We start from the raw sequence: 72,089 nt of genomic DNA, 5'->3' as shown, positions 1-72,089 counted from the left end.
TTACGCTTTGCTATGCAAAATAAGGACGGAGAAAAATGGTTTCTAAAGCTTTATTCATGATTCTAAATTTCAAAGGTGAATTGGCGGAGCGTCATCCCTGGTTTTGTTGGGCCTGGGCTGGGTCTGGGTGCCGTGTCTCTGCCCTCACAGGTTTCAGCTCCGTCCTGCAGATGTGCATGCGGTGACACTGGGGCGCAGACAGGACCCCCAGCCCCGTACAGCTCCTGCCTGCCTCTGGGCACCCACGGTTAATAATGGAATAGCTGAAAACTGCAAAAAACCAAGATCAATGGACTTGAGTTGAATGCAGAAGCCAAGGGCTTGGTGCTCGATTCATCCAGCTTTCTGCTGCATCAAGCTTCAGCAGCCGGGGGACGCGGCACATGCGTGCTCTGCGCTGGGTGATATTCCGTTCACTGCTGCCATAGGAAAATTCAAACACTGAGCAATTAAAAAAAAAAAATAAGAAAAAAAGAATTCTGTCTGAAGCCCACTGGGGTCACTCACCAAACGAGACCACAATCTGTGAAATTCTCTTTTTGGTACCAGTTTAGAAGTCAGGATATTTATGACAGGAAAAAGCTATATTCCAGAAAGATCATACAATGAAGAACAGCAAACAAAATGGTTTTTTTTAGGCATCACAGTAACTCCTATGAGTCTTTATGAAGAAGCAGCACCTCCAGTTTTATATTCTAAAATTGCATCAAGTCCTACGCATCTGCTGGAGGTGCGTTGCTGGCAGTTCAGGCTGAGAAATTCGATGATCTCAGGGATTTACATTAAAATATCTCAGGCTTTGACCACCTGCAGTGAGGCCACTGGAATAATGCCGAGTGGGAGCAGCTCTCAGTCCCAGCATCCTCAGGCTCCCAATGTGTACCTTGATTCCCCTTTGCTCCGGCTGGAAACCTGGAGGACACTGCATCGCACCAGGCGCTCATCGCCAAAGTCTGGCTGTTTTCTAGGCAACCTCTTAGCCTTGATCGCAATTATTTATACCTTTCAAATAGAAGAATGCAATCTTTTATTTTCTGCATTGGAATAACAACTGAAACATCCCATTCGAGAGAAATTTGGGCTGGACGGAACAATCCTTCCAGACTTAACCAATGGGTCATTAATACCTTTCTACCTGCGTCTTGCACGCACGCCCAGCACGTTGTTGCTCTGCTGTCCCTGTCCAATGGCACGGTTACGGGGGCTACGGGTTCATCTCACAGTTGTAATTAACCTCCTCCTGCACAACCCCCGGCCGTCTCACCCACCAGGGTCCCCCCGGGGCCATGTCCCACGCACAAGGTCAGGCCTGAAGAGGACATCCCGGCAGGAGCGGGATGCGGGGCTCCTTTCCTCGCCGTGATCCACACATTGCGCGCTCCCTTCCCTCCGCAGGCTGAATAATGTAGAAAAAAAATCCCAAAACTCAAGGGGGTTGGGAGTCACCCAAGAGGTCCCAGTGGCACTGGGCAACGTAGACACATTCAGCGAGCACGTGGCTTTGGGTCAAGAAAGAGCCATCTAAAGAAATGGATTCTTCCTTAAACCACCTCACTACACCCTCCTGACATGTTTTTATTTATTGGAAACAAACTCCCCTGCAAAATAATATTAATGGGAGTAATAATAAGCCTACGTAAAGGGATTTGTTCACGATTTGCATCTTCTCCTCTTAGAATTGAGGAAGCAGGATTAAAACAATGTCTTTGTGACTCTGAGTATTATAATACTAAATAACTGAATACCAAATAACACGAATAGTTAATTGCTCCTTTTTTCTTTTGCAAGCAGTACCCCAAGTGCCGTGTCCTTCCCCACCACCCTCAGCTTTCCGCACCTCTGGAGTGACACAGGGACACTATTTTGGGGCCCAATGTAATGTAGCTCCCAAGCTACAGCAAACACAAGGTACTTGTCCTGCCGTGGCTTTAAATAACTTACTAGACAAATGAAAATGAAATCTCTCTGATCGTTGACTTTTAAGGGAAAATCTTTGCCTTTCTGAAAGGTCATACAACAGTTGCTCAGCAGAAAAAAAAAAAGAAGAATCAGATGAGTTATGAAGGTCTATGTGCCACCATCACCCATATGCCACCGCCGAAATGAAAACACCTTTCTTTAATTAGCTGGGAGAGCAACGTGTCACGGTAGGAGAGGGACAGGTCTGGTTTCTCAGCAGTTCCCTGGCAATGCTCTGTCCCTCCCGTCCCAGCAATTAACTCCGTCACGGGGAGAGACATGAACCGCAGGAGGTGATGGGCAGAGGGAGAGGGAAGAGGCAGAACCAAAAACTCCCACTGCCTGGCATTCATTTGGGTTACAAATAGCAGAAAACCTTCACACCCCTTTTAGGAAGGAGAGGCGCCGTACCTGCCCATGCGGGCGTTTGCCCACTGGCGATTTTTGCCTTCCTCCCCTCCAGCTATAAGAGCCCCGAAGGTGCTCCTGGCGCGGCGGCACTCCGCATTCCCAGCCGCTTCTGCAGAGCTGGCCAGGACATGCTCGCTTCTGGCTTCTTCCCCTGGCTGCTGCCTGCCTGCCTTAATTTTTCAGTTAATTACCAGTATTTATTAGAAAAAAAAAAAGAATATTCTGAAAATTAAAGTCAAAGTCGAACAGAATACAAAGCAAACAGGAAGTATGGTGGCACTCCTGAATGTATTTCACCCCTAAAAATTCTCATTTGCGTTTGTGAAATATGACCAACTTGTCCCATTCGGCATACAGAATAAACTAAAAGAACAGAATATCCGGACAAATACAGAGGGAGATTTTAAAAAGAAGAAAAGAAAAAAAAAAAAAAAAAAGGAAAAGCGTTTAACTTCCCTCCCCAGGCTCCTCCTGCGGTGGTGGGAGATGGGGAGGGCAGAGCGCGACAGAGCCAGGGCACAGAATCTGCTTTTCTGTCTCTGGAGGAGTGAACCAAGGCAGCCTCGTCTCTCAGCGCGGCGTTTAGCCTGCGCAAACGCCCATTAACATAATTATTTATCTAATATTCCATTATGTTCAAAGCCACCGGACACCCCCCCGCGGGCCAGCACGGGCGGGCTGGTGGCGGTGCTGGGCTGCCGGCTGCAATTAGCTACTGGCTGACTTCAATTAGCATGCTGGTCCCAGAAGAAGATTAAAAAAACCCCACAGTATATCCGAAGGGAATCATTAGGTAAAATTCCCAAGTAATACGCAACAAAGCTACGTTATCTTTATATATCCATATAAAAATGTACATATATACACATTATTATCTCACCACCCTCACAGCAAAGAATTTCTTGATATCTCATCTGGATCCCACAGGCAGTGAATTACCCTCCTTCCTCAGCCCGCCTCAGTGGCGGCGATCCAGCAGAGCCCGCCTCGCGCCCGTACTGGAGACCATCCCCGTCAATCTGCGGGGCAGGAGTTCACACCACCTCGGGCCGATGCTGCGCAAGACGCTTGGAAATTGGGCGACGGTAAGAGCAGACGGAGCGCCACGGTTCCAGCGTCCAGCCTGATGTTCTGGATTTAAAGAAACCGAAGCTCTTGCAAAAGCATTCCAGTACGAAAAGTAGTTTTTAAATGTAATTGTAACTTTTCACTAACCCTAAATATGTTCACGTGTTCCCATCCTCTTTGGTTTTCCTCAGCATCCAGGTAGCTTTGGTTTTATTTATTGTCTGCGGATACTCGTATCAAATTCCCCTGTGAATTTCTAAAACCGCTTAATTACATGCATTTTCCAACAGTAATTCACATGTACGAGCCAAATTCTTTAAGAATCGTTTTTGGCATTTAAATAGTGATTTCACGCATGAGACTGAAGTGGCCTTTTGTTGTTTATTGTTGTTGTTTCATCTTTTTTTTCACAGGGACGCGAGCTGCGCCAAAAAGAGGAACAATCTGGTACAAGATGTTCGCTAACAATTTACCGAGCAAGCAAAGACCCCAGGTGTGAAAGCAAATCGGTGCAGGAGGGGGAAAAATGATCTGCGGAGCTCGAGACCCCGAGCATCCCTACCCTGCGACGCCATGCGGGTGCCCGAGGCCTATAAATCACGGCTATCACTGAGATAACAACGTTCGGTCTCTGCTCCAGGAGGTGGGTTTGAGATGTGCCTCTAAACGAATATGTTGGCACAATAAGATTTTATGCTACCAGAAGTAGAGAAGGAAAAAAAATCACCCCACCAAGAGGTGCCTTTGTGCTACGCGGTAGAGCCCCGGCACGGTCCCAAATATCTCCCCGAAGAGCAACACGTCAGATGCCTGGGGAGGGGAAAAAAAAAAACAACAGAGAAAGAGAGAGAACTTTAAATATCTGACTCTGCGTCATTAATTTCCTCTCTGACTGTGAAACTAATTAGCAAGGTCCTGAATACCAACAGCTACTTGGGAAAGGAGCAATGCTGGTAAACAGCATCCGCATTTTTGTGTGTGTGTGTGTGTATATATATATATAAAAAATTAACATTATAGCTATATAATATATAAAAAATATATTCTGTTTACTAGCATAATGATGTCAAGCATATTTTTTTTATATATATAAAAACATATATATGTTTTTGTGTGTGTGTGCGTGCCCAGCAGAGAGGGGAAGGGGCCGTGCTGACCCCAGCGATGCAGCATGCCGAGGGGAGCGCGCAGGGATCACCCCTCATGCCGGGGGCCGCAGCCTCCCCGCAAAGCACCCTCAGCCCTTGCATTCCTGCAGTATGGGTTCCTGTGTTTATTAGAGCAGAAACAATGAAAACCTAAAACCTGATTAAGTTTAATAAGTTTTTTTTTTTTTTTCTTCTTTCGTGAGAGCTTGCGGACACATTAACTGCCAAATTATAGATTAATTCTGCTCATTGAGCTGCAAATGTTTTGGCAGAAATAAAATCTGTCCTTCACAAAGAATGGAGAATTCTTCTTCCAACAGGTAACTTAGTAATGATAATACGAAATTAATTTAGCTTAATGGTCTGGAACTGCCGCCTTTTAGGGGCCGCGCTGGACCTGCAGCCCCAGTGCTCCTGGCGCAGGATGGGTGCGTCCGGCCAGGCTGGGGGCTCCCAGGAGGCAAAAAAATGTGATTTTTACTCTTGCAGCTCTTTCCCTCACCCACTCAGGCTCCCAGCGGGTCCGGGGCAGCGGCAGGAGCGAGGAGGGGTTGAGCTCTCCCGTGGGACAAATCTGATCAACACGATTCCCCAACCGCTGAGGAAATCACTGGAATTTCTCATCCCTCGGGACACAGCAGCAGTTTGCTGCTGGCTGCATCCTGCAGCCGGTTGGAGCTTTAGAGGCGGTTCAAGCATTTCTCGGAAACACCTTCGTCTGCAGAAAGAGAGGAGATGGCACAGCCACCCCAGCACCGTCCTCCTGCCTGGTTCTGCCTCGAGAACACCCTTGTGCAGGAGGAAAGCAGGAAAAAAACAGGCTGAGAGAGCTGGGGGGGTTCAGCCTGGAGAAGAGAAGGCTCCGGGGAGACCTTCCAGCCCCTTCCAGGCCCTCAAGGGGCTCCAGGAAAGCTGGGGAGGGACTCTGGAGCAGGGAGGGGAGCCATGGGACGAGGGGGAAGGGTTTTACACTGACAGAGGGGAGATTGAGGTGAGATGTGAGGCAGAAATTGTTTGCTGTGAGGGCGGTGAGCCCCTGGCCCAGGCTGCCCAGAGAAGCTGTGGCTGCCCCATCCCTGGAGGGGTTCAAGGCCAGGTTGGACGGGGCTTGGAGCAACCTGGGCTGGTGGGAGGTGTCCCTGCCCAGGGCAGGGGGTGCCACTGGGGGGGCTTTAGGGTCCCTTCCCACCCAAACCATTCCATGATTCTCTGATAAAACATCTGTTCCATGGCTGCTGATGTGTCCCACACAAAAAGCCACCCAGCCCCGGGGGGCAGGCGCAGAGCTGGGGTGCTGCCTGGCGCTGGAGCTGGGAAAGTCCAGGGATGCGCAGCTCCATCCCCAGCGGGTACCAGCACCCACCAGACACAGGCACGTGCTCCTCACACAGCCCTCTGGGTTAATTTGGGAATTTGCTTTGCTTACCTAAAGAACCCCTAAGTTATTAATGCATTTACAGCAAGTGAACTGTAAATATTGAAAAAAAAAAAATAAATTCTAGCATTTAAGAACACCTTTCTATCGTTTATTCAGCTATTTGATCATTCCGTTTTATGCAGGTTTCCTTCATCCCCTGTACACACCTAGGCTGTTCCGACATCCCCTGCGTCCATTTAGGTTGGTGGGTTCCTCCGGGGCACCTCGGGTCCGTACCACAGCCATTTTTTACCCTTTTCTTACCTGTTCTGTCCCCCTTCAGCTCGGTGAGCCGGCCCCGTGCCGCCCGGGCGCTGTGCTGGGGGTGGCGGGGGGACGAATCTGCCTCCTCAAGCACCGACAATGTCTCTTGCCTTGTTAAAAACCAATATGGCAATTGGGAAAAAATGATGCACCAGGGCCCACCGCCACTATATTTAGCTTCTCCTGCTGCTGTTTCCGTTGTGCCAGACTCAATTTATTCCTACTAAATAACCATTAAATTGATCTGTTTGGACAGGAGCGGCATTGCGGTATTTTAAATAAACCTTTATTGCATTTGTTCAACATGTAAACGCTGCGTTGAAGGCAGCCGTACCATCCAGCATCTGCAAGAACCTAGTCCCGTAAAACCGCAGGAACACGGACAATATTTCCTTTAAAAATCCTATTCCCACAGCATCGGGGAGCCCTCCCCTGCGCTGCCTGGAGCGGATCAGCTCTGGGGTCGGGTTTTCTTTCTTTTCTTCCCTTTTTCCTCCCTAGCAGTATTGTTGCCCTGACCCTCAGCATCCTGAACTGCATTTGCAGATAAAAAATATATATAATCCGTTTCCTCGGAGGCTTATGTGGCACTGGAGTTAAAAGGCGTCTCTGACGGTTCCTCGCCGTGGCTGGCAGCTGCCGTAAGCCGCTACGCACAGCACGGGCGATGCCACCCCGTGAGAAGAAAAGTTACTAATATTTTTAAAAATACGCATCGCTTTGTTAGCTTGCCGCAACGCAGTCTTCACGCGGCGCAGATGGCTCAGTCCTGGCCAAAGAATGTCCTTATTTAGAAAAATGAGCCAAGGTTTTGTAGATGGAAAGTGGAGTCCTCACTTGGACAAAAATTCACGTGAGCTTAAAGAAATTTGTGGGAGTGAAGGCCAGGGACCGAGTCCTACATCTGCGGGTAAGAATTCTGGCCATATACATTCCAAAATGTATTATTTACTGAAACAAATAGGGGCATGGCATCTACTGAAATTCATTAAATTGTAGCGGTGTATCTCTCCCGGATCAAAGCGTTTAAGATGAAAGCAGAGCCTGGCCCCCGTGTGATCTCCCGTTAAATCCCGGGAAGGTGGACTCGTTATTGCAGCGCTCGGGGTAACGAGCTGCAGGAGCCGGGCGGCAAAATAAAGGGGGAAAGGATGCAGCTGGTGAGCTGAAGGGGATGGTTGTGTGATGGCATCAGGGCTGGGCCGTGCCAAACACCTCTTCCACTTCAAGAATAAAATTAGGACGATGAATAAACGGGGTGCTGGCTGCACCCCAAACACCACTTGGGACCCAGCGCCCGAGCGGGACACCAGGTCCCAGCTGCTTACTCCGAAACACCATCCCAAAAAATGACTTCGGGACTTTTGAGGGATGAGGAAACCCCACTATAACCTAATTTTCGATGTACCTTCCGATTTCCGTTCAACGCGTGCCCTCCAGCCTCCCCAGAGCACACCGCAGCCCCTGTATCCCATCTCTCACTGTAAGTTAGTGGCAGCAGCTTTCTCTCCCAGACTTTATTTTCCTTTTTTGCTCTGGAAGGCTGCAGCGGGAGCGGTGGGAGAGCGGGGGACGGCCTGGGCGGCCCGGGGGGGTGTCCTCTCAGCAGAGCTGCTCACAAAGCAGGACCGCGAGAGCCACAGCACCCAGGGTGGCGAGGAGACAACAAACTGGAGGCCGCGTAAAATTGCAGTCCATTTACCGCAGTGGCCAGATTTGGTTCTTTTCAGCCGTCTGAAGCACGTTTTACAGAACGCTGTTCTATCAGCGTTATTGCATAGGGGTTAATAAAAAAAGAGAGACTAAAACCATTTTAACGTTGCACTGGCCTAATTTACACTTATTTCCAACAACATCTCAGGCACAGGTACGGGATGGGGTCACTGACCGCCCTTCCCAGGAGGGCTGGAGCCGGGGCTGCAGGGACCCGCAGCCCCGCAAATGCCCACCCCCGGCCGCCCCGGGGCAGTAAGACCGTCCCAACGATGATCCAAACAAGATATTCCATCAATCCCGAAGCCCTGCCATGCCCGTCGTGCCGAGTTGTCCCCCGGGTCCTCAGGTGCAGAGCCCAACTGCCGCCCCAGACACTCCCCCTGTCCCCAGGCTCGACCCCACCCCGCATCATTGGGGGGCGCAGAAGCCCCCGCCAGCCCCACAGCCGGGCTTTGCTCGGTCTGCACCAGCTCCAGGATGAATTTCTCCGTGTAAAGCGTTATTCTTCATGCCGACAGTTAAGGAGTACATGAACGCTCCCCCTTTTTTTTTTTTTTTTTCTTTTTTTTTTTCTTTTTTAAATGAATTAATTCCTGGGAAATTTGCCACCGGGAAACACGAGCGCGTCGCACACAGGAGCTCTCACAGCGGTGGGGCAGCCCCGACCTCAGCCAGTTCCCAACCAGTGGGGCCAAGGCTGCTGCCGTGATGCGTCCGTTTCCCCTGTCGCCGGGGGCACTGAAGGCGGCCAACACCCCGACTATTTTAAGGAAAGAGAAAAATTACTCTGTTCTGCACAGAAAACCTTTCATTTGTTATTGTCACGACACTTCTTTTTTTTTTTTTTTTTAAACTTTACAATAAGGATCAAACATGATCCCCAAGCCCCCCCAAAACAGCCAAGTTACTGTTACTCATTTATAATAATTCTTACAATATTAAAGGAAATTTTGATGACTGCTTTCCCTCTGCGTACTTAAGCTCTGTTTCACCGAGGACCCGAATTCTGGAGGCACGCAAGCAAAATGCTGAAGTTGGAAATTTTCTGTCCCGTTCCCCAAAACGCCTTCCCCTCCTCCCTCTGACCTCCCAAAATTCATAACGAAGTCTGTTACCTCCTAAAAAGTCCTTAGAAATTTTGCCACGACTTTGACAGGACCTGAATGGGGCTGAGGAGCCGGGTGGGACCGTCTGTGCCAGCTCAGGCACCAGGAGACAGGGAAAAAAAAAAAAGAAAGCTCTTTAAAAATTCATGCCGGTCAATTAGGGATGAAAGCGGTGGAAAAAGCGGAGATCCAATGTAAAGTGGGCATTTGCAAGTAATGAAAGGATTCCACAATTTGCGTCACAAAAACTTTCACTGTGCTTAGAGTATGAGTTACTCCAAAGAGTGTGAGTTACTTCAGTGAAAATAACGTGCCCTTTAAGAACTGTAACTGAAGAAAAGCCATAGCGTGTTAAGCAGCGGTGGTGTATTTAAAGACAAAATTCCACTCCACCCCATCAAACCACAACCACGCAACGCTGATGGGTCTGAAATACGACCAACGCTGCACCTAGTCCTTGACAGACCTCCAACGCCAGCCCCCTGCAAACCCACCCAAACTGTTTGCAGTTAATAAAAGTACGACAAAACCACGCCTGAAATAAGCCTAAAGTGCTCTTTTACCCTGTTGTCACCTCCAGCTTGTCACACCAGCACCGGGCTTTGGAGAAGAACGATCCCTCCAGCTGGCAGAACAGCACCCACCCACTAGAGCGCTCAGCGTTCAACAAGGCTGCAAACACAGCACTGGAATTTCTCAGGGAAAGCAAATATTTCGGTATTACCAGCAACCGCCAGAGCAAGCTCAGAGCAGCCGATGGTTTGGGCGATGGGACAGTCCCAGAGCTCCCTCAATAACTCCTGGGTTAATCCCGATGGCGGACGTGGAGGAAGGCTCCTCGGTGGTGCCCCTGGTTTCTGCTCTACCTCCGGAGCCCCTTCCCTCCCTCCCCCCTTCATCAGCCAGACCTCGGAGCATCCAACAGAACTGACCCACGGGGGATGGAGATCCCAGAGAGCTTATCCTCTAAAATTTTAGTTTAATGAAGCTTCTCAGGGGTTCGTTTCCCACCCGCCAGAAGCCCTGGCTTGGCCTCCAGGGAGACGTCGCAAACCTGCACCGCTTTCCTGCGCGCATCCCTCGGGCATTCCCGTTACAGATTTCCTTCTCTATTCAACAGCTTTTCACCCCGGGCAGGAACACAGGGTCCGAGCAGAGCAAGGAGTTAATTGTGGTATTTACGTGAGTCGTATTTGGAGTGCGGAGGTGTAACTGGGAATTCATCCTGTTGGCTGGCATAGAACATATTTGTTAAAAATAGATCTACTTTTCCTAGTTAAAAGGTTTTCCTCTACTGTTTCCCCAGGACACCTGAATGACTTCAGCTCCCCGGGCAGAACAGGCGGCGGGCTCCTTGCTGACCCCGGCACGTCTGAGTTTCGCACGGGAACTTGAGCACGGTTCCTCTGTAAGGACAAATTTAGAGGATTTTTATTGCCTGTTACTTAGAAAGTTCAAGACTTAAGATTTTGTCACGGGTACTTTATGAGCCGGAGTTTCCCCCCGGAGCCTGTTGCAGCCTCCTTTGGGAACGCCGGGAGCTTGGTGGGATCTGCCGCGGCCCTGCCTCACACCTCCCATGGATATTTAAACCGCCGTCTACACTTTGGACTTCCCACTACCAGCTGCGAAGATCTCTGTTGTGAACTTAATTTCCCCTCATTTGCAGGGCACGTTAATATATATTACCCCCTATTTTTATTTATGGGATACAACAGAATCCAAATTTTCAGGGAGGGTCCATACATTTTGGTAGAAATAATAATTACTAACCCAGCCTATTAGCAGACTTAACTTTATTTTTTTCCTTTACCTGTTTCCTTTTCTCTCAGGAGCCATGAGGAGTAAAGCTGACATGAACCACTCATCTTTTTCCTTCTACAAGTAATGGATTGTTGAAGAATTCAGCGCCATGAGATACATCATTTTGAAAAATGATCTTAAATCTTCTTGTTTATTGGTCATTTGCATCTACTCTGCCTGCTCCAGTTGCACAGATTATGTCTAATTGAAAGGATTTTATGAAGCTATTATATGGTAATGTCTGGAATATTAAAAGGCGCTAATGTATATGAGGCCAAAGCCTATTTCCTTGTCATTTCAAGCTCTATTAGAAGCATTCAAACAAAATTTGTTCCCTTCAGGGAAGGCAACCTCACTTTGCAAATTCTAACGGAGCCTGGGAGTGCAAAACAAAAATCGAGCGCTTCCTTTTGAAACGCCTATTTGAAAATTGAATTTAGAAGGGAAAGCTCTGACTTCCATCAGAGACGTAGAGAGAATTTCATTCATGTCTCACGTTGCCTTTAAATTCTAGATGTGAGAGACAGGTGAAACTACTTGGAGAGAAGAGAATCTCTCCACCGTTGAGATGGATGCAAAAGAAATCCCGTGAACATCCCTGTTTTCTGTATGGACTGCACACTTCGAAAAAGCTTTACTTTTCAAAAGAAGAATTCTCGCTTTTACTGCAACGAGTTGGCCGCGTTTTTATGGCTAGGCTACCCTGCTGGGAGAGGAGAGACCAGCGCAGCTCTGCCTACGGCAGTCTCGGGAGTTCCTGTGGAAGTTCTGCTTGGAATAGAGGAGACGGAAAAATCTGCAGGATGCCGAGCCAACAGAAACAACAGCCATCATAAGGATTATGGGGAAAACCAGCAGAGAGGACCGCAATCAGAGCACAAAACTAATGGCCTGCAACGCCGCCAGTATCTCCCTTGGTCACCTCTGCAGCCAGAGAGCACCCTCTGGCAGCGGGCGAACCGGAATCACACCCTCCCGACTACCGTCCCAGCCTGGAGTTAAGGCTATTCAGGAACCCGACCTAAGGGCGAGCGTATGCCATTCTGCGTAGGATAACCTGCATTTAGGCGCACTTTAAGTACAAGGAAGAGCCCTCCAATCTGTACAGTCTTTATGGGGGTAACTCTAAGTGCTTTTTTAAAAAAATCTGAGCATATGAGGGAGGCGGCAACTGAAGAGCAGCATCTTCCCCAAAATAGACTGGGATGTCAGAAGCAGCAAGTGTCTAATTCCCCAAAGACAGCAATGCGCTGGAGTATTTAAGAGGAAGCGAAATGCCTAAGTCCTGCTGTCTCAGCTTACAAAGCCAGAAGCACCTGCCCGGAGCCGTTTCAGGCTGGAACTCCCTAAATTTGAAGGAGATGCCACATTGCGAAAGTCCAGAGCAGGACTTTAGTCCAAAGACTGGTCTTTTGGAAGTTACTTTGAAAAACTCATTCTCTTCATTTCATAGCAAACTGAAGACGGTTTAACAAACTGCATTCTGTTATCCTTGAATAACCGTCACCCCTGGAGAAATTTTATAGGGCCTGTGAACAAAATCTCAGCACATGTAATAAAGCGCATGAAGCCCATTATGAAAATGTGAGGAACAAGGTGGCCTCCAGAGGAAAAAAAAAAAAAAAATCTAAAGGGTGTTAATGTTTTCTGTGACAGCTAAGAAAACAATTGGTGAATAAGAAATCGGTTTATTATGGAAATATTCTTTCTTTTAAATGAAAAAAAACACAACCCATTCAGTACCATGTAGTAAAATAAATTAAAGTTCCCTAATAACCAAGATGTGTTCTGCGTTCACCTGGGCACAGATTTCCAGCTATCCATTAGCTAATGAGCGTAGGAGCCGGTTCTGGAGATTTCCACAAGTACCAGACAGGGAAGGAGGGGACACCTGGGCAGCTTTCAACGCCCGTTTCGGAGGCAGAGGCTTCCCAGGCCTAGGGTGTCCAAAGGGGATGGAGAGCCTCTGGACACCACGGGTGCTCTCGGGGAGGGGTGTTGTTTGGCGGATGCAGTCCCATCACGTGCAGTGACGAGCTGGCACTCTGATGACACCATTATCTATCAATAAAACCTCCTCCTGTTACACGAATGTTCAGCCATTCGAGAAGGAAGAGGTTTTTACGCCGAGGACGTGCTACTGAGCTGCTGAGCTAGAGCCACCACGGAAATCACAGCAGCTCGGCCGTGGCACTGCAGAAATCCCGCTGTGGTGCTGCTGGTGACTCTAATTACCTGGAGTGTGCCAGCGAATAAGAGAAAAACTGGGAGTACTAACCATTAGCAACTACTTATACGTTACAATATATATATAAAAAAAAAAAGTATATGAAGATAAAAACCTCCAGAATGTTCAAAACCAGACAGAAGCAATTCCGGGCTGTGCCTCAGCAGGTTTGCACCACAAAGCCTAAGCAAGTCTCAAGAAGGTTACAAAGGAAAACAGGATTTTAGCACTCATTAATAGAGAACAAGATCAGATTTTTGGTCTGAAATACTTGGCAGGTTTTTTGGCTTAGAGCAAGAGATGATACATCTAAACGGGTGTCAGAAGGAAGCTACCAGAATGATATCTAAGCTTAGAAAAGTCGGCTTTGTCGTGAAAACCTCCCAGGTTTCACCCAAAGGCAGGCAAAGAGCTCACGGGAGGAGAAAGGCTCTTCAGTTCTGCAGACAAGAACAAGGTGCTGCAATGGCTACCAGCTAGGGCATTTCAGGACCGAAACGCAAATGCAAGTTTGATAGGAAAGGTAATTTTTTTCTTGGTAAATTATTCTGGCAGGGGGGAACTTTTTCCAAGAGAAGAAATTTTGTGTCAAAACTTAAAGCACGTTCTCTCTGGTCTCACTTACGCAGGGAGGAAAGATGGCTTTCAGGAGGGACCAAGCGAGGGGGCTGAAGCCAGCGAGATGCTGGAGGCTGGGCCGGGGTGGCCGGGCAGGCAGAGCCGAGGGGGGGCTCGGCACGAGGGGCGCCCACAGCCTCCCAGAACGGGCTCCGAGGGTCACCTCGTCAGCTCCCAGCCCCCGAATAACAACAGTGATCTGAGAAATAGCTCACATCAAGTGCTCTCAGACGGCTGCGTAGGTGCCGGCTCGGGAAGGCTTCGGTGTTCCTTGGTTTGCTGTTTTCTAAATTGTCTTTAGACTTCTCTGGAAGTCTCTAAAAGAAGCACTCAGAAGGAGTAGGCTGGGTTTGGGGTTCTTTTTTGTTGGGTTTTGGTTTTGGTTTTTTTCTACCCCCCTATTTCTAAATTGAAATATTTATTTTTCCCAGTTTACTCTCTTTTCAATAAATCCAGGGATTTTCACTTCACCTCCCCAGAGGCGTTTTGAGAAAGCGGGACACGGGGACAGGCTGGTGTGGTCACTCGAGGGTGAAAGGCGGCCCCAGCTCCTCACCGAGTGTGGAAGAGCCAGAACTAAAGACAAATGGCTGATTTATTTCTCCCCCCACGAAAGACGAGGTGTTTCTGTTTCCCACGAGGTATTTTGGACGGGACCTGCTTCTTACTGAAGAACCCAACGAGAACAAGACGCTTGCCCCAAATAAAACAGACCACACGGCAGAACTTTAAGGGGAAGTTACTTTCCAGAGTCAACTTTATATGAATGCTTTAAATATTTACCACCTGGTTCATTTCAGACATTATTGTCAATAACGTAAAGTCTTCTGACGAGAAGAGCTTGCTTTCTGCAGATGACAATGCAGCATACAAAGACTTCTTTAAAATTAGTCATTTGCAGCAGCAAAAACGTCGTATTTTTTATTTCACTTCTCATCACACTATTAAAGAGATCGCTCCTGTTTCTGTAAAACAACTGCCCACACAGCACCTGCTAATGTCATAGCTAGAATAGTGCATTAATTTATTTTTCCAGGGTATTTTGAAAGTATAGACTGTACAAGCATTTATTAGAATTTCTATCACTTGCTAAAAGTATGCACAAAAAAAAAAAAAAAAAAAAATTAATCTAAGCCAAAATGTAGTCGACTCACCCTTTTGAATAATTTCCTAGGAACTTAAACCAAAGACATGTATATTCATGTGGCGGCTGCTGGCAGAGGAAGAATAAATGAGGTGTTCGTCAAGTGTTTTCCAAGGAGGTATGCCGGCGAGGTGGGATCCCGGCTGCTGCCGCGCTGGGACCGCAGGGACAGCCCTGCGGAGGACGGAGACCCCCCGGTCCCCAGCCCCCCTGACCGTCCCCTCCAGCCTCCTCCCGCAGGGCTGGGGGATGCTCCAGGGCCCACCCAACAGCCGGGATGCTTTAACTCCGTTTTCCAAGGGAGACAAGCGGATGGTACGGGCTCCCCCCGGGGTGGCAGCGAAGGCTGTATGGAAACGAACTACAGCCCTCGCTGGGAATCGAGCAGGAAATCTGTAACCGATGGGCTGCAAACAACACAAGGTGTAACAAACGGAGTAGGGGATTTAACCAAAGAAACACTGAACTATTGTCCTCAGAGAGGAGGAAACAACGGCAGCAGGGAGATTGATCTGTCAGTGACTGATACCCTTTTAAATTCGTATTTATTTTCCATTAAACTTCGGTTTTGTGAGATGGCCGCTGTTGGTCAAAAAGTCATTTAAATACTTCCATTCTTTCACGTGTATTAAAACATTGATGAAATATATATAACCCACGGTAATTTTTCTTCCTCTTTCCCCCCACCATTAGGGTAAAACATTCCCTTAATTCATAAATTGGAGATCTTCATAACCGATCATTTCCTATTCCTCATTATATCCTCCCCCTACCTTTACATTTCAGAACATTTATTAAATGAAACACTTAAGAAATGACTGCAGAAAACCACAGAATCTGTTTCTATAGAGACAGGTCTGTCTTGATTCAGTGGAAGGTTTAAAAAGAGAAAAAAAGGACATCAGGACAACAGGCAGCATTAAATACACCAATAATTGTAATCAGCTGAGATTTTGGGCTTACGGATGAGCCGAATTAGTGAATCGCTGCTTGTCAAGAGGCTGCACAACCTAATGGCTTTGCCATTGGACTTACTTACCCAAAATATCAAACCACCCAAAAGCCCTTTACGTCTGGCATTAAAGAGAAAAAAAACCAGCCAAAGACAAGCTCCACCGTTGGCACTCGAGCCACGCCGCAGTTTGCACGAGTAATTTAAGTTAAAAAACAGGCGCAGAAGCTGAGGTATATATGAACACACTTTGAACTTTGCCAGCTGCGTGAAAGCTCCCTGCTCCAGCAGGCACTTAAATCCTGCTATTTGGGAAAGATTTATTTGCCCTGTTTTATTCAGGTCGTGGGCTGAGGCTCATTAGATATTTGCAGGTAATTCACATTCCATTTCAAGACCATAAAGTATCCACCGTAGGGAAAACCTCTTATAGTTACATACTATGTATATTCTTCAGGCCCTTTGAGAAAGGGGAGCAGTGATTTATCAAAGCATCGCTCTGCAGCTATAATTTCTTGTTACGGATGGGCTGTATTTTATACGCAGTACTTCAGTAATCCTGATTAAAGTATATTTCAAAAGCTACAGAAAGCAGGGAAGGATTTTTTTTTCCTGTTGCCAAGTTTTTAAGAGGAAGAGTTGTTGTGTAAGTGTTCCATATTGTTATTGTTAAAAAAGTGATGAAGAGGCACAATGCACTTGGAACGGCAGTCGGTGTCATCGTGGCAGCGTTACACCCCCAAAACCTCATTAAATGCCCTTTCTGTAATAGACAATAAAATGATACAGTTTTGCCATTACTGCGCATCATGGATACTGCACTCATTAATTAGTCGAGTCTAATCATCAGGACCTTTTATGCTGTTTAATAAGCATTTCTGCTTTTCCCTTTTGAATGAGGACCACCAGCTCCAAGCCCAGCGCCGTCACCTGCAGCCTACAGACATTTCCAAGCTATTTTGAACCAGTCTTGAAAACAGAAGCAAAACCGTGCGGCAAGCAGAGGGGAACACAGAGGGCTATTTAGGCTTGGCTTTGTTTAAATGAGCTCAGGGCACGCTGAAGGCTGACAGGGGCAGTGGGTTGAGGTCTGCAGCTGGAGGGACTTTCTGGCACTGGAGGAGTTGGGTGGATCACGGCAAGGTGCAATAGAGACCCCCGACACACAACTAAACATCCCATGCTGGGACCGCAGGTTTTTACATCTCACTCCCTTCCAAAAATGGCCCGTCTCTCTCAGGCGCACACGGGCAGAACGTGGGCATCTGTGTAAGATTGCATGTAGGAGAAAAGGTCTGGAGCTCCAAGATCATCCCCATCCTTGCACCGACTGCATCACGCTGCCCATTTAGACGGGGAGAGGGAGAGAACAGAATTCCCACCATCGGTGCGCGGAGCAGAGACGCGCCGGGTCCCAGCAATCCTGTCGAGTTGCCGTAGAAACAACCTTGCATAAAAAGGACAGTGTTTAAGGTTCCATTAACGTGGAGCACCGCAGTGAATTGTGCTCATTTATACAGGGGCGTGTTTTGCACCTGATGCAGCTCCTGTATTTGTGCCCTTCACTAGATTCCAGGTTATTGTTTGGAAAGCTATTTTTCCTAGCACCCATCCCAAAGGCCAGCTGGGGAGCCTGCCCGCAGTCTGGTTTATATGGCAGGGATTTCTGCTCCCTCCGGCCCATCGCTGCAGCAGACTGGGGATTCAAACAAGGAGGGCTGGGACAGCGTTATAAATACCAATGGTCAAGTTTCCATAGAATATTTTAGCAAAAGCAAAGTGCTCCTCAGCCTTCTGCAGCCACGCAGCAGCTCACAGGTCATCACAGTGGGCAGAGAGAGGGGCTGGGGACCACCACCACCCCCCACCACCTTTGGGGCGATAGGCAGGGAGACCCTATGGGCATAAAAACACACAGTGCTGGGGCAGGAGAAAGAAAGAAAAAGGCTAAAAATACTGGGGTTATCAGCAATAATAGCTCTTATTCAAGATGCAGGCCATGTACTGAAGTTACCCAGGCTCGCTAATAAATTAAAATGTAAGAGTTCTGTGTATAATTCTGTGTGGCAGAGATCTTGCACAGACAGCTCACTGTATCTCCTTCAATGTTCGTGGTTTGCATATTCTGCTGGGCTGTGTGTGTATCAACGCAATATTCTGATTATTATTTTTTTTTGTCAACAGTTAAAGTTTGTTTAATGCACAATCATAAGCCCAGGAAATAAAGAAAATTGTTATTAGTCTATTAGCACCAGTGAAAGTAAGAGTTAAAGTCATGGTCAATACTGCTCTCAATTACAGCTTCAACCGACATGCATGCTTTCCCCAAAAATGGGATTAGCTTTTTTCGTTTTAATTAAGACTACCATGTAACAGCAGCAGGGCCTTCCCAAGAGGAAGGTCACAAGCCTGGAAGGAACACCCGGCACGTGGCTAAACCGTGAACTGAGCTCCTTGCCCAGGTCCTGCAAGGACACCTCAATACCTGCCCGTGTCTGCCCTCCTGTGCCATCCCCCGTCATTGCCTTGGGCTTCCCGAGGGCTCCAGCACCGGTTCCAGTGGCACCAACCCCATCGTGTCGTCCCAGGGGGTCGATCCACCCTCTGTTTACAGGTTAGCTATTTGCCTTTGCCAAAAGCTCTTCCAACACGGTGGCACATACTTCTACCCAGGTTTGGCCTTTGAGAAGGCAGGCGAAGAGCTAGAATCGAGTCAACCACCACAGGCTTTGTTCCCATCTGTACATAAAGCCAACTAAAGGTTTACTTTCCGTCGGCCCTTCCCAAATACTCACCCTCTTACTTTTCTACCACTGTCCCAAGAGCTTCACCAGGAGCTTGAGTCCTGAGGCTGAGCAACCTGTTTGTCTGCTTTTATTTATTTATTTATTAATAATTTATAAAATTTGGCTTTCAAGCAAATTTGCTGGGGCAATGAGTTTCACAACCTCATTACAGAGCATGAAAGAGCCTATTCTTCCTCCGCATCTTCCCTTGGGGTTCATATGAATTTTATGTCTCCTATTTCTCGTATGATTGCCTCCTCTCTGACACTGGCTATTTTATATACCCTGCTCACTCATTTCGGGTGCCTTTTCTGTCATTTTCTCAACTGAAGCAGCGCAGTCTACTTACTTTTCCCTGTAGAAATCCCTCCGTGCTCTTAAGAAATGGGAGAAAAATGATAGCCATTATCACTCCTATCAGCCTGGATGAGGGAAAGGGGTGTCAGAATAACACTTAAGATACAGACACACCTTCAATTTACCTATCAGGAAGGGAAAGAACAAAGAAATACTCTATTGCTCTTTTGAATTACTGTCCTGCCCGCCTCCAGCACGGAGCTCCTGGGGGCTGTGCCCGTGCCAAACCAGTACAGCTTCCAAGGGTACTGGGAATATCACCCTCTTTCCTACCGCTCTGGAGCCTGGGAGCAGCCACAGCAAGTGCAGAATACCCCAAGGGCTGGATGCGGCCACCAAACCCCCACATCTCCCTACTGAGATTTTTATTAAAATGCTTCTGCATGTTGTCTGTAGAAAGAAGAAAAAAAAAAATTGCCAATGGGACAGGCAGAACCATGGTTTTTGGTTTTTTTTTTTCCCTTTATAAAAAACTTAATTACCTTAAGAAATTAAAGGGCTGCAGTGCACAGTGACACCCTGTCGCTTCCCTTCTGCCCATTCCCTTCCGCTCGGGGAAGGGAGACCTGCTGCCCTCATCACACAGGTGAGCTTCCAGGTGCTTCTCCCCCTGCCTGCGATGGATGCCCGGGGTGCTGCTTTGCAGGTCCCAGGGAGCCACGGGCACAGGCGAGATGGCCGCTGGCTTTGCCTCGAAAAAAATAAATCAACATAGGCGGAAAGCAAGCTTTGTTTGGCTGACACGGAGTTACCGGTCACCATCAAACTGCACCCGCCGCAGGGCCGCGTTTTGCAGCTGGATTTCTGAGGACCTTGGGACTGGGAGCAATTTCTTAATTCATTTTATTATTTACATAATTATAGTAATTATTACATTTTTTAAAAACAAAATATGTAATCCTTACTCCTTAATTATATTTGTTTTCCTTTAGAAGTACTGCTCCTGAACTACACGCTCAATTACACCAGTTTGAAGAAGTCCGAGAAACACTACTTTATTTTCCTGGGGGCTTTGTTTTGCACGAGGGTATTTCTGCATCAAATTCAGGGTCAGCAGCGGGTGCTCAAAATCCCTCCTGTGAGAATATAAACACTTCATAATCCTGAAGGAGTAAATGCTCAGAAGGTGAAAACCACGAACGCATCAGGACCTAAACGGTAATTTAGAGGACAGTCAGTCCCTGGCAGCGCACAGCCTGTGGGAAAGGGTTTGATGCATTGAGAAATACTTGAGAAAAACCTTCAAACTCTGAAAAACGGCTCCAAGTCTCACCGCGAGCAGCCGTACGACCGCTGCGGCTTTACATATTTTGCTAACAAAATACTACAGCTAAATCTTACCTCCTTTTTCTATGGAGAGATTCCCTATCTGTACCAAGTTCCAGGATTCCCAGTCTCATTCTGCACAATCATTCGGTTAAACTTTTGCAATAGGGAAATACAGTTGCTGATGATATGGTCTCTAAAAAAAAAAAATTTTAATAAAAAGCCCCCAAAGCCCTATTCTTACAGTCAACAGCAAATAACTCACTCAGATCTGTGGGATAATTCTCAAACACTAAGTGCAATCCCAAAGGAGCAGAAATTGCAATGTGGTCTGGATTCAGCTTTCCGCGGATGAAGGAGTACCACTGGCAACGCCTCGACGAGCTCATGGATGTGGTTTTGGGGACTCTTTGGTCCCATGGGACTTTCCGCAGCTGGAGTCGGATGCAAACCCTCACGAGCAGCGACCAAAACGAAGCCGATGCGCCCAAACCAGTTGAGGAACATACCTTTAAATAAGGTCTAAAGTCTCAAAACACGGTTGCCCTTCAGAATTAAGCCAGTTGTTAAGGTGGTGGTGAAGGGGGCTGCTGCTCACCCCCCGCCCGGCCACCGGCATCTGCTGCCAGCTCCGCTGGGCTCTGACACACACAGCGGCGTTTAATTAACAGTCTCTTGTCAGCCAAGTTGCACACCGTGAAGAAGGTGGGATAAAAAGGAAAAAACAGGGAAGAAAAGGGCTGTTCACCCGCAGGGGTCTGGCTGCCAGGATCAGCCCACTCATGACGATATTTCCCAGATGGTGGCAAAAAGCCCTGGCAAATGCCCCCCCCGGAGCAGAGCATCGCGTGTTATACTGGGTTGGGCTCCACTCACACCCGTCTTCGCTATTTGCGGTGTTATTTTAGTATAGAAAATAGCGGTACTACTCAAATAACTCAGTAAACTTTTAAGATTCAGAAAATAAATTTAAAAGGGGGACGCACACAAGCTTAAGCACTCTCTCCAGTCAGCTCAAAGAGCAAGGGAAGACTTTTAGTAGATGATCTTCTTCCCTACAGGAAGGAACCAGGTGTTTGCATTTTCCAGGAAAAAAAAAAAATAAATCCTTACCCTTGATAATTCTTAATAACACATGTCTATAAAAGTTACATCAGTGTTGGCAGCTGAAAACAAAAAACCATCAAAAAGCTATTCTTACAGTGCAGAGATGAGTCACTTCTCCCCCCCCCCCCCAAGAGTGACCTCCCAGCGGTATTCTCAGGCTGGGGAAGATATTTTGGTCATTACAATTGCTTCCCTGGTGCAATTAGAGATTCGAAAGGGGCCAGCTCTCCCAAACAAGTCCCCTAATCACCAGGCTTTGTCAGGCAAAACGTCAAGTTTGGCATTAGGACTATTGTTGGGAGACGGGAATAGCTCTTTCCATCACAGGAGAAACACCCAAGGTGAAACCTCCGCACGGACGGGCAGCTCAGGGGAGGGAGGCTGCAGCCCCCCCGCAGCAACCACCCTTCTGCAGCAGCAGACCTGCTGGGCACCCCCAGGCCCTGAATTACTTCTCATTTTTGAACTCACCTCCCCTAGCAATGGTCATTTCCCAGCACTAAGCAACATCACAGCAGGTTGCACTTTGTTCCAGCTGAAATCTGTGGGGGAGAAGTGGCAAATCACAGAATGGTTTGGGTTGGAAGGGACCTTAAAGCCCACCCGGTGCCACCCCCTGCCCTGGGCAGGGACACCTCCCACCAGCCCAGGTTGCTCCAAGCCCCGTCCAACCTGGCCTTGAACCCCTCCAGGGATGGGGCAGCCACAGCTTCTCTGGGCAACCTGGGCCAGGGGCTCACCGCCCTCACAGCCAACAATTTCTGCCTCACATCTCATCTCAATCTCCCCTCTGTCAGTGTAAAACCCTTCCCCCTCGTCCCATGGCTCCCCTCCCTGCTCCAGAGTCCCTCCCCAGCTTTCCTGGAGCCCCTTGAGGGCCTGGAAGGGGCTGGAAGGTCTCCCCGGAGCCTTCTCTTCTCCAGGCTGAACCCCCCCAGCTCTCTCAGCCTGTCCCCACAGCAGAGGGGCTCCAGCCCTCCCAGCATCCCCCCATCTCTGGGGCTGGGGTGAAGCATAAAAGTCGGTCCAAAAATTCGGGTAAGTACATATCTCCAAACTGAGAGCATAAAAAATAACCCAAACCTGGAAATTGTATCTAGTCTGCGGTGGATGCTTGGCCACTGGGGATTTTTAAATTATAATTAACAAAAAGAAAAAGAAGGGGATGATGCAGTTGGGCTGAAGCAGCTGCGGTCAGCTCAGGGCTGAGGCCAGCAGCAGGGACAGCAGCAGGTGACGGCCACCCCGTGGCACTGTCCGGGCTCCGAGCCCTCACCAGCGCTGTGTGGGATGTTACCTTCATCCAGCAAGGTGTGCCTTGGGTGTTTGGGAAGGCTACGCCGAGGAAGCTCAGAATAATGCAGTTTAAGCATTTGATTTCAAGGGGGTTTTGTAAAATTATCTTGCAGGTACACTGCGCGAGCACTTCCACGGTATAAGCAATAATCAGCGCCTGGGCGCCCATGGAGTGCTCGGTCCCTACTGCGCGTTTTCCATCCCTAATTATAAACCTTATTCCAGCAGCCCAAACAGCTGGGGTTTGAAGGCTGAAGGCAGGAGAAGAGAGGAGACACCCCACCTAGACTGGCTTTGGACAGATGACAGTAACAGATAAGAAAAAATAATTCACATTTATGAAAAAAAAAACCAAACCAACCCTTAGAAACACTGTCAGTATTAGAGATGTGCAGAGATTAAGGGGGGCAGAATTCACGAGCTGCCCATGGGTCAAAGCCTTCCGAGCATCGCTGTAGGTGGAATTTCAGTTTAACCAAGAATTTTGTATTTGAAAGGCAGAAAAGCAAGACACTGAATACGTTTATATTTCCTTCAAACCGTCTGAAGCGTTGAACTCTTGAAAACAGTAGAATTGTCTTTTTCTTTAGGAAATGTTTTTTCCCCCCAACCTACAATGCTAGGCGTAATGCCACATTACACACTGTATTGCTCTAATATGACCAACCCTACTCAACGTCACCTCTTATTCAAAGGGCAGCCTAGCGGCAAGCACTGCTCAAGCTCTGCCGCTTCAAAGTGCGGGAGTTATTCTGCTGAGGGAAAGCTGCTGTGGAATTTGCAAGCTGGTAACCTCCCGTGGCTATTTCTCAGTCAAAAATATCGGTCCAGAATTTTATTTATTTGTTCTTGGTGTTTGTTTTTTTTTTTTATTAATTTTAGAAGAAAGACTTTTTCCTTTAATCCTGTAGGCAGAGAAAAAGAGTTCATCTCTGCCACCCTTTAACGAAGAGCTCCGGAGGTTGTCACTTTATGGACTTGGCTGCCAACACCCCCAGGAAACACTGTAGTTAGTAAAAAGTTATAAAAATCACCCTTAAATCTTAGCTCAGGAATTTGCCAAATGACTACCACAGTGGTACGGAGGGAATAAATGGCGCAATAGATTTTCTGAAAAAACATCCTGAGAGCAGCAGTAATGGCTTTAACAACTCCCGCTTTAAAACTGAAGATTAACTGAGGCTTTTGAAGTAGCTTTTCTTGGGTTTTATTTTGCACTGCGTGCTTTATGAGCGTTAAATTCACTTCAAAATGAGCGATTTTGGACAGCAGAGACTCCATCCATGGCGCATGCGCTGTGACCTGCCTGGGCACCAGAGCAATTAAACAATCAGCTTATGGTTTTATTAATTCGGGGAGAGAGAATAAGCAAATAGTCTTTCTTGTTATACATTTTATAACAGTTTTCCCAGTACGCAGATAACATAAACTAACCGGAGATTATTTGAGGTCAAGGTAAAACCATAGTAAGGTTTTTTGGGAATATGAAGGCTAGACAGCTTTACTCAAAGTATTCCCAATGTTCCTCCAGTGGGAACACAGACTGTGGAAATAGCAGTATAATTAACAAAGATGATAAAGTACTCTACTAGGAGGTTGAACCTGCCTTTAAATAGTTTAGAATAGTCTATTTTAGAGGTTGAGTGTTTCAGGTTTTTCTAGAAAACGCAAGCTTTCATCTTTCCAGTTGGGAGAACGCTTTCCAGCTCTGATCCTGCTGTCCAAGCATCACCTCTTAGGATTCGGAATTCTTGCACAAAATGAAGCTGAGGACGGAGCAGGGGCTGGGTACCTTCCGTTCACACGTACGCCCCTGGCCACCCTCACCCTGTGAGAGCACTCGTCGGCACTTGTGCTAACAAAGGGAGATGTCACCATCGCTGCCGTCAGCACTACTCCCAGTTTCCCGTGCCCTCTGCTCCGGCAGGAGAAGCCGCGGTGTCCAGGCGCCTCATCACCCCTCCAGCCCAACCCTGCTCGGCCCCTGCATCTTGCAGGGAGGTCCTTACACCCCCCAACACGTGGGGACCTGAGCTGATGCTCCTCAAACGAGCCACCGCCATGGCAGGGGCCACGGGAAGTAGCTGCAACTCTTCCAGCCACGGGAAAATAACCGCTGCACTTGTGGGTTTTATTGCAAAAACTATTTATTTTTCTTTTAAATAATGCCTTTTTTTTCCCCCCTTAGTGTTCTTATTCACGTATTTACAGAAGTGTCACCTTAAAGTTATCTCTATTACTAAAGCAGCTATATTTTTAAAACAATTTTTTTTTTTTTTACAGGGAATGAAATAAAAAAGAACAAAATGTGGCAGACCCACGCAATGGTGTGCCTGTTGTGAGAAGGGCTGTTAGAAGACGCCAGGCAATACTCTACTGTGTCTCACTGATAAAGTCCCTCAGTTTGAGGGGCTAGTTTGCCTTCCGCCGTGCTCCCTCCCTTTGATTTGTTCGTAAAAGCAGCAGCTCTGTCCTTCGCTAGGCCGTTTGGGGAGGAAAGGGGGGCTGCCCTAGGAACTCCCAGTTACTGTAATCCTCCGCCTTTATTTTCTCGCCTACCTTTTCCACCACCGTCCCTGAACAACTCATTGGATGCATCTGCAACTCATTAACAGGAAGAGCCCTCGGTAACACCTAATGTGTCACCACTCGTGGCATCGTCTCGGGAGACTCTCTAATTGGTACAAGGAAGTTCCTCCTCCTGAGTGTAATTCCTCAAACTGTATCATCATTAACACAAGGTGTTAAAAAACAAACCAGGAAGCAGAAAAACACTCAGCAGCCACTAAATGAAAATACCTTAATTAAGCAAAGAAAGCGGCTATTATTAGAAACTCATTTATTATTTATAAGCAATATAAAATTTTAATAAGGATAAAGCCAGCAGTTGCCTAACTAAAACTAAACCGATGAGGTCAAACGAGACCAAACACACAGCACAAGGAGAAGCACATCTTCAGCGTCTCCTGAACACCAAAAGCTTTTAAAGTCAGTGTGGAATGAGGAGGTGGCGAAGCTGCAGAGAGCCTCAGAAGCGGTGGCGTGCCCATCTGGGTAAGGGTCGGGGTCTAACCGCTGTGAGCACCAGGCTGGAGCCCTGCTGCTGATTTCAGGTAGTCCAGCTTCGAAACCACTGTTTATTCAGGGGATCGCTCAGTTTTGAGCCATCAAAAAGGTCTCCCTCCCACGTCCCCTTCTCCTCCAGCCAGCTCCTGCCAAGGGAGGGCTCCCCTTGCTTTCCCCGGCTCCGCAGCAGGGAACGGGCATTGGCTGGAGGCTGCTCACAGGTCCTCAACAAGCACCATGTCTGCAGCCAGGGAGAGCTTCTCTCAGCTGGAAAGAGCACCCCAAATCAGCCATTTGCCTTTTTCTCCTGTATATCGAATTAGCACAGGATGTAGAAAGAGAACCTGGCTCCGTGTGGCGCGTGGGGGTCGCGTTCGTGAGGGGCAGCCTGGCTTTGCAGGTCCAGCTCTGGCACTCTAAGGTGCACTGAAGCCAAAATCCTGGAGAAGGGAGTCCCAAGCTCAGACATACGTGACAAAGTGAAAGGCAGCTCTGGGAGTATGTCCCACTGCTGGGACAGCAGGAGTACCTCTTGCCTTGTGAACTAGGGTGAACTCATAGAAGCTCCTGCTCCGTGCCCACCCCCCAGACTGAGCTCCCAAACCAGCAGCCTTCTACTACACGCTCTAAACCAAGGCCAACACTGGTGCCTCCACCCTCCTCCTCTGCCCCATGCGCTGGTGGGAAGCACATACACATCTCATGTAAGGCACATACAGAGCTGTCATAGAATCACAGTAATGGTTTGAGTTGGGAGGGACCATAAAGACCATCTCATTCCAACCCCCTGCCCTGGGCAGGGACACCTCCCACCAGCCTAGGTTGCTCCAAGCCCCGTCCAACCTGGCCTTGAACACTTCAAGGTACGGGGCAGCCACAACTTCCCTGATCATCAACCACCTCCACAATGTGGAGGTTGTAAGAAGCAAAGTACCCCAGGTACTGGGGTACAGCTGAATTTCTGCTGTTTCAGGCTCAACCCTGGATTCATTTTAACAAAAACTATCCCATCACCAGCTCACTAAAGCAGGTGTCTAGCCCATACAAAGTTATTGTGAAGCTACAGCATTTTTCCAGATGTCCATGCCCTGTGTGTCCTGTTGGTGCACCACGTCTGTCTCACCACCGACATCCTCCCACTTGGCACTTGTTTGGTTCTTGGTCTCAAAACTTGCTGCTGGTTTTCGCTTCTTTGCTCCGTCACTTCCCTGCCCCTCACTCAGAAAGAGCTAATGTTTATTCTCTATTGCAGAGGCACATTCCTGTATTTCAAGGCTTTTCCATAACACTTGGAGGCTTTAGGCATCTAAGCATGATTCAGTGGTATCTAAGTGTCAGAGATCTTATGATGAGCAACTTCAGCAGACAGGGTTTGTAAGGAAAGAGCTATTACCACAGTTCATATTAAAAGACATTAATTATTTTACATATATATTTAAGAATTTCTGTCAGGAGAAGATGGCTGCTTAGAGAAGAATAAACGTAGGAAGAAGGAGGGTTGGGACCATCAGGAATAGCGTAACTAGAGGTCAGGACTGAGGTCGATCAGACAAGCTCAGCCACAAGCACCAGCCGCCGTGCAGAAGCCCCATTCATTGAGCCGCTGAGCTTTGGGTCAGGGTTAAGCAAGGACAAACGAGTTGCAATCCAGACTTGAAGTCAATAACTGCACATGCTGATTTACACCACAGAAGATTTTTACTGTTTTATGCAAGAAAGATAATTATCTGCTTGACCACAAAATTACATGCTATTAGGAATAATTTTATTCATTTAATAATTAGAAGATTAACCAAAGCTCTCTATGTAGCGGTAGTAAGAGTTCATCTTGCCCATTATGTGGGATATAGTTCATTAGTTGCAACTAGCTGGTCTTAATCTAAAGGATAATAGCCCCTTACATCCAGCAAGAATTACAATCTGCTTTATAAGGTCTATTAGCTTCAGCCAATAACTACTAGCCTATGACCTTCATTCTCTAGACGGCAGACCGACTATAAAGAGAGCAAATAGCAGCAGATTACATCACGTTTCTCAGCATTTTAACCAAGTCCTTCCGAAGAGGCATACAAAGTGTTTGGAGCTTCGATGCTCGCTGCTTCTCTACCCGACTCTTCATGCTCAGTACAACACAAAAGCGGCACAGAGCTCGGATGCCGCCTTTGCGCACCCATGGAAAATAAAGCATCAAGATGGGGGCAGAAAGGGAGGAAGGAGCCCAGCGCTGCACAGTACCCCCGAGACCCAGGGACGCCCATGCAAGACAACACTGTGCATCCTCCCGTTTCACCGTCCAGGTAAGGGCGGGTGTCAGCAGAAGCAGAGAAATCTACCACAGGGAAGAGACACTGGTGCCAGCTTTCAGCAAACCACTCTCAAAAGTGCAGAACTGTTCAGCTGGAAATGAAACTAAACCCAAATTATAGAAGGTTAACAAAGAAAAACACCTCACAGCACAGGTCATGGAATGGTGTGGGTGGGAAGGGACCTTAAAGCCCACCCAGTGCCACCCCCTGCCCTGGGCAGGGACACCTCCCACCAGCCCAGGTTGCTCCAAGCCCCGTCCAACCTGGCCTTGAACCCCTCCAGGGATGGGGCAGCCACAGCTTCTCTGGGCAGCCTGGGCCAGGGGCTCACCGCCCTCACAGCAAACAATTTCTGCCTCACATCTCATCTCAATCTCCCCTCTGTCAGTGTAAAACCGTTACTCCTCAAAGGGACCTTAAAGATCATCTCGTTCCATCTCCGTCCTTGGGGAGGGGAGAAGGTGCTGAGCAGCCTGGTCTCCAGAGAGAGAGAGGTCGGATCAACCACGCCAGGAGTTCTGCCCCAAACAAGCGATGCTAATGGGTTTTGTTGGGTTGTTTTTATTCAAACGGTTAACAATATGATTTTTACAAGGAAAATGAGCCACTTGCACAGGACTGAAGGGAGCTCCCGAGGTCTGCAGCTCCTGCTCAGACCTGTGCTTGTCAAAGCATCACAAAACAATATTTTTCAGATGAATACATACATAATAAGCAAGAAAATCCATTAGTATAAAAGGCATTTCATCCTTGTTTAAGTGACTAGACATCAATCCATGTACCATCCCGAGTATCGAAAAGGCAGACTTATGGGCACGGCTAATTCCAGGTTTGGGTTAGAGGCAGCTCCCTTGAAATCCATCCCAGAGCTCACTGGGAATGCTCAGTGCCCGCGTGCTCTCGCTAGCGGTGGAGCTCGCCACAGAAGGGTTTCACTGCAATTAACCCCAACACTTCCTTTAATCCCTTCTGGTACTAACAAGCTCTCCTGTTTGCCCCAGCACTGCTCCCATTTGTACCGGAGATGTTCACCGGGAATCGTCACCCTCCGAATCAAAGGGCTGTTCTCACAAACAGCCTCTAATTACGCAGCTGAAGGGATATATGCTAATGAACACGGGCCCTTCCTGCATTTTCCAGGCTAATCTGATTACTAATGTTCTGCAGCAACAGTTGTGTACATGTGCTACCTGCCTTCGTTAGCAGCTTGGGATGTGCCGGAGTTCAGTACAAAATCCAGGAGCCAAGCTGGGGCTCCGAGGGATCGTAGGTGACGTTCATTGTCCAGGGTTAATCACTGGGGAAGACAAGGCTGGTGAGGAGTGGCTGAGGGAGCTGGGGGTGCTCAGCCTGGAGAGGAGGAGGCTGAGGGGAGACCTTCTCGCTCTCTACAGCCCCCTGAAAGGAGGGGGCAGCCAGGGGGGGTCGGGCTCTGCTCCCAAGGAACAGGCCATGGGACAAGAGGAAACGGCCTCCAGTTGCGCCAGGGCAGGTTTAGGATGGATATTGAGAAAAATGTTTACACTGAGAGGGCTGTCAAGCGCTGGAAGAAGCTGCCCAGGGCAGTGGGGGAGTCGCCATCCCTGGAGGTGTTTAAAGGATGAGCAGACGTGGTGCTTAGAGATATGGTTTAGTGATGGGTTTTGTCAGAGTTGGGTTGATGGTTGGACTCAATGATCTGAAAGGTCCCTCCCAACCTGGACAATTCTATAATTCTAAGATGAGGGGAAAATTCTCGTTACAGAAGCTGCTTACAGGGGATTTGAACAGGAATAGCATATCCCTATTCCTCTTGTCTCCTTACACCGCTGACCCCGGAGAACGTGGCAAGGGAGAGGCAAGACGGGTCCTCTCAGCCACCACCCGAGAAGCCCACGCTCCCGGGGCACCGAGCAGCAGCTCAGGAGTGAGAGAGGCTCCAAGGTGGCCCCCCAGCACCAAACTGATACTAGAAGCACAGGAAAATAACTTCACCGTGAAAACATGCTATATCTATCTATCTCTATATATATGTATGTATATTTCTTTCAGTAACTGGTGTGAAGGGCACAGAACCTGCGCAGAGGGAGAATATATATAGGCTCACATTTAAAAACAGACATTTTAAAGTGGTTTGCAGACCATTTTAAGACCCAAGAGATGTCCAGGTAGAATTTACCCAGTTGCTAACAAACCTCAGCTCTGCCTAAATTAACGATCTGCCCATTTTGTTACTCTGAGTAGCCCAGACCACAGAAATAAGCTGCATTGATCAACACGAAAGGATGCGAATCGCTTAATGCTGGGATAGTTAATTGTTTTAACTGCTGGTTAACTATTTTAAATACTTAACTATTTCAATAATTGTGTAATTAACAGTCATGTTAATCAAACCCACAAGCCCAGAAGACTCCTATAATAGCTAGGCCTCCGGTCTACATGCATGGCTGTCTTTTCTTAAAGTCCTGTTAGGACGTATGTCCAAACAGTGGGAAAAGTGGAATAAACTTTGGCCATGAATTATGGGGAATACACTCGTAGCCGTTTATTGTGGAAGTGGAGGTTTATCCAAAACAAAGTCTCTGCTCTTGCAGAAGCACCTTGAGATCAAGGGACCAAAGACTTAAACACTGCTACAGAAATAGAAAAATCACTCCGTAACTCCCATTTTAGTATTCAGAAAAAATCCTTATATGCACATATTGATGTTTCATAAGTAGCCTGCCTTTACAGTAAAGGGTTAAAGCCTTTCTGGGCTAAAGTAAGAACAATCCAAGTAGATTCTGGACTCTTTTAGAAATCATAAGTGACGGGACGGAAAGCTTATGATTTTCCATAGAGATGAAGGAGGAGGGTTCTTCTATTTGTTTTTAAAGCCTGTAAACTGTCCAAAGCACTTTTGTTCAGACTCCCAGGGCATATTCAACTGTATTTGCATCGCCTAGAAATTAAGCCTATAATCAAGCCCCTTCTCCTCCTCCCAATTGAGTTACACCGACTGCATTCATTTTAGATTAAATCAAGGTGACCAAGACAGTGAGCTCCATCAAAGCAGGAAAAACACTTGTATAAAATAATCAGAGGTCCTCAAGAGATCTTGAGTATTGCCTCCAGAGAGATACTTACAGACTAAGATATTCTAGGCAGCTAATGAGTCTGTACAAGGGACTTCAAATCAAAACAATTGCAGAAAGAGAGATGACAACATCCAGGTCTGCATGCAAATACAGCTTTATCTGCAATGCAGATAGCTATTTAGCATCAGATGGAGATTGAAATGTACTTCAACAGATTGAATCTCCTCTAGCCTAAACAGTGTTTTCATCTTTCACATGAAGCTGGTAATTATGTTTTCCACTTATACCTGGAAAATTCAGCAAATATTCTAGACAAGCTATTTTTGACTGGAATGATTCCATATGCTACAAAATAATGAGAGTTTTCAATTTTATTTTTTTTTTCTTTTTTGGAGCTCTATGTGTGAAGATTAAGCAATTCCTCTATGAAGGTTGGGGAAATTATATGAACAGACACATTTATCTAGTACCAAGGGTTGGAACCACTCAAAGTTTTGGAAACATACCCTTCACACGCACATTCCTGGTCCAGAAAAGAGGAGAAAACCCAGCCAAGCTGCCATGGGGTTTCTACAAACACATCTACATGAACGTTTTCACTCCAGCCAGGAGCTGATGAAACTAAACCAGCAGTTACGCAGCTCTTACAGATTTCTTTAATGTCACAAAGACTTTTTAAGAAAGCAGCGCTTCATATAAGCCTGCTCAAATATCTCGGCGGTGATTCAGTTGTTTGCGACAAGACGAGGGACCTGGCACACCACGGGTGGTTCCTCAAGCTGCAGAAGCCGAGCTGCACCCATAGCCACGCTGCCCCGGCTTTTAAGCCTGCTTGGCTTAAAATTAAGAGCTTCTAGGGACACCAGAGTGTTGAAGATGGCTTGGAAGAAAAAGACACTAAGTACATTTAAGCTCTTGCAAAACTGGTGTAACTGGAGGTAGACGGGTATTTCATACCCCCGTGCATATTAAGAAAAAAATCCATTTGAATCTTTCCTTTTATTTTTGAATAAAAAAAGAGACAAACACCCCAAAACCTACACGCTCACAAAGCTGAGATGTTCGATTTTATGTTTCCTGACACAAGCAAATCAACTACATTGGCAGCACCTCCCACTCAGTGGGGGTTTCCACCTACCACCGCTTCGCTCGGACGCACAGCGAACACTGACCTAAAGGCAGCGGGATTGCTCCGGTGTGTGACACAGGCAGGACACCCATTTCCCGGGGACTAGAGCTAAGGGGTGTCACCATAACTCAAGAATTTATTTGCTCTCATCTTGCACCCTCAGGAAACAGCCATCCACATTGCCCAGACCTCGTCTCCCACCCAACCAGCCAGCCCCTTCGCAACGGCAGAGCATCCGTAGCTCAGCTAACTCGCTCTGCAGCAGAGCTCCAACTATGCCCAAGACAATACAAATCACTACAAAAAAAAAAATACACATTTGATGAGGTTGTGAAGTGGGCCTGCAAACTCAGCCCTACAGCTAAGTTACACCAGTAAGTCTGTCTTAGCTCTAAACAACTTCACACGTGGGGTTCAGTTTCCTGACCACTTCCAAGAACCAGGGAGGCACACAGCACTTTTTTCTAGGAACAGAGAAGCGTTAAAAAGGTTTCGTCTCAAACATTAGACAAGCTAGAAAAGCCACAAAAGCAGAGCTTCACATCCAGAAGGGAACTGCACATGCAAGGCACCCTGCTGCCATGGGGATGACCTCCTTGCATGGATCCAAGCCTTGCAGCACATCGTTATCATTCAGGCAAAGACCTTTGAGACCACAAACCCTGACCCAGGCACGCTTCTGTTCAGCCTTGTGGAGTGCCATCCCACCACTGAAGAGACAGCCCCTGCCCAGGGCAGGCATGTCCCCCAGGACTGGGCTACGTGTATGGCAACCACCATCAGCCACCACGCCAGCTCCAAGGCCACACCAAGCCCCTTCCCAAAACCCCTTTGCCACCTCCCCACATCCCACAGGCACCACACACCTACCTTTTCCCCAATCCAGCAGCGAGGACTATGCCCAAATGAAACCTAGCTGTCCCAGACTGCTCCTTCCAGGGCAGCTCCCACCCTGAGCCTGATTTTGAGCAGGGGCATGTGCTCCTAATTAGCATTTCAGCTAATTAGCCAATGAGCAGTAACCCTTTTGTGGCCTTGCAGGAAGCTGGGTGCCTGCTCTTGCTGCAGGCTTTGTCCAGTGCCTGCAATGCTGGGGGTTGATGCTGCAGCTCTGACGTGACCTCCCCGGGCAGTTTTCACGCTATCCAGCCGTGCTTTTTCCTTGCACTCTTTCCCTTCTGTACCCAAACTACCTGGGACGTGCTATTTTAACCCAGAGGGTAGGTGTGCGGGGAGCCTGGCATGCGGAAGTTCCATTCAAACAGATGGAAAATGGATTGAGATGATCACAGAATCATAGATTGGTTTGGGTGGGAAGGGACCTTGAAGACCATCTCGTTCCACCCCCCTGCCCTGGGCAGGGACACCTCCCACCAGCCCAGGTTGCTCCAAGCCCCGTCCAACCTGGCCTTGAACCCCTCCAGGGATGGGGCATCTGCCAGTGTCTCACCACCCTCTGATCTGAACTGGAAGGTGAAAAGAGAGATGTTCTGAGGTGTTTCCAGCTGACCCTGGTGAGCTGGTGGAGCAGGGCCAGACCCCAGGATGGTGACTGGGAGTGTCCTGCAGCAGAGGAGCAGAGCCCCCCAGCTCCAGCTGGAGATGCCGATGCCTGTAGCTGTGGTGGTCCCTGATGCACGGACAGGGATGGTGCCATCCTGCCTGTCCTACGCATGCACACACCATGAGCATGAAAAATGAAAACCAGAAAAATGGAGTTTGGGGAGAGATTCCTCAAAGCTTTATGTCTTTGCTAAGGGAAATCAGACACCATCTTTCAAAGCTGAAAGGTCAGAGCAGCCCCTGTTCCTGTGCGTGGTGACTCAGGAGAGGCTGGGAACAAGGTCTGCACGGGCAACATGGGAATATCATTTGCATTCGGTGTTTTCTAGGACAAATTATCCCTGTGTGAACCGATCACTGCAAGTCAGACTCTGGGAATCTGCGGACTGATTTATGATGCCATTCCTACATTTTTATAGCTAGGAGAAATCCTGAAATACATCTTCTATCATGGGAAGCCAATTTATGAATTGCAGACAACTTTGAATTTAGATAGCCAAGTGTTTTTTCATCTTTCCTGACATCTTTCTCCTGACGGGCCATAACTTAATTTTGTTACAGAAAATGAGTGAATTAACTGTTAAGTCATCATACCTCTCTTTTCAGTTCTTTACTTTTGGTACACAAATTAAACAACCCTCCCTAGCGATCCTGAGCAGTATTTTTCAGCTGACATCTTATTAATTAAGTACATTCATGCTTTCCAAGTGCAATCCCTGTACTCCAGGGAAAACAGACTGGGATAGGACTGGAAGGAGAAAATGCAAGGCCTAAGAAGTGCTAAGCCATGAACGTATGAAATATCTAAATATCATTAGGCATTTATAACTTTTTTGTTCATTATGTATGTATGTGAATAAGAGGGTTTTACCTTTATAGAGGTGGTTTTGCATATGGATGAATCATGCAAAAATGAGCAGTCCCATTTCCTAAAGGAAACCCAACACCCAAATGGAGAAAAGTGCACGGAGAGAGTGCCTTTCTGTGTGGGTCTTTCATTCATAATGCAGAATTATTCATAGTTCTAAATATAACCTTGTTTCATTCCTTATGCTTGAGCTGCCAACTCAAAACCCCTGAAGCTGAGCAGTTTCTGAACGGGAGCCACCACGACTGTCACCTCCTCTGGGAGCGGAGACCCCTCAGGTCCATCAGCCCAGCCCGGTGGCCACTGGGCTCCCTCCCTCCCTGGTGTCAGTCATTTGGTGTGTGCTGTGGAGAACGGCACTGGACACCCTTTGGTCCGATGCACCAGGTAGGATGGAGGTGAAGCAGGAGTCACTGATCCCAGCCCCTTCCACCAGCCCTGGCTGCAGTACAGCTGTCACACAACCCTCTTCCACATCACGGCTACAGCTACAGGACTTAATGCCACGTTTTGCAGTGGTGGTGTGTACGGAACTGTTGTGACTCAGGGGGTGAAGGGCCGCTCAGCGAAGCCCTGCAGAGGTTCCCCATGGAGACCCCTGTTCCCTCTGCCCTACCACTGCGGGTGGGAGCTTGTCTATCCCCGCGCTGGATGCTGGTTCTGCCAGACAGAAGGGTAACACGTCACCTCCTTTAACGTCACTTGGGGACTCCAGAGAAGGGCAACGGAGCTGGTGAGGGGTCTGGAGCACAAGTCTTGTGAGGAGCGGCTGAGGGAGCTGGGGGTGCTCAGCCTGGAGAAGAGGAGGCTGAGGGGAGACCTTCTCGCTCTCTACAGCCCCCTGAAAGGAGGGGGCAGCCAGGGGGGGTCGGGCTCTTCTCCCAAGGAACAGGCCATGGGATGAGAGGAAACGGCCTCAAGTTGTGCCAGGGGAGGTTTGGGATGGATATTAGGAAACATTTCTTCACTGAAAGGGCTGTCAAGCATTGGAAGAGGCTGCCCAGGGCAGTGGGGGAGTCGCCATCCCTGGAGGCGTTTAAAAGCCGGGCAGACGTGGTGCTGAGGGACGTGGGGTGGTGGGGGTTTGGGCAGTGCTGGGTTGGTGGTTGGACTTGATGATCTGAAAGTTCCCTTCCAACCAAAATGATTCTATGATTAAACCCATGGTGCATGGATCCCCTATTTACAGATGCTAGGAGGAACATTTTTAAGCTCTTACATGCCCAGCGAGGACACTGTTGTGCCACTTGGCATTGCAGCAGCTCTCGTGGAGGCTGGTGTCACCACAGGACGGTTGGGGCAGGGGACAATCAGTCCCATGGCAGCGCTGAGAGGGAGGGAGCGTCGGGGAGCAGGGAAGGGGGGGTGGCTGGGGACCCATGGCTCCACCAGCATCCCTGGGCAGCACCCGCCCTGGTCTCCACTGCCAGCCAGCTGCAGCTGAAGCCAACCCTTGTTAGGCTTTTGCACCAAAACGGAGAGGAAAAGAACATAAAGGAAAGATTCGGCTGATTAAAGCTACTAATACAGGGAATTCTGATAATACAGAGCAATCCGGGCGTTGCTGTGGCTGAGCAGTGAACCCGAAGGATGCTGGCACAGCTTTGAGGGGGGCTTTGCTAAGGGGACCCCCGCAGTGGCGGCGCACAGTCCAATTCTCCTTTTTTCAGCAGCTTCTCTGAGGATTCGTGGCACAGATGCCGGAGATGAATCTCCCTGGGCAATAACGACATGGAGGAGGTGTGTTAAACACGCGCGAGGCTCCAGCACGGAACGCTAAAGAGGCTGGAAACAGAAACCAGCCAGAGTTTGGGAAGCCTCAGTGAGATTTTTAATTTACATCTGCGACATGAAAGTATTTGTCCTCCAGACAACAGGAGAATAAATAGATAATAGTATAATTTAAAACAGATTTTTATGGTTTCTGTTGACAGAGTAATAGGAAAAATAGACTTAAATGCTCTTAAAGCATTTAATCATAATGGCGATACAGAAGGAAAGCAGCGAGCAGCCCCAGAAGAGATCAATGCTCGATTTCCCCGGTATTTGCAAAATCCACCCTGGGCTGTGCCAGCCCCTGTTACAACAGCTTAAAAAGCAGCGGTGTAAACACGCTGTTAGCAAACACAACAGAGCACAGGCAAGGTTTCAGGTACATAATTAACGGGAATAGTTTGCAAATGTGCATGGAAGTTTGATAAAGTGATAAACTCAATGTGTTTAAACTATATCTGCAGCTGTTTTCCTGAGGAACCATCTTCTGGGAGCCGGGATAAATGTTAAACAACAGGAATAGTGGTAGCATTGCCTTTACCGACTGCATCCTTCCCAAAGGATGCCTTTACCGATGACGCAGCCAAACCCAAAGACGGCCATTGACCTTTTGGAAGTCGTCTTAGTTGGACTTTGTGGAGTCCCGTGGGGAGTTGGAGGTTTGTGCCAGCGCGCTGTGCGACACGCACCGAGCTCCGCTGCCGCACGCGCTGCTGTCATCGAACTGTAAGTGCACGGTGTAATACACACGCCGCAATTTAAGCCCATGTTTGAAAATGTGTTTTATCCCCTTTGAATCCAGCGCGTTTGCTCCCTCTGATCTGAGCTGGCACAAACAAGGCTGGCTAACCAGCGCTCTGCTGTTCTTTCATCTCTTGATTTGCCGTTTTACTATACAGACATTTTTACGCTGGTGTGAGGTAATTAACATTTTAAAATATTTCTGCTTTGAAACACCTAGCTAGATTGATTTTTGAAAAGCTCCTTTTTACGATTAAAGAGTCGAGCAGATAGCAAGCGTATTTCCCTCTGATAATGCCTTGTTCATATTTATTACAAACCTTGGTATTAACCAGGTGATAGATGAGTACGCTCATTTTTTTCCTTTGGAATATACAAAGGAAATGTTTTGGTAATTACCTATTAGAAGAGAAGACCCCCTTGAGTTACTGTTTAAATGATCCGAGGGACTTTGCATCATTCCCTCTTTAATTAAACTCTTGATAGATGCCATATTTCACTTCTGCGTTACTCTTGAACACTTCCAAGGCTTGCTAGTGCGAGACCCGTGACTCCGGTGGGTCGCAGCTCCCTGGCTGTAGAGGGGGGACATCACCCTGCCAGGAGGCGCTGGCTACATCGTGGCCTCCTGATTCTTCACTGGTTTTTCTTCCCATAAATGGGAATTCCAGCGTACAGCTTCACCGGGGAGGCTGCGTAAGGTGATGCCCGCAGCCCTCAGCACCGAGTCCGTGTGCTGCCACACCGCTGAAACGACCCCCGAATTTCAGAGACCAAGGGGTGCACTGGGTCTGCAAAGAGAATGAACCCCCAGTGTTCCAGGTCCTTGAGTTTTCCTTCACCACATTTTCTCCAAACCTCAAAGATCCTTTTCAAGAGAAGGAAGACGGTTCCTGTGGACCTTTTACATTTTTTCTACTCCATCTCTTAAGAATTTTCTTTAAATTTCCAGAAATTGAGGAAAGAAGGTAATTAAAAGTTGAAGAGAAACTGTTTCAGGTATTGTTTTTACTCCCAAGCAGGATTTAGTGGTCAGTCCCACCAACACCTCTGGATGACGGCTGCCAGAGACAGCCATACCCCACACCAGGAGCTTCCAGATACCAGAAGCCGGTAATTCCCACATCCCACATAATGCAAGGCTGCCATGATAATCACAGAATCACAGAATCGTAGAATAGTTTGGGTTGGAGGGACCTTTGAAGGTCACCTAGTCCAACCCCCCGGCAATGAGCGGGGACATCTTCAACTATGTTAAGTTGCTTCATCATCTTCTGCGATGTAGATATCCCTCTACATGAGTATATTAAGGGATATGTGCGTATATAAAACATACATATAATAAATTATATGCATGTAGAAGGACTATTTACATTTTTTTGCTTGCATTTTCTATACATGATGCTAGTGGAGCTAGTGTTTAGTAGAAAACAGAATGGCCACCAAGCTAAGTTACTGAAGAGAGAAAAGAAATATCTCAAACCCTGATTATTTTAAGAATCAGAACATGTTCTAGTAAAATAAAAAAAATGTTTTAGGAGAAATAAAATCAGACATTTAGTGAAAATCTGAAGTCTTAATTTAGATTTAATTTTTAGGACAAAATATGCTCCAAACCCCCCAAAAAACCTTTTAGTGATTTATGTTTTGTTTCGCTGGAAAAATTAGGTATTTAATTTTCAGATGGTCCCTGACCACTTCATTAGATCGGGTGACACAAATTCTTTTGGTGCAACTCCACTTTTGGTGATTCTGCTGTGAGGTTTGCTGTCCCCAGCATGCAGCACGGTAATTCCCCCGTAGCACGGAACAGCAGGAGAAAAACATCTAAGCCACAGGAAATCATTACGGCGTCCTTCACCTTGCTGCATGACTGAGGGAAAATTGGTTCCCCTCGGCTAAGGGACCCCAGGACACCTGAAGGTGGGGTGTGTGCCCACCCTCCACCGGGGCAATGCTTTGCTGCCCACCCAGAGGGCTCAGCATCCCCATCAGCCTCGTCAGGGATGGGGGGGTGAGGTTAGCCTGGACCAGCTGCCATCAGATAACCTGCTCTGCGGTTCATTCCTGCAAAGAACTTGCAAGTTTGCAGGAAGAAAAGAAACCGTATTATTTGTTTCATGAGCAAACATGTCCCATTCTATAATTGCATTTGATGCGATGGTACGTACAACGCGGCGTGTTAACCTATAACGTGGCAGGTGCCATCATCTGGGATTTGCATCCTTAGTTTGGTGGCAACACTTGCCTTTTTGAACACGTTACGAGTTATCCTTTAAGCTAATACCCATGCAAATAACGTCCTGTTCTCAGACCTGACCCAAATCCTTCAGTGACACGCTCGCAATTCGCACAACTGAACTTACCTCTGAGGCACCGGCACCTGAGAGGCGGCTGCTCGTCACTGGCGAGTGGGTCCGTCGCGTGTTTCCAGTTGTCATTCAGCACTTTGTATGTGCTGCATCTATCAAATCCACTGCTAAAATAAGTAGTGGAAAATCCAGCCATATGCATTTAAAAGTAACCCTCCCAAAGCCTATATAAAATGAATATACACACCTTAAAGATTAAAGTGTCGTCTTTAGCCTAATTTTAGCCACAACAGTAAAAAAATCTAATCAAAAGTTGTGGCCTTGATTAATTTTGATTAGCAGTGGAGTCATAAAAAGCACATCAAATACATCTATCTTTGATTGGGGGAATGCATGTTTTCAACAACATACTCTGCAAATCAGTATAATATATTTAATAAGCAGGATCATCTCTTACGAATGCATTAGCATTTTCATGAGATGTCATTAATGTCAAAGCCACAGAGCCAGCGCCCTAGCTAAAATGTCAACTGGCCGCACTGACAAATCCAGCATAGTAATTAGTTTTGAGAGCAATTAAAAGTCTGATTTTTCTAGGAAACAAAGATACAGGCTGTTTTCCTTTAACCAAAACACCCCGGCCCTGAAACGCTGCCAAGCCAGAAAGATCAGTTTCTAGGCAGCGACAGCAAGACACACGGTTTGGGCTGTGCCTTCAAAATATGGAAACATTACCAATTAGCATTCCAAATTATTTTAACAAGGCGATTAATAGAATTTCTCTTAGGGAAGGCAATAATCAATCAAATCCCAATCAAAGAGAGATTGCTCTGCTGCATAACAGATTATATTTTTATATATTTAGATTGAATATCTTTGTACTAAATACATTGCACTAAATATAATATTGGACTGAAGTGCTTTTTCATAGGAGAGAGATCAAGAAGCAGAGGGTGAGCTGAGCCCATGGTGACACGGGATGGCTGAGCACACAGGGCGACAGCAAGAGGGCACTACAAAATACTGCTGGCCCGTCTTCCAGCCGTTGTACGGTAAAACAGCGGTGGTTTATCGAATGTCACCCCACATGAGCCAGCCTTTCTCTCCCCGGCTCCCGCCCCACAAGTGCTGGCCAACAACCTTGTGGAGAGTGGTGCCCAGTGGAGCGTGGGTTGGGCGCGGGCAGCGCTCCTCTCCCACCCCCTTCATCCAGTGACCTCCATTGCCGATGAGAAACCCTTCAGCTTCAGGAACCCTCATTTTTCTGGAGAATGACACTGCGCGCAGTGTGCTGCACTACTGGCCCTCGGCCACCCCAGCCCCAGGGCTCTCCTCACACCCCTCATGGTTATCACAGCCAATTATCTACCAAATAATACAGCTGGTTACAATTTCTCTACTATTACCTGTACCTGTTAGCAATTGGCAAATTCTCTACAATATTAACAATTCCCTCTACAGCTCCCTGAAAGGAGGGGGCAGCCAGGGGGGGTCGGGCTCTGCTCCCAAGGAACAGGTCATGGGACAAGAGGAAACAGCCTCAAGTTGCACCAGGGGAGGTTTAGGATGGATATTAGGAAAAATTTCTTCCCCTAAAGGGTTGTCAAGCATTGGAAGAGGCTGCCCAGGGCAGTGGTGGAGTCGCCACCCCTGGAGGTGTTTAAAAGCCGGGCAGACGTGGTGCTGAGGGACGTGGGGTAGTGGGGGTTTGGGCAGCGTTGGGTTGGTGGTTGGACTCGATGATCTAAAAGGCCCCTTCCAACCTAAACAGTTCTACAATAATTTATACTAATGAGCTAACCAGCAACAGCTATCTGTTGTAATTATTTGTTAAATACTTACTTAGTATGTCAATTCATTGCGCAAGCTGGTAGCAAATTTTTTTTCCCCAAGTTGATTCATGGCCAGGGCAGTCATTTATGTTGTCAAACAGCCAGCAGTGTCTTGTCTAACTTGCTTTGCGCTCAACTCTACCAGGCAATACTGAGCTGCACCTAAACCTGGAGAGCAGTACAGAGAATGCTTCCTAAAATGCCAAGTTAAAAAAAACCCACCTCTCTTTTTAAAATTGATTTTTAATTGATTTTTAACACTGATTTATTCTATTAATGCTGGTTTTCGTTTTTTCCTTCAGTCTCTCTTATTTTTAAAAACCACCTCTCTATCACTTCGAACTTGAGGTTCTCCTGACCTCTGAATTTCAGTCTCATATGTCCTTTCTGTTCTCCTCTCTGCCTTGCGAAATGTTGTACTTCATCGAGGTTGTGTCTAAAAAGTGCCTGATAGAACAGTCCGTAAGAGCAGTGAGACTCCTAGGGAACGGCACGCTCGTACCTTGGCACGGGGGAATCACAGGCAAAAAAATATTGTAAAATCTTTTTTTTTATATCCTTACTCTTGAGCAACTCAATTATATCTTACTCACAAAGCTTTTATCTTTTTTAGATAGCTTGCAGTTTTCTTTGTTAGGAATTGCTATTTTGGGGTATTACTGTTCTGGGACGTGTGTTGGGGGTTTCAGCCCGGGTTTCCCCCCTCCCAGAGGGTCCGGCTGCAGAGGGATCCATCCAGCCCATGCTCCTGCCACCACACGAGGCCATCCGAGTCATTCTTTCCTTATGTCGCATATATCTTTCTTTGTGGGGTTATTGTATATTTGTATATATTATATATTGATATTTATTACCGCTCTATTTCAGCCTCCCATGTTATAAACGCTGTATTCTAGTTCGTACCGCCTTGAGTGCATCCTGCTGTGCTTTCTCTCTCTGAATTACAGGTTTGGAGGCCAATGCAATTAGTGGCCTCCTGTAATTAATAGGAGACTGCTTAAAGATTTCAAAGTCACTTTAATCACTACAGAGATTTTCAAAGTTTTCGCTTTGTTCCCGGCCCTCGGCGGTTCTACGCAGCCAATTCAAACACCCACTTTGTCGAGTATCAAGCAGCATCAAGGTACTTGTTCGTTCAGGTTGCTCCGGTTTCCATCTGTCCTGCGCTGGCACCAGATGAATATTCACTCTCAGTTACCTAAAATAGCAGCGCAGGTGCCGACAGGGCAGGCTGCAAAGCGGAGGTCACAAACCACGCCAGATCTGTCACTGAGTAAGACACGCATTAAAAGGTGGGCAACATAACTGTATAAAAGGCACTGTAATCCTTTTTTTTTCTATTTAAAAAAAAAAAAATGGGTAAACAGTTGAACTTCTGGTTAGTTTTTATGTGTACAAATCTCCTGTAAAAAAAAAAAAAATCGATTTCATCCAGGTACAAATCAAATATTGATGCTCACTCTCCTACCTTTCAAGCATTTTCAGCAATTTGTATTTCTTCTTAGAGAGAATATTATTCATGAGCTGTGGTTTTCTGCTGAAGCTCATCCTCAAACATGACCTTTCTGATGGGTCACGCTGCTCTGATATAAATTAAATGGAAAAAATCTGCTTTGCGATTGGTGTTGGCAGCAGTCAGAAATTATCCTTCCTCGTTGTGTCTATGGTATATAGAGGCTGGGTACCCGAACGGGGCACGGAGCACAACACTGGCCTTCAAAGGGGTTCTATTTTAGCACAACAGTGGCCACTTTTTAGTGCACGTTCACTAAAAACCCAAGACGCGATAGAAGGGTGCTAGGTACCGGTTGAATGGGCACTAGTGAAGCAACGGGTATGGAAACGAAGGCAACGCCGTGACGGGGTGGCGTAGGTCTGTCACACACAGACACAATGCTCACAGACACAGAGTTAGGAGTTTTGCACAGCAGGTTGCTATGCAAACCAGACACTTCACTTCCCCGGACCACATAATACTTGAACATTTACCTGTTCCTCCCTGTAGAGTAATGCATAGGTTTTCTTACAATATTCTAATAAACACATCGTCTCTGCATTAGCCCGCTACTGAAGTGGATTCCCTTCTGGAACAGGAGCGCCATAATTATCTAAGCCCAGAAAATGATGGTCACAGTTAGCTAAGCAGCAGCTCTAGGAAATTACCAGCAGTAAAAAAAAAGCTTTATGGAAAAAAAAAAAAAAGAAGAAAGAAAACAAAAGAAGAAAACAAAATAAATCTGAGAGATTTATGAAAGAAGAAATTAAAAGTAATATAAATGAGTCAATATCATAAAGACACTCCATTAGATGGATCTTCAGTACTGGCCACTGCAGGAAGGAGACCAGACACGTAGGGCAAGAGAAGATCACCCTTCCCACGTCAGTGGGTCCCTAAGGAGGACCCAGCTACCAACCATCTACAATTACAGCCTCCTGCTCCTGACGAAGATTTAGCATAATTATTCTGCAGTCAATATCTACAAGTTAAGTATTGGCTAGGCCTGGCCAGCGAATGAAGCCAATGTAGTGTGCTTTGCTAAGCTACTAGCAGAACGCATGATCTCACACTTTATCCTACGGAGACCCCACCAGCTTGCAGCGGCAGTCATCCAGGCGACGTGGTTGCACACCCCATGACACCTCACCCACCTTCTATGGCGGCACGTGCAGCATAAGACATTGCGTGTTGTAGGCACATCATCCTTCTCGTGATCCGTGCCGTATTTACTGTCTGCCACCACAAGCTGGTAAGAGAATTCTTTATTTTCCTGTGGTCTTCCCTATTAATTCATCACTGAGGACTTGAATGCTCCCGAGCGTTAATGAATTTATCTCCACTGTGAGCTGAGTTATCATCAATTTTACTGATAGCGAATCAGAGGAGCTTGCAAGAGGCAATATTTTCCCATGGACAAGCAGATCTTCAGGTTAGAACTCAACGGGAAACTTTGCATTTTGTGCAGCACAGCAGGAAGTTCTGCACTTCTGTCTGTCGTGCCCTGCCTCGGGCTCCTTTCACACTGGGAAACGTATTGTGGCTACCTGCAGCGAAACACCAAAAGTAAAATTAAACTTGCCTCGAAACTGTAATTCCATTATTTTTACTTCAGGTTTTGATACTGTAATAAATGCGGGCAAACTCACATATAATCTCAAAAACTGTGTGTTGCAATTCACAGTTCAGAGGACGTTTTCATTAAACGGCAAATCTCCCTCTCTGCGGTTGCCTGTTCCTGCTCTCAGAACGCGATACCTGCACTGAGACGCCAGGGGCTGGGCGAGGAGGAGGGACCTGCAATGCCAAAGGGACCTGCGATGCCAAAGCATCGCCTCTGGGACGATCCCCAAGCCCTGCTTTTAAGCAGACGTTTGCTGTGCTGTGCTTTATCTCCTTGGTACCATCTGTAGGTACTGAAGCCAAACAGCTGATTTTACAACTGCTTTACCCAACGTTCAAAATTTACACATCGATGAGAAATAAGCAGCTTGAAAAAGCTTAAATGTTGGGTTTAAATTAGTTTTATATTTGTCTTCCCATTTAACTTGAATTTCAGTTCCTTTCTCCCCACTTTCTCAAAAAACAAGTATCATGTGGCTTTTATTATTCCAACAGCTGATTTTCTGCCCGAAGCACCTCACACAAGAAGTGCTCACTTTACCTCCAGCGGTGGGGTCCCAGCAGATGACCCCGGCAGCCCGGGCGCTGCTGCGGCTCCAGCATCACCTGCCCGCATCCCCCCGCTGCCCCCCGCAGCATCGCACTCGCTGCTGAAATGAACCTCCCCGTGAAGCACGAGTATTATTTTTGACAAAGCTGAGGCATCTCCGAAGAAGACGCCGCTTTGACTGTTATTTCCCCTAATTACAGTTATTTGAGCTTCACGCGGCAGAGCGAAGGCAGAAGGAGTAAAAGCCAAGCGCAAGATGTTCAGGGGCTGATTGCCCTCCACCTGCTCCTGAGCCTGGAAATCTGCTTCCACCCTCTTGCTCTTCCCTGTCCCAAGGTTCTTTTTCTCCGAGAAAAAACATATTTTCCATGTGGCTGTGAGCATGTGGAAGCTATCAATTATGACTTTCCTTCAAAATCATATTATAGTGAGGAGGCTGCAATTTTCGCTGACAAAAGCCAAGCTGTTGCCGTTGGTTTCGTTTGAATGAGACTTCGTGGGGTCAGGCAACAAGAAATAAATCTGCTCTTTTCCAGGGTGAAGGCAGACCAGTAGAGTCTTCAATGGCATTTTACAAGGTTACATTTTACTAGGTTAATTTCCAGCCTGTTCTCGTTTTGCCACATGGATTATTTTCAGGTAAGACCCAAGGGTGCATGGACCCAACTATTACCTCTTCAAAGCCAGAGTTCTGTGTAATAAACGCTCCGGTTGGCTGTAATTAAACCCTTTGGGTGGCTGGAGAAGAGCAGAGTGCAGCAGAAATCCAGCAGAAACCCCCGTCTCCAAAAATCCTCCGTCACCATTACAGGGGGGCTTGCCTGAAGGGATTGGGGGAAAAAAAAGAGCCGCTCTCTTGATGTTTTTGTTATTACTTATTTTCCCACCATGAAGAAAGAGCAGCTGACCGCAAGTCATAAACCCAGCTATTTATAGGCCTGTAATTAAACATCACTGAAAGTGTGAAGACACAAAAGCAGTGCCATCTGCCATGCATTTGTGGCACCATAAATATAGATGAAGCGCTGCCGCCCCTTTTGTCCTTCACAGAAAACTTAGTATTTAAAGGGCTTTCCGCAGTGAGGGAAGCTCAGCTCCCGGCCCCCTCTGCCCATCCCACCAGAGCGGCTGGATGCCCCTGCCTTTTAGAATCTCAGCAAAAGCCCACTCAGAGCCTTTCCCAACGCCTTGGCCATGGCATGGCCATGGGGACATGGCAGCAGACCAGGAGAGTGTGGCCAGCAGGCACCTTTGGCGACCGCAGAGACACAGGCACCGAGGTCATGATTCGGGTCTGAAAGCTCCAGCATCCTTCCACCAGCCTCCTGTGAAACCACCGCTCTAGTTAGTAACACAAAAAAGAAAAAAAAAAGTCTATATATAGCACATTTGAAATGTTATTTTAATCGCAGTCAGATGAAAATCGGCAATATTGCTCACTATAGATAAACTATATTTGGCAAACTATAACAACACAAAATAGACTTGAATCCCAACATTTTGGTGAAAAAGCACTGGTCAGCAGGTCTGGGCTGAGCTGCTGGCTCTGCCTTCCCTCCTCGTCCCTGGGCTGGCCGTAAGTCCTTGTGCCAAACAGGAGAGGACGCTGACAAGCCACAGTCCATCGTCTTAGAATCATACAATCACAGAATCGCCCGCGTTGGAAGGGACCTTTGAGATCACCGAGTCCAACCATCAACCCACCCACACTACCCCATGTCCCTCAGCACCACGTCTGCCTGGCTTTTAAACACCTCCAGGGATGGCGACTCCACCACTGCCCTGGCTTGTCCCAGCTTCCACGTCCCAAAGCACTGCAAATGTCTTCGTGTCTTTGGGAGCTGGAGCAGCTCCTCTGTTGAGCTGAGAGCCATCTGCAGGGGCACGGCTTCAGGACAGAAGAGGTAAAGACCCAATTCACTGTAAAATTCATAGAACCATAGAATGGTATTGAAGGGACCTTAAAGCTCACCCAGTGCCACCCCCTGCCCTAGGCAGGGACACCTCCCACCAGCCCAGGTTGCTCCAAGCCCCGTCCAACCTGGCCTTGAACCCCTCCAGGGATGGGGCAGCCACAGCTTCTCTGGGCAACCTGGGCCAGGGGCTCACCACCCAAAATTGCTTTGCAAAAGTCACTTGGAAGGTCATGAAGGATTAGGGAAAGTGAAGCCATGGCTGAGGTTCACTGATCTCACGTGGCTATTCCCACACTGGGACTTGGACACAGCTCCTGCATGGAAGAAATGGCCTCAAAGACATAAAGTCTCCTTTCTTAGCCCTGCTGTGAGCACTGCCTGGTCACAGCCCAGCTGGCACCGCTCCTGCTGGGCCATTGGGAGTGTCCTGGACCTCATGTCAAGTCCCCAGCCCCTGTCCCCTTGTCACCACTGCCGTGTCCCCGTCCCCAGCTGGGTCTGTGGTGGCCTCAGGGCTGCCTGCCACACATCTGCTGCCACCCAGGCTACAGACCACGCACGGAGGACAAAACTGCTTGCACACGGATAACAACGACAAAAATAACCCATGAGGAAGCACGTGATGCCCTGCAAATAATTTTGAGTACTGCTTTTGAGCCATTCAGATAAGGCTTAATTACAAGTGAGTTACCAGAAAATGCAGAAGATGCAAGAGGGCAACTCCAGCTTCTGCAGAGCGTGGTGCAATTCCCACCAAAATTAATGACACAAATCCATCTTTAGCACGGGATAATGCAAGTACTCCAGAGACAAACCATATCCTTAGATACAAGGCACTTCAAGTGGAAAATGTGTGGTTCAGGATGATGTTTTTTGCACGCACTGCTTTCCCTCTGACCTAGCAATGTGGTGCTCCGGGGACGGGGAGGCAGACCCAGCTGTCCCTGCTGTACCGAGTTTCATTTTTGCTGACTGATGGCGAAGCACTCCAGACTGCAGAGAACAGCAGCTTCCAAATTTAAAATGGAAATTTAAAATTTAAAATAAAAAAATTAGCCGTAAAAGAAAGGAATTACCTTGGGCAAGGTAAGGGTTTGAATGTGACTTCCACTGCTTAGACGTGGAGGGGGGACAGAGGTCCTTGTTTTGGCCAAACCTAGCTGGAGCCAAGCAAAACTGAAAACAAAATTCAGTCCTCAGGGAACAAAAACTTTTATTGCTTTTTATAAAACATGACCCTGTAAAATGAATAATAACACATTTTTACAGTGTGTTATTTTACAATGTGAGAAGCCTATGGACTAGAGGAAAGAACATGCCATTTTTAAGTTGTTCCACCAGAACAAATTTAATTTTCAGCTGTGCCCGTTAATAAAATTTATTGGGCCAAGGAATTCTCGACCAGGTTTCCAACCCAGCGAGCTCGCACAGTAAATTCCAGCTCTGTTTTCCCCCTTGTAGCTCTGGTGCTCCAGCTGCCTGACCTGCTGGCAGGAGAAGCCCACTCCTGCCTGCACCGGACCCTCTGGAAGGGTTGCACGAACCATGGGGTGTCCCCAAGAAACGGGCCGTTTTCTGACACCCTGTCCCCTTTACCCAGCAACTCCAGGGCCATGAGAGGTGACCCGAAGCTGGCCAAGCGCCGGCAGAGAGATGTCCCCCGTGTGAAGGGCCTGGCTGCCTCTCTCTGTGCCACTGTGTGCCGACCAGCAGATGCGGCAGCCAGAGAGATAATGCGAGAGCTGGAACCACAGACGGTGCCAAGCCCTGTACCTACAAGGGCTCGCACAGATAACTTTAGCACGGCATTTCTCAATCTTCTCTGGTTTATTCTGGACCCTTAAAATCCCCTCCTTTATGTTTATCCATATGTCTGTACACAAAAGCGTGTGCAGGCAGCCCTGGGCTGCCACGGAGCCCCAGACCGGGCGGCAGGGCTTCAGCCCAGGCTCTACCACTGACTGCAGCGCAGCACGGGGCAGCTCAGTATTTGCTATTTATTGCATGTATTCCCAATTCATTTTCACATCCAGCTAGGCACGTGGGTGCTCGCGGCTGTGCCAGCCTTGTGAGCAGCCAGAAGTCACCCCACAAGGACGTGCTGCTGAAGGCCAGCCTGGGGAGAGCTGAAACGGCGTGCTCTTGACATGCCTTGTTAGTTCTGATTTATGTACTTCACCTAGTTATCTTTTCCAAGCATTTTCTGAAACCTTTGCTAAACACGTTAGGTTCTGTAACTCTACAGGCTGCTCAAATTGCTGACATTCAGGCCAAAGCCATAAATTATCATCCCGTCAGCCCGGCTGTGTTGTCTCAGGTTAATCCTCTGCTTGGTCACTAGCAAAGGTGCTGGTGAGCAGCCCCCGGGCTCTGCGCTAGCAGCAGTATCCTCCCCTTCGTCTCTCCCTCCACCAGCAATGCACAGATTCATGCTAATTAAACACTGGATGGAAAGAACCGGGGATGCAGTTCCATGTCTGGTGCCGGGTGAGCGAAGAGGCTGAGCCCGCAGCATCCCCAGCACTGGTCCCAGTCGTGCCCCTCTCCTGGCTGCTCTGAAGGGATGACCTTGCTCCTTGCCTTTGCAAATCCCTGGGATGAGCTCGTACCTGTGCTTTGGGACAAGTAGGTGCATCAAAGGGAATTTTGAAGTTTCTGGGGAGCTTGAGATTTCTGTTCTCTCCATTCCCAATAATTAAAACATGACAGAAAGTGACGTTTGAGGAAATTTGGGTCAGGTTTGTGCTCTCCATTTATTGAAGATTTTAATCGGATTTCCTATTCTGAGAGGTCAGGCTAAGCCATTTCCAGTCCCTATGAGCCCGCACTGCATCACCCCTGGCTCTCAGGCCAAAGCATCCAGCTGCCGGCGGCAGCAGAGAACATAAAGCAATACCCGAGCGCTGCTCGGGGCTGGTCCGGCGCTCCCGAGCGTGTCCTGGGGGGCTGCAGGAGATGCCACGAGCCGGGCTCGGTCGCAGGGGCTGGGTCCCAGCGCTGCTGTGGGCGCACAGAGCAGAACTGCGCGGAAGCATCCTCGGAAAAATTGCCGGTGTGACACCAGTATAAAACCAGCACTGTTTCCAAATTGCTCTCCGGGAATACACACGTGGAGTAAAAATGCGAGGCCTAAAGCTCAGCATTTCCGTCTCTAAGCAACTCATGCTAGATTGGCTACGCTTTACTGGTTTACAAATCTGAGCCTATTTAAAAATATTTCCATGCCTATCAAGGCCTCTCACTACTCACTGGGGGAAGACGAGTGTTTTGCGAACACCCCACGGGTCTTGTGAACAGCCAGATGTCGCTCCGCTTCTTCCTATGCATACTTTTAACATGTTGGGAAAGTTTTCACCGTCACATCAAAACTACACACGAATTCATTAACTTTCCCAACACCAGACACTGGGTTGTGTCTTGTTCCACACACCACGTGTGAGAGAAGTCAAGAAACACCACTTCAACCAAACCTCAAAACAAGGAGGAGAGCCCTTTCTGACCCGTAGTGCTGGAGACACTCTTGTTCTGAGCTTTCTACAGGGTTATGGCCTAAATATCCCTAAGCAAAGCTGTTTCACCTGTACGCGGCCTGTGCTCTGGGGAGCTCCACACAGGACCATCCACGTAATTTGCCACTTTATTGTCCAGATAAAGTTTAAAACCCCAGAAGAGCATCCTACACCAAGAATCCCTTCAAATCCTACACCAAGAGAGAGAAGGGAAAACAAAACAAATGAAAAAAAAAAAACACAACTAAAAATTTCTCTAAAAATGAGCCCTACAAATACATACACACCTTGGACAGTCCTTTAAAGACTAAAATGTAAATTCCAATATATGGAAAATTTCCACAAAAGAAAAAAAAAAAAAAAATCCCTTCCCGAGCTCAGGGTTTATCGTTGTGATTAGAGCTCCCCTTAGTGGGCTGCAGCGGGGGGACACTCTGGCGTGGCTCTGCCCCGTCAGGAGAAGGGCCGAGGGGCCTCCCCCGGGAAGGCCTCCCGACCCTCGGCAGAGGCGGCGGGCAGCACCCCCGGGCCGAGCCCAGCGGGCTGGGCCTGAGGCTGCCCCAGCAGTGGCCGGAGCTGCTCTGACATCCCGCCGAGGGGGCTCGGGGCTCCTCCTCCTGGCTGAATGACAGAATGGTTTGTGTTGGAAGGGACCTTAAAGCCCAGCCAGTGCCACCCCCTGCCCTGGGCAGGGACACCTCCCACCAGCCCAGGTTGCTCCAAGCCCCGTCCAACCTGGCCTTGAACCCCTCCAGGGATGGGGCAGCCACAGCTTCTCTGGGCACCATCCACAACTCTCTTGAACATTTTTTCCTCCCAGCTATGAACACCAGCTGCTGTGGCAGCGCTCAGCCGGGCTGGTGGGGCTGTGACAGCACCCTGGGACCATGACACGGGCAGCGAGCATTTCAGAAAGCCCATCTCTCAGGGGCTGCAGCAGAGGTTTGGGGTTATCGCCAGCCCCAGAGGGCTCTGGAGCCACCACACAGGATATTCCAAGGCACCTACCCCATTCCCAGAAAGCTAACCACTGTCCGACTGCAGGCTGGACAACTGTACAACTCATCCCAAACAAACCCATACCATACACGTTTCTGCTGTGAGACAAAAGATTCAGAAAAAAAAGGTCTTAAAGTCTATATTGCAAACAAGCATTGAAAAAAAATCTCTTTGGGCGGCAGCAGGAACGCCAGGAGGTGTGCACCAGGCCAGGAGCGGGGCTGGATCCACAGCAACGTGGCTTTGCAAACATGCGGAAGAAAGCTGCCATCCACAGAAACCCTCACCCAAGAACGTGGCATAAGGAAAACACCGTTGGGGATCAAGGTGCTGGACATCACAAGTGCAGTTGCCCAACCCTGGACGAATAGTGCAGCATTTTCCAATGAGCCCTCAAACGGGGTAAGGAACTCGTTCCAACTCTGCTTGTGCTTCTTTTGCTCATTTGAACAAATTAATGAGCTTTCCACCAGTAATAGCCCCCAAACCATTTTGTTTCTATAAAACAAGTGCAGAAAAAAAAAAACCCAAAAAACTACAATGTCCTGGTTTGAGGTAAAACAATCAATTTTCTGTTCAGTAATTTTACTTTTTAGCCACGCTTCTTCTAACTAACTGAACTCTGACATTAACAGCATGTTATAGAGACACGACCTAGAGGCGGCAGAAACAAGATGCTGACTCAGCATCAGCCACTAGCGCATGGGATAGCGCAGGAGCAGCTGGAGTTTGTGCTTCCATGTGTTTTCCCCGGGGTATCACGCAGCACTGTGTTACAGCTATATCCCTCCTCCTCAAAACCACCAAAAGCGCTCGCTGGGGGTTGCTGACAGCACGCCAGAGCCGACGCAAGAGGTTTGGCTGCGTTTTTAGCGGCGAGAAGCTGGCTCCCGAGAGGCTGGGGGTGGTGGGGGCTGCTGGCCGCGCTTGGTGCTCCCGGTGCCCCATCTGCTCCCTCGGCGCCGGGTCCCCTCAAGGTCCACCCCAGGCTGTGCTGCAGCTTATCTGCATTTAACACAAGACACTATTGTTTTAAAACCCTTTGTACTTTCTAATCGGCAGCCTCCTGCAGGCCCTCCTTCCCGGGCTTGCTTTATCCTGCGACTCCTGGGAATCAGTTTCCACAGACGCCTCGTGCTTTAAAGTCAACTTCTGCCATCTGTGACATCCCAGCCCTCGTTCTTAAGGCAACGTTGGCTTTCCTCGTCTGCTCATCCCATGTACACACCCGATTTCTGCCGCCAGTCCCACCGCTGGAGCACACTGGGCTCGGCTGCAGTTTGGGACCTGCCTTAAAAGTTAAATTGGAAACTCAGCATCCCTGCCTATGCCCATGGAAGTAGTTATGGGGGCAATTTCTGAGACACCTATTTTAATTCTGTCAGCAAGAGCTTCTATGTTTTAAAATAGCAGAAGACGCCGTAAGAAAGAGCATGCCAGAATTAAAAGGATAAAAGAAATTAATTTAGGTCTGCAGGCAGTAATGAGAAATATCTATGTTAATAATAAATGTAAAGCCCAATAAATGTAATGATGTAACTACACCCATTGTGCTGAAGTGGGTTTATTTTAATCTCCCTAATAGGTCATTTCATGCCTGCTTTACCACAGCCAGCCTCTCCTCCTGCCTCCTGCTCCTTCAGGTTTCTCCTCTTGCAAATGGCTCTTCCTGTGCCTCAAGTCTATGTATTTATTATTATTATTATTAAAAAAAAGTTAATACTTTGTGTGCCTTCCGGGCAGGAGCCCGCAGTGAGCATAGCCCTTCAGATTGCCCACCAGGCAAGCCAGCGCCCGGCCTCATGCCAGGCTAGAGCAGGTTGGACTCGATGATCTTAAAGGTCTCTTCCAACCCGACAATTCTATGATTCTGGGATTCTAGGAAAACCCGCAGGAAGGGAACAAGGAGTGGAGCGCGGCAACGAGCAAGGGGGAAAAGGCAGCAATGGAATGATGAGGAAGCCAGAGATGAGAAGAACTGAGGCAGGACCAGAAACTGGCTGTGCAGAAGGGCCCAAGGGCTGGAAGGAGGGATCTGGCAACACCCCAGTTCCCGAGCAGAGGTCAGCAAACCACAGCTGGAGCCTCTTCCAGCTCGGTCACCAGCGGGATGAGTCTCCTGGCTACAAAGAGTTGTTCGTTGCACTAAGGATTGCTCCAAATGCAACTGCACCAACAGCTGGTGAGGGGTTTGGAGAACAAGACTGATGAGGAGCGGCTGAGGGAGCTGGGGGTGCTCAGCCTGGAGAAGAGGAGGCTGAGGGGAGACCTTCTCGCTCTCTACAGCCCCCTGAAAGGAGGGGGTAGCCAGGGCAGGTCGGGCTCTTCTCCCAAGGAACAGGCCATGGGACAAGAGGAAACGGCCTCCAGTTGCACCAGGGGAGGTTTGGGATGGATATTAGGAAACATGTCTTCACGGAAAGGGTTGTCAAGCATTGGACCAGGCTGCCCATGGCAGTGGTGGAGTCGCCATCCCTGGAGGTGTTTAAAAGCTGGGCAGACGTGGTGCTGGGGGACATGGGGTAGTGGGTCTTGGGCAGTGCTGGGTCGATGGTTGGACTTGATGGTCTTAAAGGTCCCTTCCAACCATAACGATTCCATGATTCTGTGAAAATGACACCCTTCTGCCCCACTTCTGCCAGTGCTGTTCCCACTGAACCCCGCCAGCCACGCCGGAGGACTCGACATGGTGCAAAGCAAACACAAACAAGGATGAACCCCAAAAGCGGAGAAATAACCCAGGGGTTCCCACCCTGGCCAGGTGATGCTGTGGGAGGGGGTGATGCCGATGGGGTCTCTCAGCCACAGGGCTCCAAAGGAACTGGCGCGACACAGAGATTTTAGGAAAATATACCAAGTTTTCTGCCTGATCCAGGCCTTATCTTCTGCATCCAGCCAATGGCAGAAAGAAGATAAAAAAGAAATTCAGAAATTCAGAAAAAAGGTCATCATTTGTTCATAAGTGTCAAAACAGTTGGAAAAAAAAAAATTGAGATTTTTCTGTTTGGTTCCCCCCCTCCCCCCATCTTTTCTTCATCTTTTCTCATTTAATTGATTTTTTTTTTTCTATGAGAAAAACAATTTAGAAAGAAGCCAAGGAAAGCTGGTTGTAACCAATCACATTTTTTCCCCTAATTCTGTATTACGTGTATCACATTTAAAAGCACTTATTGTTATTATATCCCCAAGAGCCTTTTCCCCAAGGCTCTTGAAAATTCTCCATCAAGTTGCTAAATGACACTAAGAAGTTTTAGAGACAATGAATGTGAAGATTATCAAATTATAGTCGTATAAAATATTTTCTTCTGCTAACAAATATTTAAACTTGTTTTAAATATACTATTTCCATGAACATGCCATTTGAGTTAATTACTTTACTGTAAATGCACCTCTTAAATAATTGCTAAACCTCAAGAAATGCTTTCAATAATTGACTGAGTTTTCATAAGGAAAAATGGTGTTATTAAATCCAAATTAAATGCACATTTGAGACACTTAACTTAGAGTGCTAACATACCAAGCATTTTCATTCTGTATAAGAAATAACTTTGGAAATTAATGGCAGGAAACAGTCACTCCCCAGTCATCTACAGTCATCCCCTTCCCGTTATACTCCCACATATGTTAGAACAGTTTTAATGAACGTACCAAAAGTTCGTAAGCAATTTCAAGTTTAAGATGCCCATGCATCCAGTTCTCATTGCAGGGGGGTTGTAAACCCAAAGCGGTTGGCTAGCGTAGGGGGATCTGGGCTAGTTACTATTTGAGGGGGTTGTTCAGTCAAGAATTGGGCATAAATTGGAGCAAGCCCAGGGCATGCACATCCCGCCGGGGAAAGGCGGCTTCTTCTCTAGTGGGACCAAAAAGCCACAGACCTGCCCCTTCCGTACCTGGGCGGTTTCCAGGGGGGGAGGTGCCAGCAGCCCCCCGTCCCACCAGTTCCCTGCGGAGCCTGGGTAAGCTCTGGGGCAAGTCCTGCATTTCCTCCCTACTGGTTCCTCAAGTTTCTTCGAGAAGCCACTGGTTTAAGAAAACTTTAAATTGTAACTCGGATCACCTGAAGCGGAACACCAATTTTCTCCCTCCAGATCTGCTTTGGCATCCTCTATTTCTCATACCTTGACATGCAATGGTAATCTGAGATAAGCCTCCCTTTATGCATCTCTATTCCCTTCATTGCCCTTGGCCTTTAAGTACGTGGTATTTTACTTCAAAGTAGTGCTAGCCCTTTCAGAAAGAGCCGCAAGATCCAAGCCAGAGAAGATAGCATCGAAAACAATCTCAGCATTTTCCAGATCTGACTTAATAAAAAGTCTGTGCGCTGTCAAAGATGGTGTTTGATTCCACGAAGAAATACGGGCACCAGCACTAGAGGGAGGTATTTCCCCACGTACCTTGGATTCAGAGCCGCTGAAAAACAGCAAAATCTAGCAGCAGAGAAAGGGTATCTGTAATATTAAACCACGTTAATCAACTGCAATTAATAAGAGTGAGCTGCAACTCATCGTAATCAGCTCCCATCAGTTGCCAGTGATAAAGATACTACCAAGCAACAGATAATGAACTGATATTTAAACTGAATTACATTATTTAATGTATAGAAAGTTTCACGGTGTCTTACAGAGCAGATTGTTTACATGTTTACTCCAATGAGCAAAAGAACTTCAGAGCAAGATGCAGGGAGCCGGAGCTGGCAGAGGAAAATGCCAGCATCGATCCCCCGGCGGGGGTTAAACTGTCCTTCTCCTGCTGCACAGTAGCAGCACCCGGTACAGGCTGGCGTAAGACGTATCTGAATGTAAAAGTTGCAGTGAGATCTGCTAAACACGCTAATTACACTGCTACAAAAAAGCGATCGGTGGTAATGACTTGTGCAGCCCCTGCCAACACTTGGTGCCTGCGCGTTTCTGACGTAGATGAGAAGGGCTTTTTAATTTCTCTCTTCACAGTCTGGAAGAAACTCTTTCTAAAAATCTGTAACATTAGGGGAGATAAAAAAGTCCAGCAGCTTGTTCCTGTGCCTACCCGAGTCTGCGATACCGCGCAGCTTTCTCACGGCTTGGTATTTTGGAGAACTTCCATAAACTTGGAAAAGAAAAAATAACTAAAAAAAAAAGGAGATACGGACTAATTAAAGCAATTTACAGTCGATCAGAAGTGGGTGACGAGCTCGCTGTGACTGCAGGGAGGGGAAGGGGTGGCAGGGGATGCGCTGGGACCCCACGGCCGCATCCCGCATCCCCGCGGCGGGGCCAGGGCCGGGTCCCTGGGGTGGCCCTTCCCTCCCACTGGTGGCCGTGGCCCCCGGGTGTGCCGTGGCCGGTTGCTAGATGGAGCTGCAGCATCAGGAATGCGGGCGCTGCAGGGCGCATCACCCCCCCAACGCTGTCCTTCAGGATTGTTTTTATGAAAATAAATGGAGGCAATGAAGAAATATCATTATAGGGCAAAAGCACTGGATGCTATGAAAAGTTAAATAACACTTTTTCTTCAATGCCTGTGCACCGCTTGACAAGAGACAGTCCCTGTCCCACCCAACACACAGTCAGATCCCACCATCCCCAAGCCTAGGCCCCTCTGGACCCACAGGATGCCGCAGCCGGAAGGAGGGCACAAAGCTGAGGATGAGCTTCTGGGACCATTGGGCGCACGGTTGGACATAAGACCACAAAGAAGGTCACTGAAGTGCCCTGAGAAGTGGTTCCAGAAGACACGAAAACGTGGTGGGAAGACCATGGGGGTTGGGCTAGATGACCTTTAAAGGTCCCTTCCAACCCACACTACCATATGATTCTTAAAAAGCAGCCAGCACCCGATGGAAACCCAGCAGGAGCTGGTCCATGAAGACCCTGGACACCGCTGGGGAAGAGGTTTGGCCTGAAAGACTCCCTGAGGTGGGTCGGAGAGGTCATGGAGGTGATGCCAAACATGAAGGTTTTGGTAGAGGAGCCAGGAGAGCAGGAAGCAAAGGAATGCCGGGAAGCATGCTCAAGGTGACGAGGAGACCGGCAGGTACCCTGGGATAACGGCAGCGCTACCTGGGAGATGCTGCCCACTCCGGTGCCCCTTCCCACAGCGATGCTCGCCAGCGCACACCCGAACTGCGAGGGATATTGTGCATGTGAACGCAGTGCTGGTAATCACTCATCTCGCAAACGAAGTAATTAAAGATCGGACTCTTCGAGCATTGTGCATGCGCAATTCCCTGGAGCCGCGGGCTGCAGCCCGTGACAATGGCGCGGTGGCACCTTGCTAACCTGTGACACCCGGCAGCGGATTGATGGCTTGATCTCCAATACAAATAGTGTGTGAGGGGGAGAAAGACTCAGGCTCTAAAAATATGCAGATATGGGTAAAGTAACAACGCCATGTGGCTGCGGCGGGGTGCAAACTGACAAAGAAGAAATGCAAGTGCCGCTCATTGATCAAAAACATTAATTTATTAATAAAATGGGTTTAGATCAAACATGAGACGTATTACCATGCCTATCCACTTCTCGTTTTCCGCCAAGTCGCTGGCGGGTGTTCAGCCCGTCTCAGCCGCAGTTTAGGTCAGGTACGGGAAGGGCTCTGTTACCTCCCAGTGGGTATAGCCACCGTAGCGACGCTTATTTTTACTGGCCCGGTGCCTACAATCCTAGCACTGTGTTTCATGTGTCTTTGCTTCTTCTTCTATTCAAGTTCATCTGCCTGAACGTCAAAATTAATCGAAATTATTTTTCTCGCAGATGATTAAATATTTCCTAGGAAATCGCATCCCGGAGCCACCCTCCTGACAGTCAGCTTGAAGGACGGCGACTGGTTTGTGCTAAACAGGGCGGCTGAATAAACATCGCTCTCCAGGGTTCGTTAGGGGCCACTCGCACCTACCTGCCTACACACTCGTGATCCGCAGGCAGCTGGATTGCATTTGGCAAGAGGGAAGACCTGGGAGCCTTTGTCAGCCTTCGCCAGGCTAGTTAATACTGGGAATCAAAAAAAAAAAAAAAAAAAAATCACAGGGAAGTAAAGGTTCTGGTTTGCGAAACAGCTGCAGAATTGAAGCAAGTCCAAACCTGTAGGAAAGATTGATGCTCACATAAACAATTACAGCTGTAGCTTAAGTGTTCCGTGATAAGCAATGGTACATATCAGCCTTTCACTTGCTGTTTCTGTAATAAAGTTGTTATAGCTACATTAATTAATCTAAGGGCACTTCTAAGCATCGTTTTATCCATCCACCTCTCTGAGGAAGCAGTACCTCTGGAGTTCTTAATAAAATAATAAATAATAGCAATATAAACTCTCGGCTGTTTCCAGCTCCTACGACAGCTAAAAGAAGTGGCCGTAGCCCCCACAAGCCCCGCTCCGGCTGCGTCCTCGCCCTGACCTCGGGATGGATTAATAGAGCCTATGATTTATTCCTTCCAAGAATATTCTTTTAAATAGCACATCCACGCGCTCAGCTGGTGCCGCTTTGCCGAGGAGCGCGCCGGAGAAGGTTTTGATGCATTCGCATCACTTCTGTAACCATGATTTGCACAACATTCCCTGGAAGAGCTCAGCGGCAGCACGCGGACACGTGCAAGTGGCAGGAATTTGGACAGATCTTGTGAACGCTTAGTATCTATAGGACTAATCAGCATTTTTTAATTTATTTTTTTTTAAGGGAACATTTTTCCAATGGAAAAATGCCATCTGGATGAAATCAAAACATCCTGTAGGGACCTGCTGGCTTTTGTTGCCTCTTTCTGACAAGACCCAGGCACATTCTCCAGGAACGCCCGGAGCTGCCCCCGCATCGCTGGCGCATCCCTGGCTGCAGCCGCCTTTCCCAGGGCCCGCCAAGCCCGGAGCTGGGCAGCACCGGGCCTTGCACCAAGAAATCCCAAACAACTTCCTTTGTTTTTTCTGTGTGGAAAAGTGTTTGGATGCAAAAAGCCAGTTCCTGAGACGAATGACATATTTCAGCCTTGCCAGAATGACTGCTTCAGACACTATGGATTTAGGCAAAAACAAAACACAAAAAAAACCCACACGACAAAATAAAAAAAAACATAATAAAAAAAAAAACAACCAACAAATCCAAACCTGATGCTATTTGTTACAAATTTCAAGGCATACCAATATTATAACTTCTTTCAAAAATTAAAATTTTTAAAAAAATGAACGAAAGCTGGGGTTTTCAACCAAGCCTGTGCACTGGGAGCCCAGCCCCGCCACGGCTCAGTTCCCAAAATGTGACCCAGAGTAGGGAGATGCTTGTGCCCCCCGTGGCACCCAGAGAGACTCATTCCTGGCCGTGGGTACCGCTGCGTTAGATGAGAGGGGACACTACGTCACTGCGGTTCACAGCCTTAGTTACAGGTTGTTATTATTGAAAAATCATTAAAAAAAGACAAAAGGAAGAGTTTCTGGGTTGCGGATGAGCACCACTGGTCCTGCTCCTCCCTGCCCTCCACCCACCGCACCAACCCCGGGTGAAACCCAGAATCCACAAATGAAACTAATGGCTGCCTGCTTTTTGCCCAAATTGTCCAGAATTTGGGATGAGGATACCGTCATGCTTTAACAAAGATGTTTGGGTTTTTTTATCCTCCTGAATACCACGTGCGATGCACCGATGTCTCCAGTGTGTCCCTGGCAGCTCTGGGTGCCCGAGGTCCCTGGCTGCCCCTCTGCGCCCCGGCTCATTTCGGGCTCCCTCCTCATGCTGCTGCTCCTCCGGGATGAGCTGATCTCGCCGGGATGCGAAGGGCTGGGTGCCCACGCTCCCCGCCGGAGGGGCCGGGACCTTCTCCATCTCCCAAGGGAGGTCATTCCCGGAGTTCAGGAGCTGCTCTCCAGCTCTGTGAAACCTGGGTGTTTTATCGTAAATTTTTTTACTACTGAGGGGGAGCAAAGGAAAAGATAAATGGGGGGAAAACAGAAGATTTAAACATATTTTTTTTTTAATAATTAAAAATAAAAACAAAAGAAAGTCGCACACCACTGTGCAGCTCCTAGGCTCCTCGGCAGTTAGGTCTCCTGGCCGCCTTTTCCTTATTCCCAATGGTAATTCCTCCCTTTCGCTCCCAAATAAATCTCCTGTCAAACATCGGTCGTGCTCACAGGCAAGCACTGCAGAGACAGGGAGAAGCAAGAGCATCCCCACAAACTACACTTAAACCATTGTTTCGCCCTCTTTTGAGGCTCCGAATCCCAGGGAATCGCTCAGGGTACCTACTGACCCAGAAAGGCAGAGAATTTCAATAGCAACTGCTAATATATGCTGCTTCACAGCGGGAGCCTCAGCCCAAAAAGCTGTTCTTTGAAAAGTTTGTGGTGTTTTGTTTTGTTGTTTTTTTTTTTTTTTTGTTTATTTTTTGCCAGCTCAGAGGAGCGGGGCCGGACAGGGATGCTGCCCTTTTTGGGGAGCATCTCAGCTGAGCCCCCCCCCGCCTCCAGGGTCCCATCCAGGAGGGGGGATCCCGGGGTCCGGCAGCACTAGATGGCATTGTTAGACCGGCGCGCGCCCAGACCCAAATTAGTAGACAATTATCCTTCCACTCCTCCTTTTATGTGATGAAACCGGCTACTTATAGCCCGCAGGATAAATTCTATAGGGTGCCTGACTCAGTCAGGGCTGTTTCTTCACAGGCTCTCTCTTCCCAGCTTTCACCTCAATCTGTCATACAGATTTGACACTGCATCGTTCCAACAGTGCTCAGAAATGACATGTATATAATGTGGAATATTGTGCACATTTACAGCCAGGATTTTTTCCCCTTAAAACATTGCTTGCTATATTCTGGCAGTCGTTGTTCTGGAAATAAAAATAAAATTAAAGAGAAAAAAATAAAAAAAAGCAGAGGGTTCTTTTCTTTCCGCTTAGCGGTGACCATCTTAAGGAAAAACTTTTATTTAGATGCTAATGCTATGGAGGACAAAGTGCATTTGATTTTTAGTGGAGGTTGTTAGTGCTTACAATTGTCCAGCAGTTGTACGCTAATTAAAGAGAAGACGAGGCAGTGTAACAGCACGCAGCACGTGCAGTCGGAGCAGGGCGTTTTTATGATCCCGTTCCATTAAAGCTCCATATTATAAATCAAATTAACTGGCATTTCTATTAAAAAAAAAAATAATAAAATCAAGTCCTTTTAAAGGAGCAACAAGACCAGTTCAGTAAGTCCAAGCACCCTTTTCCTCGAGTGGATTAAACACGTAACGGCAGCTTTGTTTTCTGGTGCTGCCTCTGTAATCATCCCTTTCCCTGCCCTATAATAATAATCAGGGATGAAGTTCAATTATTTCATTCAAGAAAACAAAACAAAAGTCACAATTAAATTCGAGCGACTTCCCAATCCGGTTCCGACTGGGAGGTGAGCGCTGCTGTGATTCGAGGGCTGGTGACAAAGTGGGATTTGAGCAGCGTTCCCGGGAATGCCTCCTGCCCCAGCCGCGCACAGGCGCCCGTGCCGCAGCCAGACCCGCGCAGGCGGCGGGGGCACCGCAGACACAGCAGCCCCCTCCGCTTTTCCAGGGGTTTTTAAAAGCAAGTTACTTTGGCACCCACCCTGGGGCTTTCCTCAGGCTGCTGATTTATTGGGTTTGCTTGGTGGTTCCCCCCCGCCTTAATATCTTTTGTGCTGCCGTTTGCCATCCGTGACATTCGCTCCCGTCCCCGCAGCCGCCTTCCCTCCATCCCTCAAAACAGGAGCGGGGGTTGATTACAGAGTTCAGCCTTTGGAATAAACTTTTAAACGATGAAAGGTGTGTTGGAGAGAGGTATTTCTTGCTAAGGCTCCTCCCGTGAAGGCAGAGAGGGTGACCTGGCTCCCTCCGCCCAGCCCCAGCCGGGATGCCCGCAGCCCTGCCAGGGTCCAGGAAGCTAAAAAAAACCCAAAACTAAAAGCTAAGATTTATTGTCACTCTTCGAAAGCAAAAAAGAAAGAAAAAGGAGGCCACCAATTTCCTAATAACTGCAGTTGCCAGAAGAAATCTCTATTTCCTTATTCCGGTGGATTTTTAGCAGACAGTTTGTAGCAGCCCGAGCTCGGCTCGGGAGATGCCCGCAGAGCTCAGCAAGGTTAAGACGCTTTCAAAACGCAATGCCTTACTCAATTCCTTCTTTTAATCTTTGTTTTTAATACGCAGTGCAAGAATCCCGGAAAAGCACACGGTTTTGAATGGCCGGGCTTCCTCCGGGCGCTTTGTAAACAGGGATAGAAAGGAGGTGGTTGGCTGGTACCAGCGACTGGCACATCTCGCGGCGGCTCCCTTTATCTGTGAATAAGAAAAACGGGCATTGCCAGCCGCAGCTCACCGCTGCCTGTACCCGACTTTGCTTTTATGTACATGAAATCTTGCAATCCAGCAGTGAACTTGTGCAGTTGTGATTTCTGCTTTCTGTTTCACAGGGTTACCTCGGCTTTAAAGCCCTGGATGTGCCACAAGCCCTGCACAGAACTTTTTCCCTTTCCTCTAACGCCACTGTCGTTCTCCCTGCAGAAAAAATAAACCGACCGCTTGCCTTTGAAATCAACCTGGTCTTTTGCTCCCACGTTTTACTCTCTAATTTCAGTCTTAAAAGCTCAAAGAAAAATAAAAAAACCTGTTTTGCAGAGGGATTGCCCACACTGGTGTTTTCACACAGACCATTACAAGGTCCCAGTCCCGCAGGCGGTGCAACCCCAACCCACCCCAAACCATCGCCAGGACGTTGCTCTAATAAACCCTTCCACCACCGCCACCAAACTCCGGGCCTTATTTTTAAAGAAGTGAGAGTTTGTGTGGCTGTCGTCAGCTTGGGCAGGCGCCCCTCGCTTTCCCCACGGGCCAGGAACGTGATGGGGAGCAAAGGGAGCGGTGCCACAGGGCCGGGCACCCCCAAGATGCGGGAAGGGTTTGATGCCAGCAAACAGCCCCCAAAACAGCACCTTCAACTCCGCAAATCAAGGACAGGGACAGTGAAAGATCCCACACATTATTTATTTGTGGCTTCTCATGGCCATGGCACAAATTAATCCGCTCTGACAGGGCAGGGGAAGCCAGCTGCAGCTCCTGTGGGCTGGCGGCGCCGGCTCAGTTAAACGCTGCGGAGGCAAAGTTTTCGTTGCCGCGTTCAAAGGGGCAGCATCGTTCTGTGTCACTTCATCGGTTGCAGCTTAGCTCAGGTTAACAAAAATTTTGGTCAGAAACTCTGAAGATGTTTATTTTTGCTTCAAGGTTTGTCACGGGCTGCAGAGAAATAAGAGCCCCATATGGACTTATCTGCTCTCGAGCTGTGGAAGAGGGAATTATTTTAACTGTCACTGTAAAAGTACCGCTCTGGCATTCTGTTTGCGTTTCATTAGAAACTTCATTTTTGCTTAAAAATACTATCGTGGGTTCATCCGCTGCCTTAGAGGAACAGAGTGGGGGAATGAGGGAGCGCACACAGAAATCCTCGCTTATGAAAACTAACGTTTTAAGTCCTGCTGCTTCATAACTTCCCCATGCAGTTATTTAACATTGATTTAACATAGAAAGCTTTAAATGCTTGTAGAGCCACCCCATTCTCTGCCAGCCCCCAGAACCTGAGCTGGGTTCCTCCGAAAATAAACCCTGGGGCCCACAGCAAGCGAGCCTTCCCCCGCCCATAATTCCTTATTTCAGGAGCAGGGAATGGGAGTAGCTCCCAAGGCAAAATAAAATAAAATATCTCGTCCTGATCAGCTGGTTAATTGTTCCTGCTGGCGCCAGTTCACGAGTGCCACCCTCACCCTGGCACTCCAGTGCCCCAGCGGCGGTTTCCCGGGAGCATGGGCTGTGCCGACGCAGCCCTGGCGGGGTCTCTGCCTACAACAATAGCCAGCAGCGGGGATATTTGCGTATTTATGGCGGTTGTCAACACGCGGGGTATCTTCCAGCACTAGGTACAAGTTATGGGTAAACGTTGATTTTCTGATGGGGCTGCAGCGCTCTCCCGGTGACGACTCGCGTGCGAGTAAACATCTATCACCCATCAAAGGCATCTCTGGAGCGCCCACCAATCACCATAGTAACTGGGAACCAATTACAGTAATTAAGATTCACATGGAGTTGTCCCTTATAATCAGAAGCTATTCTAATTTTTAATTTATTTATTTATAGGTGTCTCTGGCGCTCGCAGCCGCCACCGAGCCCCCGTGATGCTCCGGCGAGCTTCCCACCACGGCGCCGCGACCTTTCGCATTTAAAGGTCAGGGCGGGGGGGAGGAGGAAGCCCGGGGCAAGGAGGGGAAGGGACGGGGGGCAAAGCCCCGGGTGAGGAGGGGAAGGGTGCCACCGCCACCCCCGGGCCCGAAGGCACCCCACGAGCAGGGTGTTACTCCCGGGAGGATGCAGAGGACCCCCTGATGCGGGCTGCGGTGATGCTGGGGGCGGCGGGCGATGCTCGGGGCCGTCCCGGTCGCCTGTCACGGCAGGAGCAGTGGCAGGAGCCGGCCCCGGTGGCAGGACAGCCTTCAGAGCTGTCACTCGGCGCGTCCCCGGCAGATTGGCAGCCGGCAGAGCGGGGTGGTTAAGCAGCCTGCCGAGCCCGCGCTGTTCGGCCGCAGCCCAAACAAGGCAGTTCTGTAAAAATTCCCTGCTCTGAAGCCAATACACCATTTTTTTTTAAAAAAAAAATGCACACTATCAACGGTGGCAGCAGCATTGCAGGGGCTGCGGCGGGGGAACACAGGAGAGGCCGTGACAGCATTTTTCCTGACATTGGAAGCGTGCACATGGTGGGGCAGAAATGCAAGGTTAGCGTGCGCTTCCCTTCCCGACCACCTGAATTCCCTGTTATCATCAGACAGTATAATGGCATCAGACGCTTTAAAGGAATCAGACACCCAAAATTTAGAAAATAAAAAGATATTAATGACAGGACCGTCTTATTACCATTAGATATTTTTTCTGTAATGTTTGTTAATGGTATCAGCACACTTCTGTTAGGTAATTTGACCCCATTTTCTGTCGCCAGACACATATTAGATATGGAGATAAAGCAGTAAAAACATACTGACTTCATTCTGCACTGGGACTATGTCAATTAAACAAAACAAAAAAAAAAAAAAAGACTTCAAGGATCCTGTATACAAATAAAAAAGCATGCCATAAGTCAAAATACTTTTTTAAAAAATAAAAAAAATAAAGCAACTAAAGCACAGCAGGTACCTACTCCGAAATCCCCCATTAAAGATCCACTTCCAAGCCCCAGCCGCCTCCTTCCCCATCTTCCCTCTCCGCGGAGAATGGCACAAGAGACACTCCTGTTGCGTGAAGTCAAGTGGGGTTACGCTGGGTTACATTGCATCACTAGGCACAAGACATAACCACATGTAAAATGACATAATGCAAATTTCAACAAGATGTGGGTTTCCTCCTACATACTGAAACGCTTCCCCGAACCTGCGCGCTCTCGGGATGACGACCGAGGATCGGCGGTACCTTGGGGGAGCACCGCGCGCGGCAAAACCTCCCCCTCGCTCAGGTGGATCACTGGAAATACGCTTTTATTAAAATATTAGCCTCTTCCTTGCTTTTAGTTATATCATCCACCCTGTCTTGTCTTTATCCAGCTCCAGACATCTGACCAGGATAAGACCATGAGCCGTGCCGGCACAGATCAGCAGATCCACACATCTGGAAACCTGCGCTGCAGGCGGAATGCCCGTTTTCAGAACCTACTGATGTGTAGGTACACAGGAGGATGATCCTACACACTCAAAGAGTTGTAATTATTAGAAAGCTAATTTTTTTACCTCAAAAAAAAAAATAATCAAGAACTAAAATGTTTTAATCTAATTACTAGATTAACCACCTCCCTGCCAGGGGCCCAGCGTAGCCACAGGCATCACCCCTGAACGTGTCCACCTGCCTCAGGCTGCTCAGTCAACGTAACTCTCCATAAACCTCAGCACGAGCAGCCCCAAGCTGACAAGAAAAGGACTAGGTGAAGAGCCAGAGCAATTTTCCTCGCTCACCGCCGTGCTAATCTACTCACGTCCCAGCAGCTGAGCTGCTTTAGCCTCTTCTGAGCTAGCGAAGGCAAACTGCTGCCAGTAGTGATCATGCAAACGTGTAAATATTTATGAACTCGCGAGTTTTGAATATACAACCTTTATGGCTGTCAGTCTTCATGGTTATAGATTTCCTTGGCTTACAGATTTGCTTCCGAGCGCGAGAACTTCCCAATTCCAAGCCTGGTAAGTCACGCCAGCCTCGACACAACACATTCAACTCATCTTCAGAAGAGGGTGGGAGGGACGTGGTGATAAATGCCGTGGGACCCCGCTGTCCCAACCAAACCCCACATCTCCCCCAGGCAGATTTCATGAGCTAGAGTCCTTCAAGCTCCCTTTTCTCATCAGTGCCGACACCACGCCGGCTGCGCGGACAGAAGGTCAATGTCCAGCTAATGCACTTCAGTGCTAACTGTGACCAATGAATACTAATTCAGAGGCATTTATAGAATTTCCAAGCCACCGCATAAGATTTGTTCTTGTTAAATTACACTCTTTCGCCTACAGAACACTCCTGCAAAGCAAAAACCCATTGTCTCCCATGTGGCATTTCCCACATCTGTTTTAACCCAGTAAACTCAGGCCGAAGTTCCCTCTTTCCACAGGCAAGAGAATGGTTTATTTATTTATTTTAAATAAGCCACTCTCACCAACTTATTCCAGGTTCGTGAGCCTTATTTTAGGATTACCAAAGAGAAAAGGAACAGGCACAGCTTGACTTCAGTGCCTCAACTGAAGAGCTGGACCTGACCTGCAGCCCGGTGAAGCCTGCTGCAGGTTTACGCTCATCATTTCAAGTGCAACCACAATTCAAGGAAAGATTATAAAAATTAAAAAAACCCAACCAAACAAACCAAAAAAACCCCAACCAAATGAAACTCCTACTTGTTTTCTTTAGTAAAATTGTGGAAGTCTTCACTACTTGGTTACCTTGACTGTGTTGATTTACTTTAGGCAATAATAAACAAATATTGCAAAATGTCATCCAACCTCTCGAAACGCCAAGCCCAGACCACCGAAGCAGGGCTCCAGGCAGACATTGATACACCACAACGTCCCTCTTCAGGGTACAACTTTACAGGTACGCTTATTTTGTGCTTTTGAGACAAACTATCATAAGCTTCACTCAAGAGAGTTAAGTGTTCTGGTTACCTTCAGACAGCACATAAGATCAGAGATACGAAGAAAGCAGCATGTTGCTAACAAGACATGAAATACCATGCTTTCATTTGGCCTAGAATGTCAGATATTCCCCTTGAAAACCGTTACATATGTTTATCTTGGGTTTTTGCCAAGACTGTGAAATTGTTAACTATCTTTTATGTACCACTTGTCTACATTCAAGAGAAGAGTAACGGGGTGCTTGAGATTACTCCGAGGCCAGCCTTTCATGGCTCATCATCTGGGGTCGGGTCTGTGGGAAGAAAGCCCACAAACTGCACCAAAATTATGGAGCCACTCAGGAGAAACAAACTCCTGACGCTCTGAAGGCTTCAGCAGTAACACGCCGTAGTCCATTTTGACCCACGCTCGAGTGGAAAGTCTCCAGACACAACTGCCACTGAAACCCAACCTATTTCCAAGGTAAGATCCAGGCTCAGAAACAACAACTTTCAAGTCATCCCAATTCTGTTTTCTGCTGTTAAACCAGCACAGAAACGTGCTATTACACAGCAAGGGCAGAACGCACATAAAATCTCCTATCTAGAGATATTAAAAAGCTCATATGGTAAAGGTCAGGTCATTCCTGGCCACCCACAGCCACCATGGGAACAAAACCAGTGTGGTACCTTTCATCCAGGGCTAAGACAAACGCCAGAAGAGCAAATCTTGCTTTGACTACCCAGGCTGTTGGGTCTGTAACGTTTATAGCACACCTGGCGGCCCGTCAGATGGCAAAGCAGAGACCTGGTTGGTTGCCCCACACTGATCTATCCCCAGATCAGCCGTGGGCAGGTGCACCTCATTGCCGATCTGCTCACCCTACTGGGGAACTGGGCGGGGGGGCGGAAACAGCAGCTGAAGACCGTTGATTGCTTTTATTTTTATTTCTCATTAGTTGTGATTCTTTATAGATACGGACAGTTTTGTTTTACAGGTCCAGCTACAACGTTCATCTAGCACAAACTCTCCTAAACCCATCTCATAATGTTTGTTTGTGTGGTTTTTTTTAAATAAAAGCAGTTATAAGAAGGACATATGGAACACTTTTGGTTGGGGTTTATTTCAAGCTTTAGGATCCCAAATTAATGACTTCCTCTATATTTGATACGTCATGCAATTAACAGGACAACGCTACCTCTGTCAATCCTTGTTGGGAGGAGGGACTCCACCAGGTAGAGCAGAAAAGGTCTCTGAATTTGCACATAAAATGTAAAAGAGGTAAAATATAAACCAGACCTGTAGCCAGTTCCTTGGCTGGTGTAAGTCGAATTGCTGAAGGCCATGGAATGACTCCAGTCTGCGTCAGCAGAGCATCTGGGCTTTCTGCCTTTCTGCCCTGGTATCACCGCAGAGGGAGGTCCGCCAGGCTGAGTCCTCTGCTTTTGGTGGCTGATGCACGGTCCACAGTCGCCTGAGCCCTTTCTCAGCAAGGAGCCTACTGCAGACTCCTCTAGCAACTTCTTATACTAGTAAAGCTTCATTATTTAATCAAAACATACAAAAGAACATTTTCTGGTAGATGCTGAACTGCTATAAATAATTCTTCCAGGGTATTCCTGGCGAATCCTGGGCAGGACGCTCCATCGGACCCATAATACCTTGTGCTTTTAGCCACCATGAGGAGCATCTTTTTTTCCCAGCACTTGTGGGAAAAATGCTGAAATGAATCTCTGCCTCCACTGAGCCACGTCAAAGAAGATTAACCAGCTCAGGGGTGGCTTAGACCCCTGTTCAGGATCAGCCTTGCTATTCACAGCAATTTTTTCCCTAGCCCCAAAATAATGTGTCTGGAAAAGGCTGTAAAATCTAGCCAGCCTGAAGTTAGTAAAATAAATGCCAAGGCTGCTCATCTAGTTCAATGTGTCTGCATGTCTGAAACCCTCAGCTCTCAGTATCTTGATTTGATTATCTTGATTATCAGCATCTGCTTTAGTGGCTTACACTATCAAACAGAAGACATCAGTTTAAATTATGGCATCTGTCTTTTACCTCCTGACATAGCTGTCATGCCCAGACTGTGAGGAGGAGGATTGTAAAAAGCAAAAGAGAGAAAGCAAAATAAAACTGCGTGTGTGCTGGAGTGTCCAAAATAGGAGGGAAAGAGCTGAAGCCCTCAGAAACTGTGGTTTCAGAGCACTGCCCCGGGAAAACCTATCTGGGAAGACAATTTCCTGCAAGAACATCAATATGTGGGAGCTTCTCTACACCTCCAGAGGAGGATGGAAACTTAGCTATGGTGAGATGTCCAGAAAAATGTCCAACCACGCCAGTAGCCATCCATTTCTTGTCTGGACACTTTTGGATGCCTTTGGACAACTTCTCCAGGCTTAGGGAATGTTATATGTCAGCGTATCTCTTTTTAGTATTAATGGCTTTGCCACATTACTTGATGCCTCTCTCACCAACCTCTTTACACCTGCAAGGATTTGGAAACGTCGGTTACGGAGGCGCAATTCTGCTGCAGATTAGGGAGCAGACGTCTGGGGGCAGAGGTGACAACGTCCAGTCCTACACATGGAGAAGAACTGAACAGATGAAAATTTGTAGAGAGAACCTGAATTTTTCTCATTTATTTTGTCTCACTGGAGTTTGGGTACCACAGCAAAAGAAATGTCAAATATTAATATCTACAAAAGCTCTTTTTCTGATCCACAGACTGCTGCCTCCAGCCACGAACGTGGTAAATGGGCAGATCTGGAGCTGGAGCTATTTCTGATGTTCTCTGGGGCTTCGGGTTTTTTTTTCCAGGTCCTTCAATTTTATCTCCTTTTCTTTTTCCTTTCGGTAAGATACCCATAACTTTTCATTTTACTCAAGGTCCGTTCCTCTTTCCATTTCTACTTTTTACTTCCTTCATTTTCCCAAGCTCCCTGCCCTTTCTCGTCATATCATGTAATTCTTTTTTTTTTTTCATAGTGCATGAAAACATGTCTTTCCTGAAGGGATTGGTTATCATTAAAATCAGTAAGAAAAACGCAGGTAGGAATGACACCGGTGCTTTAAGAATCTTTGACTTTTATTACTCCAATAATTTCTCCTTGAAGGAATACCGTACCTTTGCTGCGGTGATTTCCAGTGCGCATTTCATGGCCAAAATTCCAGTTTGTGCCATACACGTGGTCCGCCCTTCCTCCCTCCCCAGGACGTACGAGGCTCCCCGACCTCCTTGGGCCAGTCTCAACTTTAGAATCAAAGACAGTTGGCACATAGTCACTTGGGTGACCGTCGGCACCAATCAAAACTACCTAGTTTGAAACATCAAACACGCAATGCCACGTTCATTAAAAAGGATTGCACAACCTTCAGGTGTGGCCGTGCGAAGCATTCAAACAGTTATGACGAACGATCCACTTTATTGATAGTTTGTGAACAGACAAAAAGAGCTAAATCTGACCAAGGACTAGTGATGGATAGTTCAGTGTATAAATGAAAGAAAAAAAAAATAAGGAAATTATTTTCACTAGATTTTAGAATAGCCAAAAGGATTTTAAATATTGTTGGGGTGGTTTTCTTTCTAAAGAACTTAAAAATAAGTTTCTTATCTCAGGCTCTGCTTATTGCTGTCATATATTACAAACAAACGAACCAACCCCGTAGCGAACTATAATTTAAAATGCAGTTTAAAAGTCAGAATTATTTCTTTCTAAGTCTCGAAAATGGCTATTTTGATAACTTTAGAAAATAAAATTTATACTATGCAACAGGAGATGTGTTGGCAAAACTGCTGTGTATTCAGAAAACTGAACCTGGATTTATTTTCCCTGAAATCAGTCCAGCATTAACGGGACTGTAAATGTAAGGTTAGATTTTCCCATTGCATAAGCGGGTGAATTTGTAGTGAAGAAGGCGGCTGAAGAAAGATGGAAATCTGTGACGGGCAACCGAAAAATTATTCAGTTCTGCCTGTTCCAGTTGTACTCCCCGCTCCCCCCTCCAACAGCAAGTGCAGCGCTCGGTGCCAAATGTCAATGCATATTTCAAAGAGCGTGTGATCCCTCTCGGTCCACAAGCTGAGGGGATGGGTGAAATAAAAGGAAATACTGCGAGTACAAAATTGACTCGCATACTGGGAGCAGCACTCGGCAGCAAAGCCCCAGTGCCGCCACTTTCATTGTCAGGATTTAAATGGAGAAAAAAAAAAAGATACAGCTGAGCTGGTACTTAAAGAAATGTGATCATCCTCAGCTGTTGTTAGTGTGAGACACACTGGAGAGGAAATTTGCAGCATCTCTGACACCTCATCAGAGACGCGAGAAGCTGCTGTAGACAGCAGTATAGATGTTTAACGAAGGCTTCCGTTTCAAAACATCATTATAAACCTTCCTGTGTGTTTTGTTACAACAGCAAACGGACTTCCTTATACCCGGTGCTGTCGGGCGCTGGTGGGAGCTGGAGGTGGGACGGCCCCGTGAGACACAGCCCCCGTGCCTCTGCCTGTCCCACCAAGGAATGCTGTGATTGCGTGGGTGGTCAAACGGCCTACGAAGAGCCGGGGTGCCCTTACACAGGGACAAACCACGCTGCAGCATCCCACGTAAGGATGAGACATTTT

The sequence above is a fragment of the Rissa tridactyla genome, chromosome 7, assembly GCF_028500815.1.
Source record: "Rissa tridactyla isolate bRisTri1 chromosome 7, bRisTri1.patW.cur.20221130, whole genome shotgun sequence".
In the NCBI taxonomy this organism is placed as follows: domain Eukaryota; kingdom Metazoa; phylum Chordata; class Aves; order Charadriiformes; family Laridae; genus Rissa; species Rissa tridactyla.
Note: the sequence above shows the minus strand (reverse complement) of the source record.